The sequence below is a fragment of the Dasypus novemcinctus genome, chromosome 15, assembly GCF_030445035.2.
Source record: "Dasypus novemcinctus isolate mDasNov1 chromosome 15, mDasNov1.1.hap2, whole genome shotgun sequence".
NCBI classification, from domain to species: Eukaryota; Metazoa; Chordata; class Mammalia; order Cingulata; family Dasypodidae; genus Dasypus; species Dasypus novemcinctus.
The window spans coordinates 50,362,942-50,435,030 of NC_080687.1; positions in this window are offsets into that span (position 1 = coordinate 50,362,942).

A 72,089-nucleotide genomic window follows, 5' to 3' on the forward strand; every position below is an offset into this window, starting at 1 on the left:
TGAATTTTGATCCCTATGTCTCAGCTCTGAAGGTAACTATTGTTTCAGCCCTGCCCCAGACAAAGATATCTGCAGCCATTGTTTCAATCCTAACCAGAGCAGAGGTGGTGGATATTTAAAGCTGCAAGTCTTCCTCAGAGTTGTAGAGGGAAGTTAGCATAAGGGCTGCATTTGCTAGGCAGGTCAGGAAAGTTCAGCTTTGGAGAGATGTTGAAGTTTCTGGAGCTCTTCCTGACCCCCCCCCCCCCCGCCCCCACAGGTCACTTTTGAACCAGTCTAAGTCCTCTGCATAGATATGTGGCCATGCCTGGCTAGAAAAGGCTGAATTAGAAGTCTTCCCTGGGGTAACTCATCTCCTAAAACTTGACCTCAAGGCAAAAGCAGCAAAAGGAGTGTAAAAAATTATAAGGACTGACGGTCTGTGACAAAAGCGTGCAGACTTCAGATACCTGGGTGAGGAAGTTATGTTCTCTAAGAAACAGAGGGAAAAACCAAACACCTCTAAACAAAGGAACTCCCAAACAACTAACAAACAGAAAGTCCAGGATAAGTAAAAAACTCAATTAAAAACAAAGGGAAAATATTGTAGAGGGCATTTGCCTTTGACAGTCCTTCTTTTTTTTTTTTTTTTTTTTTTTTTTTTTTTACATAAAATTCAGAAACATTTATTTATTTCAAAATGATGTTTCTTTTTTTTTTTAATTTTTTTATTTTTTATTGACTTTGTAATAATATTACATTAAAAATATATATGTGAGGTCCCATTCAACCCCACCCCCCCACCCCCCCTCTCCCCCCCCCCCAACAACACTCGTTCCCATCATCATGACGCATCCATTGGACAGTCCTTCTTGATAGAAGGGCTGAAGCTCAAGAAAATCTCTGTCTTATCACCACCAGGTACAAAAACAATAAACAGATATCCCAGTGAGTAAATCCCAAAGTTATCTCAAAATATTGAAATGCACAATGTGCAAGAAAAGAGTCATGACAGAAAAAAAAAAAAAAAGAAATGAGGTATGATGGCACATCCAAAGATAGAGCATAAAATAAGGAAAACTCAATGAAGGTAAAAATGCAGACATACAAAAATAGTTTTTAAATAAATGATCTTAAAAATGCTGAAGGAAAATACAGAGAAAGAACTGCAAGATACAGGAAAACAAAGAATAAACAATATAAGGATCTAAGAGAAGAGAAATTTTAAGGAACCAAACAGAACTGATGGAGTTGATGGCCATAATAATTGAAATTAAAATGTCCAAGAGGTTTTCAAAAAAAGATTGGAGCTGGAAGAAGAATCAGTGAACTTGAATATAAGATGCTTGAAATGAGTCAGGCTAAGAAGCAGAAAGAGAAAAGAAATATTAAAGCAAAAATAGTCTAAAGCACCTCTAGGACACCATCAATCACAAAAAATATATACATTATAGGAGTCACAAAGGAGAAGAAAGAAAAGGGAAAAAGGAATATTCAAAGAAATAACAACAGAGAACTTTCCAAACTGAACAAAAGATGGGTATATGTGCATCCAAGAAGTTCAGAGAACAGCAAATGAGATAAACATTAAAAAAAAACAACACCCCATCATATATTATTTATGCTATCAAATTCAAAGGACAAAAAGAGAATTCTGAAAGTTTCAAGAGGAAAGAAACATATTATGTATAAGGGAGTTCCTATAATATTAAGTCCAAATTTCTCAACAAAAGCCATGGAAGGAAGATGGCAATGGGTTGAAATACTTAAACTGTTGAAGGAAAACAACAGCTGGTGAAGAATTTTATATCCAGCAAGATACTCTTTTAAAAATGCGGGGGAAATTGTCATTCTCAGATAAACAAAACTCAAGGAGTACAAAACACCACTAGATGTGCCCTACAAGCAATGATGAAGAGGGTTCTTGAGACTAAAACTAAAGGATATGAGGCAATGTTTCAAAGCAGCATAAAGAAATAAAGTCCTGTGCTAAATTATTCATTTGGATAATTATAAGTGATTACTTGGTATCAAATCAAATATAATTGTTATATAGTTAGGATGTTCTAAAGCTATGGTAATCACAAAGAACACAGATTTTAAAAATATATCCAGATAGGTATATGGTACAACACAAGAAAGCAAATAAATATAAAATTAGGCCTCAGCAGAAGTGAGATATAAAATGTATAAGACTTATAGAGACTAAGTAGCAAAATGGTAGAAGAAAGGCCTGTATTATTTGTAGTGGCTTTAAATGTAAATGAATTAAAGTGTTCAGTAAAAAGCCAGAAATTGTAGAAGAGAGGAAAAAGCATGACCCAACCATATATTGTCTGCAAAAAACTCACCATAAAGTCAAAGATTCAAGTGTTGATGGAGAAAGGATGGAAAATATATATATATACCATGCAAGTAATAACGAAAGGAGAGCTGGGGTGGTTATACTAATATGGAATAAAATAGATTTTCAGTCAAAAATAGTTATGAGGGACAAAGTTGGCCATTACATGTTGATAAAGGGGACAAATCAATAGGGAGGTGTAAAAATTATAAATATATGTGCACCTAACAGCAGAGTCACAAAATATATGAAGCAAATACTGACAAATTTGAAGGGAGAAATAGATGGCTCTATTAATAATAGGAGACTTTAACATACCACTCTCAATAGGATAGAACATCTAGTCAGAAGATCAATAAGGAACAGTAGCACTTGAATGATACACCAAATTGACTAGCTCTAACAGGCATATATAGAGCACTGCACTCAATTAAAACAGAATACACATTCTTCTTGAGTTCTCATGGATCATTCTCCAGGATAGAACATATTTTGGGTCACAAAACAAGTCTCAATAAATTTAAAAATCTTGAAATCATGCAATGTATATTCTCCAACAACAATGGGTGGAATATAGAAATCAATAACAGAGAGAAAAAGGGAAAATTCACAAATATGTGCAAATTAAACAATATACCATTAAACAACCAATCAAATAAAGAGGATATAAGAAGCAAAATTAGGAAACATCTTGAGGTGAATGAAAATGACAAATACTCAAACTTATGGGAAGTAATGAAGGCAGGGCTGAAAGGGAAATTTTTGGCTCTCAGTGCATACACTAAAAAAGGAGAAAGACTTCAAATCATAGACCTAACCTCAAAACTGGAAAAGCTAGAAAAAGAAGAACAAAATAAACCCAAAGCAAGCAGAAAGAAGAGAATAAGAAAGATTAGAGTTGAGATATATAAAATAGAAAAAAATAGAGTCAACAAAATCAAAATTTGTTTCTCTGAAATGATCAATAAAAATGACAAAACTTTAGCTAGATGGGATACTAGAGAAGATACAAATAATGAAAATCACAATTGAAAAAGGGCACATTGCTACTGTCCCTCCTGAAATAACAAGGTTTATAAGTGGATACTATGAACTATTATATGTTAATAAATTTGATAATCTAGATGGAATTGCCTAATTCTTTGAAATGCACAAACTACCTCAACAAACCAAAGCCCAGGACCAGGTGACTTTATAGGGGAATTCTACCAAACATTCTAAGAAAACAACTCCATATCTGCTCAAACTCTTTCAAAAAACTGAAGAGTAGGGAACTTCTCATTCTACAAGTTCAATATAACAAAGCTGGTTATGGATACCATAAGAAAAAAAACTACAGACAAATATTTTTCTTATGAATATAGGTACAAAATTATAAATAAAATAATATCAATATGAACTGAATAACATATTCAAAGAATTATTCAGCATGATCACGTGGCTTTTATCCTTGGTATGGAAAGTAAGTTCAACATAAGAAAGTAAAATAATATAATAGACTGCATAAGCAGAAAGAAAGAAAAAAAATATGATCATCTCAATAGGTGTAAAAAAAGCATCTATTAGAAGAAAACTTCTTCAACATGATAAAGGACATGTATGAAAAGCCCACAGATAAACATCCTACTTAATGGTAAAAAACTGAATGTTTTTCATCTAGGATAAGGAAAAAGACAGGGATGCCCACTGTCATCACTGTTATTCAACATAGTACTGGGACTTTTTCCAGAGAAATTAGGCAAGAAAAAGAAATAAAAGGCATCCAAATTGGAAAGGAAGAAGTAAACTTTTCCCTAGATGCAGGTGATGATTCTATATACAGAAAATCTTGAAAAATTTACAACCGAGTTCCTAAAACTAAACTGAATTCAGCAAAGTGATGGGGTCTAGAAGATGAATGTGCAAAATCAGTAGTGTTTCTATACACAAGAAATAGACCATCAGAAAAAGAAATCAAGAAAAAATTCCTTTCACAATAGCAACTAAAAGAATCAAATATCTAGGAATAAATCCAACCATGGTTTTAAAGGACTTGTACACAGAAAACTACAAAACATTGCTAAAAGAAATTAAGGAAGACCTAATAAATGGAAGGATATCTTGTGCTCATAGATTGGAAGACTAAATATCTTTAAGATATAAATAGTATTCAAAGCATAGATTCAATGCAATCCCATTTAAAATTCCAAAAACCTTATTTGCAGAAGTAGAAAGGCCAATCATCAAATTTATTTGGATGGGTAAGGGGCCCCTATAGCTCAAGCCATACTGAAAAGGAAGAATTAAGTTAGAGGACTCACACTTCCCAATCTTCAAAATCATTATAAAGCCACAATAATCAAAACAACATGATACCAGCACAAGGACAGACATATGGACCAATGGGATAGAATTGAGATATCAGAAATCAACCCTATATTTATGGCCAACCAGTTTTTGAAAAGTTGGAAAAGGCCGCTTGGGAAAGGATCATCCTCTTCAGCAAATTGTGCTAGGAAAACTAGATCTCCATTTGAAAAAAAGAAAATGGAGGAATCATACCTCACACCAAGTAAAAAAATCAACTCAAAATATACCAAAGATATAAATATAAGAGCTAGTACTATCAAATCCCCAAAAGAAAATATAGGGAAGCATTTTCAAGACCTTGTGTTAGTATATGGTTTCTTAGAGTTCATACATGACTCTCAAGCAACAAAAGGAAAAATAGATAGATGGGATTACATTAATATTAAAAAAGAAACACAAACTTTTGTTCCTTAAAGATCTTTATCATGAAAGTAAACAGACAAGCTACACAATGGGAGAAAATATTTGGAAACCACATATCCAATAAAGGATTAATATCAAATAAAAATCATTTAATAACAAATAGTTGGCTCTATTTATTAATGGGCAAAACACTTGAATAAAGAAGATATGAAAATGGATGGAAGCACATGAAAAGATGCTCAACATCATCAACCATGAGGAAAATGCAAATCAAAATCACGAGATGCCATTTCACATTCATTAGAATAGTTGCCATTAGAAAAAATAAAACAAAATAAAAAGTGTTGAAGAGTATGTGGAGAAATAAGAACATTCATTCACTGCTGGTGGCAATGAAAAGTGGTGCAGCTGCTGTGGAAGACAGTTTGGCAGTTCCCAGACAGCTAAGTATAGAACTACCATATGAGCCTTCAATCCCACTAGTAGGTATATATAGAAAAGAATTGAAAGCAGGGGCTCAAACAGATATTAGCACATCAACATTCATAGTGACATTATTCATAATTGACAAAAAATGAGAGCAACCCAATTATCCATCAATGATGAATGGATAAATAACATGCGGTGTATACATACAATGAAATATTATTCAACCATAAAACAGAATGACATACTGACCCATGCTACTACATGGATAAACCTTGAAGACATTATGTTGAGTGAAATAAGCCAGATACAAAATGACAAACATTGTATGATCTCACTGTTCTGCAAGAATTAGAATAAGTAAATTCATAGAGACTGAATACTGAAAATAGTTTACCAGGGACAGGTTGGGGATAGTAAATGTGAAGGTAAGGCTTAAAATGTTCACAGTTCATATTTAGAAAGATAGAATTGTTTTGGTAATGGATGGTGGTGATAGTAGAACAACACTGTGACCACAATTAATTAACTGATACACATATCTGAATACGATAAAAGAGAAAATGTTGGATTTTATATATGGTAACAGAAAAAAAAAAAAGTTCAAATCCATGGAACTATATTATGGAAACAGTGAACCCTAAGTTAAACCAAGGATTTTAGTTAATAGTGTAAATATAAAAATGTATTATCATTTGCACTAGATAAATGTGCACATAACAGCTTATCTTTTTTACAAGCTTCTGTTGAAAGTAATAAAGTGTGTGATGAATGGAAATTTGACTTTGTTTTCAGTGATTCAGTAAGCTATATACCATGAAAAATCTCATGATGCAAAACATGTGGACATATTAGATAAAATAAAACAAACATTGTTTTAATCATATGGCTGAACTCAGAAAATAAAAAGGAAATACCCAAGGGTTAAACATGAAGAAAGTTTTCAAAAACAAAACTGCAAACTGCTCGAAGAGTGTTTCCTAATCTTAGTGAACTTGAAGCTTGTGATATAGCTAATATTTGGGAGACTGGAATCAAGGAATTTAACCCACTCTAAATGGGGAATTTATACTCTGAATCCTCATTAAGCTAGAGAAATTATAAAGAAGAAAAAAGTGACTCATCAGTAAAAGGAAAATAAAAATAAACTTGTTAATTATTCATGGTTATGGATGAGAAAAAAAAAAACAAAAACAACAAAACAAACAATTCTCTAACCACTGATTTTTGCTTCCATATTTTTGTGATTCTAGTTTAAACTATCTCCAACATCCAGGTATCCCCAATCCATGCCATTACTTAAAACTAACTAATATTTGGTTATACCCATCAATATTTAGGAAACAAGAAAAGCCAATCCATTTCTAAGGACACCAGCATAAACCCAGGTATGGTAGTTAAAGCATAGCTGAACATAAGATCGCAATCTGTGGGGACCCAGGCTCTCCTCACCAGATCCTTAGCACATAGCTGCCTACATGACCTAGACATAAGTTAACAACTCTCCCTGGAGAGGAGAGAATGTATTAATTTAGATGGTATCATAAACTATAAACTTCCCAAAGCAGCGAACATCCTTTGTAAACATTCTTCCACTGAGCATAGTAAAAACATCACCAGGCCCCGTGAGCACCATCATTGGGCCCTAGCAAAACCTCTGTTCTCATAGCTTAAGGAATGTCAATGGTAATTACCCCTCATATCACCCCACTTTTTCTCATCTCTTTGTGGAATGCTATCTTCATTCTCTGGACTGCCATCATCAGAGAGCCTCTCCTCTCCATAAGTCCCAATAAAGCTTATGCCTAAGTAGCAAGTGCTTTCTTTGGTCTTGTGGCCACACCAACTTGTGCCCTTCAGGAGTTGGGTTGTATAATTTGGTGAGCCATGATCAAGGAGAATAAAGAACCACCAGCAGAAGTGCATATGTGTGGGAAACAAAGGCATGTTGTTTCCATAATAGCAAGTTACTTCCTGGACCACTGGGTCATACTGTCCCTAGAAATATACGTGCAGGTCATAAATCTCTTGGGGAGATGTAACATTCTGGCGGAAGCAGGACTTGATAGTACGGAACAACTTGGACAACAAGATTTATAAGTATATTTGTTTCAATAACATAAAGAACATTGTGAGCTTTGGTTATTATCTAATCCACTGTGTTATTAAGAATGAGATAGTAGTAATAGTTATCTAGAATAGTTCCTGCTAGTGGTAATAGTTATCTAGAATAGTTCCTGCTTCTCACAATCAGTTGGGGTATATAAAGAAGCCCCTGAGATCAATAAATTTGTCTGATGAGCTTGAGGCTTCAATGATCTCAGATCCCCTGATCCCAATCTCTCTTTGTCTTTCATTCCCGATACTCTTCGGGTCCCTGACTCCGACACATGTGAGGTCAAGGAAAGGAGAATCCATGGGAGAAAGTCCAGGTTGTTCTATAACATCCATGTAGGAATGGGTGGATACTCTCCTGGATGAGCAGGGACAACTAAGAGAATATAGGAATGTCCTAATGACTCTGACAGGTATGTTGGCTGTATTACAGCAGGTAGCAGAGCATCTGGACTTAAATAAGGAAAAAAGTTCTGTCGCACATTGACCACCTCCAACCAAAATTCTAACTCACCAACTCCCAAGAAACCAGCAACCCGCCAGGCAAGTATCCCTCTGCTCCCTCAGGCCCATCAATCGTGGGGGTTTCTATAATGAAACTATAGCTGCCACCTGGTTCTTTCTTCAGGGCCATCTCACCTAAAACCGTCCACTCCTTCCCCTTAAATAAGACATCTTGATGGACTTATGCCATATTTAACCGTGACCTGCATCCCCTTAACTGTCATACATTTGGTACTTTTATTTTGGGGGGGTGGGTGGGAAATCGCACCGACTCAGCTATTAAATTGTAGCTGGACTTTAATTGAACGTTATTCATCCACATAATAACCATAAGATATTATTCAGTCAATGGTTACAGGACAGAAAAAATTTTACGCCTTTTGCGCATACACATACGCAACTTTATTATATACTATTTTCTTTCGTCAAACCCCCCACCCCCCTTGCAATAAGTCAAAATTCAAGTGTTACTTTTTAGCCTTGTCAAACCCCTAAGTAAGACAGACAATAACACCAAAAACTCTAACGACCCAGCAAATCAATCCTCAGATACATACACACCATCCAAATACCGTAATTTTTTTTCAAAAATTTCACTGAAAAATTAGAATTAAATTTATACAATTAAATTTTACCATAATTTTTTTTCAAAAATTGCACTGAAAAATTAGAATTAAATTAACAGTCAATGTAGCTTAAAATTAAAGCGAGGCACTGAAAATGCCTAAATGAGTCTTAATGACTCCGCAGACACATAAGTCTGGTCCTAGCCTTTCTATTAATTTATAACAAAATTACACATGCAAGTATCAGCACACCAGTGAGAATGCCCTCTAGCTCTCATAGATCAAAAGGAGCAAGCATCAAGTACACATCAACCTTAAAGTAGCTAAACCACACCCCCACGGGATACAGCAGTGATAAAAATTAAACAATAAGCGAAAGCTTGACTAAGTTATGTTATTATAAGGGTTGGTAAATTTCGTGCCAGCAACCGCGGTCATACAATTAACCCAAATTAATAGTTATTGGCCTAAGGCGTGTTTAAGATACCCAAACAATTTTACTACGCTGTAAAAAGCTTCAGTAAAAAATAAACACCCCAACGAAAGTGACTTTAATTAATCTGACTACATGATAGCTAGGACCCAAACTGGGATTAGATACCCCACTATGCCTAGCCCTAAACCAAAATAATTTACCAACAAAATTGTTCGCCAGAGTACTACTAGCAAGAGCTTAAAACTCAAAGGACTTGGCGGTGCTTTACATCCTTCTAGAGGAGCCTGTTCTATAATCGATAAACCCCGATACTCCTGACCATGCCTTGCTAACACAGCCTGTGTGCCGCCATCTTCAGCAGACCCTAATAAGGCACCACAGTGAGCACAATAATACACATAAAAACGCTAGGTCAAGGTGTAGCTCATGGGATGGGAAGAAATGGGCTACATTTTCTAATAAAGAATACCCACGAAAAACTTAATGAAACACTTTAAGACTAAGGTGGATTTAGCAGTAAGCTAAAAATAGAGATTTTAGCTGAATTAGGCCTTAAAGCAAGCACACACCGCCCGTCATCCTCTTCAATTATTCACGCCACAAAAATAAAACATATTAACTAAACAGCAACCATATGAGAAGAGATAAGTCGTAACAAGGTAAATATACTGGAAAGTGTGTTTGGATAACCAAAGTGTAGCTTACAACCAAAGCATCCCGCTTACACCCAGAAGACTTCAGATATCCTGACGAATTTGAACTAGACCTAGCCCTAGATCTACTATTACAACACTACTACACAATAATTAATTAAAACATTCACCCACAAATACTAAAAGTATAGGAGATAGAAATTTTGCTTAGGCGCTATAGAAAAAATACCATAAGGGAAAGATGAAAGATTACCTAATAGTAAAAAATAGCAAAGATTAATACTTTTATCTTTTGCATAATGAATCAACTAGAACAATCTTGGCAAAGAGCTCTTTAGTCAAACACCCCGAAACCAGACGAGCTACTTATAGACAGTAAATTAATACTAACTCATCTATGTAGCAAAATAGTGAGAGATCTGTAAGTAGAGGTGAAAGACCTACCTAGCCTGGTGATAGCTGGTTGTCCAGAACAGAATTTTAGTTCAACTAAAATTAGTTCAAGATGGTGGTGGCTATAGCCTGGCCCCTGTTTGGAGACTTGCTTGTGACTACCAAGGCAGAATAAGCAGTAAGGGCCTCTATGTGCCACTTAGAAGGAAAGTTAAAGTTAGAAAGGGATATGTGCCTAGCACAGGTAGGGAGGAAAGATTCCTTAACCAATCACCTGTGCCAAGTTAGTCAGTTATATTGCAAAACTGTGTAAACTGAAAGAGTTTAATGGGATGTTATTTTAGTGACATTTACGTTTTATTCATATTTTATTTTGATCAGAATTTTTATCAAGGTATTAAAAAGAATGTCCAGTTTTGAATCAATAGTTTACTGAACTTCAAATCTGTCTAAGTGTGCTCATGAAGAGTAATCCAGAATATATGTGTTAAATGTCTGTCTGTCTAAACTGCTAAATTAGTGCTTAACTGTATTTATATGGCTCAAGTATTCCTAACTGCTTGGTTACTAATAAAAGTGTTTCCTAGAATGAGCCTGCATATTACAGGCAACAACTGATTCTAGAGGAGATCTTAAAAGCAGTAAATACCAGAGGTGTAAAATAGTGGAGAGCTTGGACACAGCCACACTAAAGTAGTGAGAATTATGAGTTAAATTAGAGAGTTTTGTGTTTCTCTTGGTGTGTCTTAGCTCTTTCTGTGTTTTCCTGTTTGTTTAGTGTATATTTTTCTATCTCTGGATGGTAATATTAACAAGAGAAAATTCTTAAAAGGGCTCTATTCAAATTGCTAAAAATTAAATGTGTGCTCATTTAGGTAAATGAGTACTCTTGAACCTCAAATTGGAGAAGGCAATTAGGATAAAAAGCCATATAAAATCTGAATAAAGAACTATTTAAAGGGAAGAAACTAACACGTGTATCCTGAATTCTCCCATAAACTTTCAATAGTCTATGGTGGTCTTCTTCTAAACTTGACTGAATTCCAGTGACTCTATTAAACCAGTTGAGGAAAGTAAGGGGATAGGCTGGATGTGGAAAGATAGGGGAGATATAAATTTAGCCTAGATTTCTGTCTACTAGATTGGAAATTAAAATGATAGCAACAGAGGGAATATTAAAGCATAAACCTTGTATTGTACAACCTGTCCTGTATTTCCCCAGTAAAATTTTAGCAGCTTTTGAGATGACAGCAATAATACAATGGCCAAATTTCAGTAAGTAAAGAAAAAGTCCTGGAAAGCTATGGAGAGATTTTTCTAAATTATGATTAAACAAATGAAACAATTATGTATTCCAGTACTTGGCAGTCAGTATGCTTTTAAGGTTATTCACAATTTTAGATTTTTTTTTGAGGTAAAAAGGGGGTTTTATCTTCCAGCAGAGGAATGAAGAATAAAAAAAAAAAAAATCTCTTGCATAAACTATAATGGTTTCAATTTTATATAGCTTGGACATAATCTCTGTAGAATTATAGGATACTAATAAAATAAATTAGCATTATTTGCATTTAATCTTTAAGATGATGAAAATTATGTTTTTGTCTAATGAAATTATTACAAACTTTTTTCAAAATATTGTTGTCTAAATTGAAATTAATAGATTCTCCCCCTCCCCCAAAGAACAGAATGAGGTATATGAGACTTAAATGGACATAGAAAGAAGTCAAAGTTTGTGGGAGGGAATTCATAACGCTGACTAAAATTTGCTAAATTTGTTTAAGGGAATGTGTTTTGTCTGAAAATAAGATGACTAAGTTAATAAAATCAGGATGGAAATATATAAGAAAAAGATTGAATCAGTATAGAAAGTTGCAGAAATATAGAAGGTAGCATTAAGTAAGAAAATGTGTTTTGTAAAGGTGAAATTTATTTTGATATGAAATAATTATAGTCTATATGGTTATGGTTGGTTATAGGAATTTTGCAAAACATTTTCTAAACTGCAATACCTAAATGGCTAATGCCAGGAAGCCATTATTAAATAGAAATCTGAATTGATGTTGATAACAAAAAGTAACTTCATAATAGGCAAACGTGTCAGAGGCTACCTAAATCTGCATATTAAAGTGGTGGTAGAGGGAAAATAAAATTGATTTAATTAAGAATCTTAGGTTTTCATAATATAATGGAGAAAGTAGTTCTTTCCTATACTGCTAAGGTAAAATACTTGTTAATTAAAATAATCATGGAAAGGTATAGAAGTAAAAAGTAAAGTACTAAAAATAGTTAAGTTCATTTACTATGTTATAAACTGAATTGTATGAATTTAGAACTTACATAGAAAATTAAGAAATAGATGACATCAGTATTGTCAAACTCCTTTGTGCATTCAGCCAGGTCTCCAGAACCCTGCCTGGTGCTTCTTCATTTGAGTTATTGGTTAGGTTGTTCACTATAACCCTCCAAATAATAAAAGGATCTACCGTGTATCTGTAGATAGTTCCTGAAGTGCATGGAAAACACATTGCAAATTTGGACTCCTGCAGCAGCCAGCAATGACTTGATATGGCTACATACAAAGGACTTTGCCTCTAGACTGGCTCTGTTTCATAGTGCCAAAGGATGCTACGCACCAGGCCTCTCTCTAGGATCAATGGCGCTGCAGCATGCTGCCTGTGTGTAGGATATACCAGTGGAGCAATAATTACTAGAGTAATGTGAATAGAATCTAAACAGACACAATTGTTACTATGGGCTACTCCCACAGAGAGATAATACGTATGGTTTTGCAAACTTGGAGCTTAAATCTATTAACTGCATCTCAAAGAGAAACTTGAACATAGATTAGTATTAAGTGCTATATGTATATACCTGGTGAATATAATATCCCTTCTATCCTAGATTTTATGCAGAAGGTTAGTGAATATATTAAAGTCTTTGCGAACTTAATTCATTTTCTAAGTAATGAATGAATGTGCCTATAAAATAAAAAATGACTTTAAGTATTGTCTTATTTTGCTTGCCTTATGCTTATCTTGCTGTGGTGCATAGTGTCTCTGTGAGTTTATTTCTGGGGAAGTGTCTCTCCTAGCTGTCCTAGGAATAACCAGCACTGTGGATACTAGATTCCTAGACAGTATTTGAACTTACAAAATTAAACCCATCAGCTTCAAGAGGATGTAGCCTCTGGAGGTACCTGGCATTTCTCATTTCCATGAACCAGTATGTCATGGCTAGCCCCTTTTGGGGACACTTTCCACCATTTTCTTAACTTTTTAGTAGAACTACATGTCTTCTACTTGTTAACTTTAAATAAGTTTATTTCTTCCAGAATCAATACCTGTCAGAACAAGGTATTAGTCATACAGCGATTTCATTCAGTTCCAACCATGGTGCCAGACCCATTTTCCCTCAATCTAAATAGATTCGCCACAGAGTTTCACACCTGTTAGGCAGGAAACTACTGCCCCTAACCAAAAGGAATCAGCTACAAAAGAATGACCATCACCTACCAACCACTCTTTAAGAATAAGGATATAAACACTCTGAGGGGGAATTAAGGCAGGTTGGTATAAGAAACAAGGAAGGTGGCTGGTCAGAATAAATCCATAATAGCTGGGAACCTATGTGTGTCTATGTGGACTGTTCTTATGCCCAAACTTGCTTTTCTTGTCACCATAGAAAACTCTGAGAATTTAGAAATGAAAAATGTGTGGTATTGGAGGCCTCCTCATAGAACTCCCCTACCTCGTACTCTTTTATCAACTCATGGAAATGCTACTTGTATACTATTAGACCGGCATGATCTGCCCTTTGTTGTTCCCCATAAACATCTTTCTTTTCACCTGCAGTGCTTTAACCAATACCTTTCTACAGTGGGCCTCAGCAGTAATTGATGTCCACAATCAAACCCAATGTTAGGTTTGCACAGACTTACCATCCTTGGGTGCTACTGGTCTTCCTTGGACCATAACTCCTGCAACTTGGACAGCATGGAACACCTTGTTGGTATGGCAGAATACAACCTACCAAGTGTGAAAAAAGACCTTCTCATTTAAGACTAAGATCCAGCTGCCATCTTTCAATAAGATACTTAATTATATTTTTCCCTTGTAAGGAAACACATAAATACACCTAGGCCTTTATTAAGATATGCTGTATATAATGGTTTAGGATGGTTAACAGGTGAATCTGTCACCCTAGGTAACATTGCCCATTTTCTGAATGGAATGCCAAGAGAAAATCCATGATGTGGGGTGATTATCCCCTTAGTTGTGTAATTTTACTATCAAGGTTAGATATAAATTACATCCATTCGTGCTTCTACCCATTGGCTGTTTTTGTGACAGGTGGTGCTACAATTGCCACTGAAAAACACATAATAGCTTTAGCTCAAGTGCTGTGCTAAGTGAGCAGTCGGTTGCCTGGAAGGCAAGGCAACACAGAACTGAAGAAATAAAAGGACAGAAAGAAAGACACAAGAGAGGAAACAAAGATGGGACCAGGAGACTCACAGCTTCTGAAACTGAGAGCCTCAACCCTAGTTTCCACATCATATTTACTTAGGAACAAACAAGCAGCTGTTTCCTTTCAGAACTGCAACATCATCCACAATAATAGAAAACAACTGCTATCTACAATCAAGCAACATCTACAGTAGAACAGGTGCAACACTTTACTATAATAAGGTACAGGTCATACAAAGTTCAAATGCCTTCTCATGCAAACTTTTTTTCGTGCTGACCAAATGGTGTTCCATCTAGTCAAGGCCCTGCGTTCCTAAGCCTGCACTTTTGCCTACATTATAGAAATGTTTTAACTTAAAACCATGTTCCTACAACACTCAAGCCCTTAATAAATCCAAAGTAGCAAATTCCTTACTAAATGATGAAACTACCCAACTATAAAATACAGTTTTATAAAATAGGATTGTTTTAGATATTCTTACTGTACCACAAGGTCGGAACTGTGTCCTCATTAATGTTAACATTGTGTATATAGTCCTCATCATGCCCATAATAATCTGTGCAATGTGGATGCAATGCTTGTCCTATGTTCAATGTAGGCTGCTATGTGGGGTGGATTGTGGGGACTCAAGGACCCCCCAACTCCTCAGCACATAACTGCCTGCTTGACCTATAAATAACTTAAAGGTTAACAATCTTTTCTGAGAGGAGAGGATATGTAGAGGTTATCATATACTATAAACTTTCCAAAGCAGTAAACATCCCTGGTAAATGTCCTTCCTAGGAGCATAGTAAAAACATCACCAGACCCCATGTGTACTGTCACAGGATACTAGTGGAAACTATGTTCTCATATCCTATGGAACATCCTTGGTACCTCTTAAATCACCCCTCAGTTTCCCATTTCTTTGCAGAGCTTATCTTCATTTTCTGGACCTCTGGCATTAGAGAGCCTCTCCTGTCTGTAGGTCCCAAAAAAATTATACCTAAGAACTAGGTGCATTCTTTGGGTTTGCAGGTGCACCAACTCATGCCTTTCAGGAGTTGGGCTGTAAAATTCAAATTTTTAAAAAATGAAAAGAAGACATTATTATGCAGTACACTATGAATATATAATTAATGTAATTAGTTAATATTTTCCTCAAAATATCTTGGTGGATAAATATAGACAAATAAACACATACATACACTTCACCAATGTCTTAATCATATCAATATATATAGATTCAGGTATAATTTTATTTATTTTATATTTTGACAACCTGGGGAAAATTATAAATATATTCATGATTCATTATATGCTGAAGAGCAATTATATATATTGAAAAAATGTAGCAAATAGCTTAGAAAGCATATAAGTCTCATGATTTTTATAGATGCTGAATAATTTTGAGATAATTAAAATTTATTATTGCACATATGCAAATGAAATGCAATGTCCTGGTAGCAAAAGCCAGATATTTAGATGTTTCAATAAAAATATTTCCCTTTCCCTTTTTAAATGAATAGTAGACTGCTGTTGGACAACAGCTCATTGATACATTTTAGGTTGACATTTCTATAAGTCTGTAACTCTCAAAACATTTGCTACATCTGAACAAAGATATCAAATCTGACTATGAAATCAAGGGAAGGATTGGTTGAGCTATCCTCAAAATTCCCCTCAAAATCACTTAGGGCACTTTCCTTTAATTTTTATTGTTGATTTTCAGGTCTTCAATTCATATGTTAAAGCTATATCCTGTGTCTTGCTCAGATCCTGTGTGCTATCACTATTTTTTCAAAGTAGCAGTAGCTATTTTTGCAGATTTATTATACCTTAATAATTGCAGGACCAAATGAAGAAGGAAACTATCTCAGTTCATGAATGAAGCAAAAATAATATAAATAATTTTACCACAAATGAAACACTTGCCTTGGCGTAAAGGGAATTTTTTAGATATATTTACTCAGAGTCATGCAATATTTTGAGAGTGTTCTGCCACACTGACTGGTTTAAATTCACTTGCAAGGTTTAGATTGAATCGATTGCCATTAACATCAATATCACTGCCCTATCCTATCTGCACAGTCTTATCTTGCACATCACATTATGAAAAATAAGCCAGCCTTGTCAATTTAATAATACCGAGATACATTAAAATATTCATTAAGACAAAAGACACATTTTATATCTACTATGGGAACCATGATTAAAATAATTTGTAATAAACATATAATAAATATAATCTGCATATAAATGGGATCTTCCATAAATGGAGACTTTTTCAGGAAAAAAAAAGATTATCCCACATATGCTTGTGAATAGCAAACTGTATTTGTTTTATCATGGTGTCTGCAATACATAGCAAGTAATTTAAGTAGTTTCCTTATTTATAACCTGCAATACAAATATTATTATAGTCACTGCATAGAATTCAGGAAAATGCTATTCAACCAAAGATAGAATTGTTTTTCAATTCTACTTTTCACTGCTTATACAGTTCTTTGGAAATCATGCTTGAGTTTGGTTAAATGTACTAGAATAAGTAAAATCATAATCAAATAATTTAAGAGGCTCACTTATTTTGGAACATAATAAAGTTTTGGATTACTTTTACAATTTTTATAGAAATGAAGCAAATATTATTCAACAAGAGAATTTTATACCCCATCTCTTATTATTAACTATATATTTATTGGAATTTATATCCACATTTTGTTAAGTATGCTAAAATAATATTTATTATAAAGCCAAAAATATACTTATTTCTTTAAAAAAATAATCCAATTTGAGTTTAAGTTTTATAAATAAATTTATGAGTGATAACCTATTTATTCTTGTTCAACAAACAAAAATGATTCCAAGAAGTTATATGTTTTACATAATTACTAGATTAATTCAAACTTACTAAGGAGTTATATGTGTCGAAAGGGCCTGAAAAGTCAATTACATTTTCTAAGATTATGAGCAAGTATGAGAACACATTGGAGGAAGGGGCTATTACATAACATTATCAAAAGATTTTCTTTGGAATGGATAACATCATAAATTCTAGATTATTTTGGAATTAAATACTCAGAAAATTAGAGGTACTGACCTCTAGACCTGCCCCATACTGAATTTCACATAAGTATTTGTGGTTATCATAAAAATGACTGATAAACACTATGCAATTATTCACTATACTGGTTAGAATGAGAGAAATGATATCAGTCTATAATATAGAATGACATTAAAAGGCAGAATTGCATAGGGGTTTTAATTTTCTTATATCTCTCTCTCTTTATGTTTTAAAACATTATAGGTTAATCATATGTGATTATACAAGGAATTAGATTGTCAAATTTGACTTATATGAAACAAGATCTTATCTACCCCAAGCTTTACTATTTGAGACTATAAATAATTACAAGTCACAAGTGAAGCAGAGAGAGGAAGACCACCAATGCTTTTCCTCAGCTCTATCCATACACTCTAGTCCAGATTAAGACTTGAGATCCCCAGACGATGTAGGGAGTCACATTTCCATTATTAAACATCTTAATTTTTACTCATATAGTTTCATAGATTAAATACTATTTTCTAAGGAGCGATGCCCATAACTTTTTATGTTCTAAGTTTGAATAACAAGCAATCATAGACAAACCAGTACAAATTAAAGGGACAATTTATCCCATAGATAATGATACTGTTTTATGGAAATTCCATTACCTTGTTTGCCAGGATTTCTCTCATGTGTATGTTTACAAAAGGGATTAAGTCAAGTTCATTTTATTCCAGGAGTGATCCCACATTAAATGAAGAGGGAAATAGCTGCTTAACCCTTTTGTTCCCACCATATAATGCTAGAACTGCAGAAGTTAGCAAACTGGAGTATGAGCCATCTGCTAATTCAAATGACCCTTTGTCTTCAGAAATTACTCAAGCTTGACTCTAAATACATTTATTCTATTTTATGAGGGATTTCTTTTGGGAAATCCACTTTTATGATATAATTGGTAGGAACATATTCTGTTCACAAGAAACAGATTCAATCAATTGCCATCTGGTATAGTTTCTACAAGTCAAACATTTAGTTTCAACTAGAGCCCAAGAGATGGTTCTCAAAAACTATTATCATTTGCCTATTGTAGTTGTCTTTGTTCCATATGGTAGTGTTTTAGTTTCCTGGGCTGCTCATACAAATACCATGAAATGGTTTGGTTTAAACGATGGTAATTTATTAGCTTATGATTTTGAGGGTAAAAGAAAATCTAAATCAGGGCATCATCAAGGTGGCTCTTTCTCCCTAAAGACTGTGGCATTCTGAGACTAGCTGCTTGGAAATCTTTTGCCCTTAGTTTTTCATATGGTAAGGTACATGATAGCATCTCTGGTTTCTCCCTTCTCCTCCAGGTTCCATTGATTTCCGCTTCTGGCTGCTTCTTCTGTTGCTTTGTCTCCCTCAAGAGTGAATTCATCCTGCTTATAAAGGACTCCATTAATAAGAATAAGACCCAGCCTGATGGGGCATGTAACTGAAGTAACCTCATCAAAAGGTCCTACTTACAATGGGTTCATACCCACAGGAATGGATTAATCTATATTCCAAAGATGGTCACAATAATGTCTCCCAACTCACATATTTATTACAATGTGACCATGATGCTTCTCTCACTGAGAATAATTTGGAGGAAAAGGTCATTATATAATCAAAATGTTGGTTTTGAAATGGATAGCTAACTTAATTTTAAATTATTTATGGCATTTAAATAATCTGGGTACATTTTATTATTGCAGGGTTTCTATTTATATGTGTGTTAGATCTACATTTTGTTATTATTCTAAAAGTTCATAGCCTAAAATTTCAACATAGATCTGTAACTTGATCAATGCTCCTCTAATTTTACCACCTCTAAAGTGATGCAAAAAATTAAATAATTTTAATACAACACCCTTCTTTATTTCTGAACTATTTTTCATGAATCTCATTCTATATACATTTAAAATCCCTAAACAAATGTATTATTACAATGATTTGATTTTGTTACTATTCATTTGGGTTTACTTCTATATTTAAATTTTCCGTGTTTTTGTTTCTTCTTTTATTTGCATGCTTTCACCTTGAGTCAATTTCCTTCTTCTTCTTGATCTCCTTGTATAGTTCCTCTTAGAATGGGTCTACATAAAATGCATACCCTTATAATTTGTCTTGTTTTTTTTATTGTTTCTTTTTCCTCAAAAGAGTTTTATTTTTTCTTTATTTGTGAAGTAAAGTTTTGCAGAGTATAGAATTTTAGCTTGTCAATTATGTTTTCAACAAGTCTTTTAAAAATGAAATTCTTCTGTCTTCTGTGCTAAGAAGACCTGCTAGTTTTAGGGTAGCTCTTTATTTTTCAACTTATTTTATTTTCAGGAACCCCTTACACATTATTAAGTTAAAAAAGTTCCCAAATAACATTTGTTTATATAGGTTATATTTATGAATATTTTCCATATTAAAAATTAAAACTGGAATATTATTTATTCATCTAAAATGATAATATAAATATTTTATGTTGATATAAATAATGCATTTCTATTTTCAATGAATTCTACTTCCCAGACCAAAGATAACTTACTGGAAAGAATATCATGGTTTTACAGCATTGTAAATATCTTTAAAGTGTGGCATAGTAAAGACAATTGCATTCACATATATGCTTTGACATTCAATTTGTTGCATTGTCACATGCAATGTAATCTCTTTGGCAAACTCCACTGTACAGTCATATAAACATGAGAGTGTATTTACTTTTTAGCAATTTGACTATGATATGCCTAGATGTAATTTTCCTTGTATTTATTGTCTTTGATTTTCACATTGCTTCTTAAATCTCTGGTTTGATTTGGAGTATTCCTAGCCATTTTCTCCTTAATTTTTTTGGCCCTGCTCTCACTCTCTAATTGCAATTACATTTATGTTAGTCGTTTCTCCATGTCCAATTCATCTACACAGTCTAGCCATTGTCCCACATACCTTATCAATATACAAATGCCTCAGGGAAAACTCTTTCTAGAATGTTTGTCTAATTCAATTTCTCTCTCTCTTTTTTTACTTCTCTCAACTTTCTTGTTTTCCCAAGTGCCATGCAAATTTCATTTGATTTCTGTTTTGTTTTGTTTGATTTTGTTATTGCTTTGTATAAAATTGCTAATTTATAGTCAGAGCAGAATTCCTTTCTCTCTTTAATGTTGGAAATTAACCCTGAAACTTAATGATTTTTGGTTCCCTCTCTATATACAACAAAAGAACTAAAAAGATGGATGAATTTATGTTGTGTATATGCTGTCAATGGGTTTGTTATACAGTTTTTAAAATTGTGCTGAAATCCATCTGGCTACTGTCTTTTCCCTTAGAACATGTGGTTTCCCCTGAATGACATCCTTATTCTTACTTTGATGTATAGACATGGCTTTCATGGTCTGGATTCTAAGAAGAAAAATAGGGGTGAGATCTCACATTTTACTGGACCTGTTCACTTTTTAGACACCCATTCTTTTCCCTAATTGTAGAGAAATCTCCATAATACAAACTTCCAGACTTCAGCTAGGATTGTGTATATTTTCACTTAACTTCCTTGTTTAGAGGAGGGTCTGTAGGAACCTAATCATTCATTAATAAAAAACAAACAAACAAAAATCAATCTATCACATTTAATTCCAAATCTGAATTCCAACTTTTTTAAGGACTCTGTGCCCTCAAGTTCTAGCCCTAGTGCAAGGATGTGCCCAGGAGACTGAGGAGGAATGAGGAGTAAACTGCCTAGATTCCTCTTGGCTGCCTACTTTCTGCCTTTAGATTGAGTCTCTCTCCATTGTTACATAACTTTTCTTATCTATTTTCTAATTTCTAAACTTACTTAACTCCTCTTTACCTTTTACTCATCAATAATATTTCCTTGTGGTTCGATTTAAAAAAAATACTAATAATTATTATATAAATTTCTATGGTAGAAGAGATAAATACCTATATATAACCCACCATTGTTAACTATTAGTCTTCCTCAGAATTTTATCCAACATTAATGGCTCAAAAATAAATAAATAAATAAAAATTAAAAAGAACAATACTTTGTTTCAATTGTATAAGCTATAATCACATCATGGAATATTCTGTAACTGAGCATGTATATTAAAAATATGAGCTGTTATTGAAAATACGATTCAAGGAGCATAATAAAGACAAAGAAATTTGAATCAAAATAAATACTTGAGGTGGAAGCTGTGAAAAGGATTTAACACATTTCAAATAAAAAACAGTTTTGAAAACCTGGGAATTTTGCTGATAAAGAATTTGAATGTATTTGTTAGTGTCTATATCAAAGATAAAGTTAGTTTACAAAGCCAAGTATTGCTTTGTAAAACTATAGTTAGAAACCATTTGTCTATGTCTAATATTAGAAACATGGATGGAAATAAAGGTCTTAAAACTCTAAAATATCACTACTCCCAATTGTTTTTTATAATCTTAGTGGAATATATGTTAAAGAAATGATACATCATATAGCAAAGAAAAAGTTATATGAATTTTGGGAAGTAACTCATTTTTAATTCAGTTTATTTCTCTTTTCCTAAATATAACTACATTATATATATGTGGGTGTATCATGATTTCACTCTTTAAAATCATTTCTCTTCTCTCAGTTTACCTCTCTTTTCCTCCCTCCCCCTATCTATATGCCTATGTGGAATGTTATTTTTAAAAGGACATAACTGGTGATTTCCAGGAAACTATTTAAACTGATTTTATTTACTTTTTCCTTTACTTATTACTAATAATTTTGTAAACTTTCATCTCTTATTAAAATTTAATTGTGTTAAGACCAAAGAAAAGGCATATCTTATTTAAGGTGGTCATTGCATTTGGGAGCAAAGGTATAATAGAGATCAGCATTTAATTTAATACTTATGCAAGGCAATAGGGAAAATTAATAATATAATAATATCATTAAATTAATAAATGTAAGATATATTTCATGAGGTTAGTATTTATCATCAAAATGATAGTGGTTATAGACAGTTGTCCTTAACTCCAGGGTAATTGCTGAAGTTCTGTTGAGACTGGAGGTAAGATAAGATCAAGAACTTGGCTACACATACACATGGTGCACACACACACACACACACACACACATAATAACCAGTGATTAGGAGCATTACATATGGTTCATCCAGCTCCTTCAGGAGCAACCCCATCAGGTAATAGAGAAAGGGTTTGCCATTAGGACTCTTAAAACCCAATCTCTTCTTTCTCATTTCTCTGTTCTAGTTCAAAACAATGACTCTTCCATCTAATATAGGTGTTAGATTCTGATGCAGGCAGACCTTGCCACCCCATCTTCCTTTGGTCAGCAATAACAATTTCAAAATTAGTAAAACTCTACAAGGAGGTACTTTCCATCCCCAGAGTAGGGGCTTATGTGTGTGACCAAAGTCCAGCATTTTGGGGATATAAATATTTTCTCATCTAAAAAAAGCTACTCAATATTGAATTATTGCAATTTTTTGTGTACTCTCCAACATTCTTATTTCTCAGTTTGGCAATTGTGAAAATAATTCCATGTTCTGAAGGTTTTCATTATTTAAGGCTACTACTTAATACTCCTAATTAAAGGACACATTATTTATTCATGTGGCATAAGCCTTCATGGAAATTGCTTGCTGGGCTACTTACAATTCTATACATATTTGTGAAAGCACAGGTATAAATTAGCTTTCGTGATATAGTTGGGTCTTTTAAAATATATTTTAATATTCACTTTTTGGGGATATTAATTATTTAATATAAATGATTAATTAATAATGATAAATGATTAGGTCATTAATCATAAATTAAAAACTACATGAAATGAGTCTTTAGAAGTTACTAGAGAATAAAATCAATTATCAGATACTTTGAATAACTCAAATTATCCAATAGGATAGTACAGACCCATTTGTCCGGCATTTTATAAATATCTTTATGCCCATGGGTGGATATATGGTATATTTCATAAACTGACTCATTATGGGTTGGAATATTTCACAATGAACAAAAATGTATGGTACACTTTTTAAAAGTTCAAGTTTAAAAGTCTCTCTCATACAGAAAGAATTATTCACTCTGAATCTCATCCCAAGATGTGGACTAACAAAGTTATCTTTAAATAAGCATATTTAACTTAAATTTAAAATGTGTAGTCATTTGAGGATTGGACAGAGGGAAAACATTAGTAAAAGTACAGAGGGATGGAGAAGTCCTAAAAAAGTGGATGGAAAGTAAGGAAGTTACGGTGGCAGATGCTTTTAAGAGATCTCACTGACAAGTGGAACAGAGTTCTAAATATGTAAGTGTATCAGTAGGAGCACCTAGAAAATTCTCTTAGGAACAAAAACATCAAGGAGAGAACTGAGCGTAGGTGTCAGAGCAATGACTTATGAAGCATCAGAAGATTTCTGAAATAGAGGGTTGAAGGCTTTGAGAACATTCCATGTTAGTGAAAGAGAAGGGAAAATTTAAAAGAGGCAGAAAACATTACAAAAGAGAGTGAATGAGAGAAACAAAAAGAATGTTTGCTGGAAAAAACAATTGTTTTTCTCATGGACAGAGGATCAGTTTGACTGCTACATTTGTCAAAAATGATGAAATAGGTGTGACATGTTCCATTATCAATTCTTTGTTGTTTTTCTCATTAAATGCTTTACCTCACCTCTTTATGATTTTCTGGCATTTGCTCAAGAATATTTTAAATAACTGCTGTTTCTGAATTTCATTTGGAGAAATTGAGATCAAATATCTGTGGTTATGACTTTTAATCCACTAAATATAAAAGCAAAAGAGCATATTAACAATTAACAAATGCCATCAGCAACTTAGTAAACAGGAGAAAGTTGGCTCAGAATATGTAGGGAAACCATTAGAGTATTATAAACCTGCAAATACAGATCCCATTCTCAATTATATTTTGTTTAGATGGTAGTTTAATCATTTTTAGTGACTAGTGATAAATATTGTATGATTTTACAAACTTGTAGTTTTGACAATTTATTCTTTAAGTTTTCATGCTACTATAGCTTTTCTGATTTAACAGATTATAATGCATATTTAGGGTGGGAACAATGAGGGGTTATTGATATTGATTTATGTTGAAATGGAAATTCTATGATTTTTGTCTCTTTGTGGTTAAAAAAGCACTGGGTGTCTACAAACTTAAATTCTGCTTCTGAAGTCTTATATAATTGTTTCAAGAGATAAAAAGTATACTTACTTAAAATATCTCATTTCTACAATGTGGAAGGCAATAGAATCATTACTATTGTCCCATTTAATGGTTTTCCAAAGCATAAATAGATAAATTCATCTACCAACAGTCAATTTAAACTTTCTCTGCCTAACCTCATTGCACTATGAATTTTAGTTTATTTTTAACCAAATGGGATTTTAAAAAAGAGAAATAAAACAATTATATTGCATGTGCACTAATGAAAAAACAGAGACTGGTAATACGTGCTCTATTCTCTACTTCTTGGCACATTACCTCATAATGGAAGAGACTCATAGATCAGGAAATCTTCACACGGATTCATATTGAAAAGAAAGAAGTAAAACTAACTCTGTTTTAGATGACATAATCTTACATAGAGAGAAGCTAAACATATATAAAATCTAGAAAATTACTAGAGATGATAAACTCATGTAAGTGTCAGAGCACAAGATCAACATTCAAAAACCAGTTGTGGTTCTACACCTTAGCAAAGAACAATCTAAAGAGGAAATTAAGAAACCATTTCTATTTACAATAGCATTTAGAATTATAAAATATTTAGGAAAAACTTAAATGAGTATATGAAGTACATGTATACCGAAAAATACAAAATATTGCTGAAAGAAATTAAAGAAGATCTAGATGAGTACAAGACATTTGTTGTGATGGAAGAGGAATTAATATTGTTAAGATAGTAATACTGTTCATAGCAATAAAGAAATGAAATCCCTATGAAAATACCAGTAGCTTGTTTTGCAGAATAGAAAAACCTATTCTCAAATTCATAAGGAAATTCAAGGAATCCTGACTAATCAAAACAATTCTGAAAAAGAGCAAGGCTGAAGAACTCACACTCCCCTACTTCAAAACTTGCTAAAAAGATTCATTAATCAAAACGTGTGCTACTTCCATAAGGATAGAAAAATATAACAGGGAAAGAATTAAAGAAATAGAAATAACCCTACACATTCAAAGCCAATTAATTTTTTGATAAGGGTATAAATGATGTGCAAGGGAGAAAGAATAGTTCAACAAATGGGGCTGGGAAAATTAGACCTCTACATGCAAAAGAATGAAAGTTGGACTCTGATCTCAGATCTTATACAAAAATTAACTCAAAAATATCAAGGACTGAAATATACTTGATAAAACCCTGGAACTCTTAGAAGACAACATTGGTAAAATTTTTCATGACTTTGGATTCAACAGTGTATTCTTAAATAATGACACCAATTTCATAAGCAACACAAAGGCAAAAAACTAAATGCAATTTCACCAAAACTAAAAACTTTGTGTCTCAAAATACATTATCAAAAAGTGAAAAGACAATCCACACAATCAGAGAATATAGCAGCAAATCTCATATTATGTTTTCAGGCAAGGTATGAGAATACACATTGGATTGGTTTAAACAAAAAGAACTTATTGGCTCACATTTTCTGAGTTTAGAAGAACCAAATCAAGGTATATACAAGACAATGCTTTCTCTCCAAAGTATGTACTATTCAGCAAATGGCTTGCAATAATCATTGTGGTTCCTTGGATTTTATCTCTGCCTCCATCACATGATGAGCTCTGCCTCCTTTTGTCTGCTGTTTTGGATTCTGCTGACTTCTGTCTTCTCTTGTGTTCTTTTCTGACTCCTCTTTACAAAGCATCCAGTAATATGGTAAGTCCCACCTAACTGTCTTTGGAAATATCTTAATTAAATATGATATCTTCCATAGGCCCTATTTACACCTGAGTTTACAACCATAAAAATGTGGATTAATATTAATAACATGTCTTTTGTGTGGTGCACCAGATTCCAACATCTGGGTCAAAAAAAAACAACATATTCTTCCCACACGCAAAATGCTTTTACCTCATCAGAATATCCCAAAAGCCTTAAGTCATTTCAGTAACAAATTTATGTCCAAAGTCTCACTAAAATAAGCTATGGGCATAGTCTGTCCTGAGGAAAAATTACTCTCATTCTGTGGAATTGTGCACTACATCTGAAGTCCAGCAGGGCAGTTTCCATTATAAATTTCTTGGAATGGGTGGGGCTGCAGTTGCAGCAGGTGCCAAAGGCAAATCATCTATCCACAAGTGCCTCTTGGACCTTAAAATTTAATGGAAATTGCCTTGCTGAATATCACACTTTTTGGGATCACATGACACCTATTCTCCTTCCAATTTCTCCTTCTTTAGTGGGAATGTCTACACTATGCCTGTCCCACCATTGTATTTTGGAAGAAGATGATGCCTTTTCAAGTTTCACTGGTATATAGATGGAAAGGAAGTTTATCCCAGGAGGGACAATACCCATGACTGATTTAGATGAGGTTTTGAGCATAGAGTCTTTTGAAATGGGATGAAATTATTTTGCATGTGGGAAGAATTTGTTCTTTTGGACTCCAGAGGATGGCATGTTATGGATTGTCTTACATACTCATAAAGATATGTTCAAGTACTAATCTCTGATCTGTGGATGTGAACTCATTTTTGCATATTAGTTACCATGAGACCAAAATGAATCAAGGTGGGCCTTAATCAAATATTAATGTAATCCTTATACAAAGAGGAAATTTCAACAATAGCAGGCATAGGAAGACAGAAAGAGACATGGCCATCTGATGGAGGAAAGCTGTCACCAGAAAGTATGATTTTGAACTTCTAGACTCTAAAAACTGTGAGAATGTGAGCTAATACATTTTTGTTGTTTAAGGCATCCAATCAGTGGTATTTGTTACAACAGTTTTGGAAAATTAAGAAATGTTTTCCAAGATTCACCTAAACTATGTGTAGTTGCATTCTTAAAACACTTCATTTGGATAGGCATTACTTTTTGTTGTTTTGTTTTTAGCATACTGAAATTATTGGGAATTCAGTTTTCCTTAATTTATGGCAGAATTTTGGTACTATTAAATTTATATAAGTTTTTATTTATCTCTAGGCCAATTAGAATAGAGCTCCTTTAATATATTTCATAAGCTTACCTGTTAATACCAAAGCATGGTTTTTGAAGTAACCATTTCCCAGAAAACAGAAGGGTAGAGGAATTTCTTATCTATCACTCCTGATGGGGCTCAGATGAAGTTCAACATTGTCACCCCTTGTGGCAGTTTGATATGGTTATGAATTCTAAAAATAGATATTGGATTATGTTTGTGATCTGGTCTGTACCTGGGTGTGATTAAGTTATGATTGGGACTATGTCATTAGGGCATAATAAAAGGCATGGCACATAAAAGGCACGGCAAAGGACAAAGTTGAAGGTTCTTAACGTTGGAGTTTTGATGCTGGAGTTTGATGCTGAAGTCTTAAGCTGGTGCCCTGGGGAAAGACACAGAGCTGTTCACCTGATAGTCTACAGCTGACCTTGTAGAAAAAACAGAGGACCTGAGTCCAGAGGAACCCAGGAATCCTGAACCCTCACAGATGTCAGCAGCTATCTTGCTCCAAAATGTGAAAATAGACTTTGGTGAGGGAAATAATTTATACTTTATAGCCTGGTATCTGTAAGCTCATACCCCACATAGATACCTTTTATAAAAACCAACCAATTTCTGGTATTTTGCATCAGCACCCCTTTGGCTGACTAATACACCTCTCATAATACTTCAAGTAGTAGTACATAAATATAAATGTGTCTATGCAAAATTTTAGTTTTAACAAACTTTTATTACTTTATATTTGAAAGTATATTTACTGTAATTAAAGAATGATGGTACATCAGGAAATTAAATAACTCAATTTTGTTTCTTGTGGACTTTACCCATATACTTTCAGAAGTTAGGAGCATGAGCTTATGAAGAAATGCATTTAAAAACATTTCTTGGAAATATTAAATTAAAATGTGCTATCCTGCTTTAGCAATGAATGATGCATTTAATTATTTGAAAATTCTTCCTAGTTTATATATTAAGCCCGATTTTAATATCATAAAGTTTACAAGCATGGTTCATATACACAATTATGTACTGAATTTTTACAAATAAACTTTTGATATGCTGAAAGTATATTCAAAACACTTTAAATTATTGTGAAATTCAGTTAATGTGTATTGTGCACTTCAAATTTCCGAAGGCAATTCATGTATAAAATATGTTTATGAATTTGTTTTCTATTTTTCCCTTCTCCAACTTCTTAAGCAGTGATGTTTTTTAGAAAGAACATATGCTGTTTATGTACGCTAAGCCAAATTTTTCATACTGGATTCAGTATAAGAAAAAAAAAATAAGTACCAATTACTTCAGCAGGATTTATTACTCATCTATATTTTATAAGGATTGCATAACAATCCTGAAAGGTTCACTAAAATATAATTTTAAATAATTTTATAATTTTTCAAAGAAGACAATACTCTCTTTTTTGTAAAAGAGAATTCTAGTACTTTATCCTCATCACAAAGGAACAAATATGAATCTCAAAGGAAATATTGGAATTAATTTTTTCAAGTTTACTGCCATGTTCACAAGCTATAGCTAATCGTCCATCTTGGGAATAATTACTGGTAATAGGTATCCAAGGGAAATTATTGCCTGCTGCTTTGAATTAGGTATGCTACAGGTAGTGTTCATCACTTGGAATGGGTTGGTGGAGAACAGCAGTCAGAGCACAAATCTGCTTAAGCTTGATTTGTGGAACCATTGTTTCTGGATGCTTTCAACATAAATTCATTAGTTCTAATAATGACCTATAGTTTTGTTTTGTTTTTTTCAAGTGGAGCTAAATGATGTGTGTATAAAGCAAATATAGTTTCGCACCATGTCTTTAATTTGTGACAATGAAATGCTTTCTATTGCAAAAAAAAAAAAAATTGTAAGGCAGAGTTTTTTCATAAACAGAAAATATATTGAATTGTTGAATTAAGTTTAATTCTGGATATTACAAGAACACCATATTTTATTTTTGAATGGAATTGAAATAGCTATTAGCAAATTGCATTAATTTATTACTTTTTGCTATTTTTTCCTAAACATTTTAGGTGCTGAGTGCATATCTGTTAATTTATGTACACTTTTGTTGTTACTTCTCAGGTTAGGTTAGTTAGGAAATTTTATTATGTTTTGGTCAGTAAATTGCCTAAGTGTGGTCTGTGGCTCAACATATAACTATATTGATAGTATTTAGTTGGTTCTTTAAACACTGAAATACGTGAATTCCATTTGCACACATTGAAATCATTAAAAATCAGGAAGCAGATTGGCTTAAGTGGTCGAGTGCTCGCTTTACACATGGGAGGTCTCGGGTTCAATCCCCAGTCCCCAGTACCCCAAAAAACAATCATTAGAAAAGGACAAAAGATAAATTATATATTGAACAACTTCAAGAAACTTAGGTATAATTATTTCAAACATATCTAAATAGAATTTTTGGTTATAATTCCAGAATTATAAAGCTTCTTGAGAAAAGAGTTCAGGAAAACTTCAGTCTTCTATACTAAATGAAACTAAAATGCCCACCCTCATTTTCCCTATGAATGCTGATAGTTTTACTTTAAAAAATAATATACCACTAGAGGAAATGAGTGAGTAAACACATTCTATAATAGGAAAACTGAAAAATAATGTGGGGATCTGACAGAAAAACAAACAAAACAAACAACCAAAAAAAAAACAAAAACAAAGAAAAACGGGAAGGTCCAATTGAGATAAATTGTTGATTTAATTTACTTTTGCCATCATATCCAGCCAAACATCCTAAACTAATGCAAAACTAATTAAATTGTGTGCTCAGATCTGAGATAATTTGGAGCTTTTTTCCCAAAGACAAAGTAAGGTACACTGTGAAATGGAAACTATCTAAAAATTAAGATATAAAGTCAGGGGAAAATGAGAATGTTATCAGAAAAATTCAGAGAGCTAAGCAAAAATCTAATGTAAGGGAAAATAAAGCCGTTAAAACCCCATGAGCCCCAGTGAAATTCTGTGCATGCCATTTGGTAAGCTTGATTCATAACGAGTCATTTATATGATGCTGTTGCAGATTGAAAAAATGAAAATACCATTCTTGCTATCCACTTAATGTGATTTAAAAAGGCAGATAATTTGGAATTTATCTGGTTTGTATGAAGTTAAATAGATATAATTAAAACAAAATGCACTGAGATTTCCTTATAAGGAAAAGAATCCTTCTTATTGAGACCATCTTTTCTCATAGGGTGGTTAATGCATTTTCTCAGAAGTGCTTAAAGTACTCCGACTGCTATGACAGGATTTAATCAACATTACTGAGTAATCTTGATTTAGGAAGGAGCAAAAAATTCCAAAAATCTCTTTGAACACTGGCAATGGAATTTACAACCCTGAGGTCTAATGGTAGTGTTTGCCATTTATACACAACAAATTCAAAAGAATCTTAATTAGATAATTTCATAGAGGGAAATATTATTTTTTCAGTTACAGTCCAAAAAGGAAAGACAAATTTCTGAATCTTTAAAAGAGAGGGGATTTAATGCAAAAGAATGATTATATATTTACACATGTCATTGGTGGAGGAGCAGAACCAGTATCTGTTTAGTAGCAGAAAGCATCTACCACTCCTAAGGATAAGGGGCAAGGAAAGAAATAGTGTTCCACTATCCCAGGGGCCAGAGTCACTTGCCAGAAGCTGAATCCTTGACAGGCCTTTCTGGTGGTTGCTGGAGACACAGAACTAACACAGCTTCTGCTGAAAATTTAACCAAAGGCTGAAAAGGAGAGAAGAAATTCCACCTTCCAACCTCACACACTTGTCTCATTGGCCAAACCCAGTCAGTCATCAGCTGACACGAGGGTGTCATTCATTCTCACATGCAGTACAGGAGGACATTGGATAATATGAAGGAAGCAGAAACACAGAGTCAGCACAAGAATTAAGAACTTACAATATAGGGAAAAGTGGAGGCACATTTTGATAGGTATTAGGTAAATGTTTTATGTGGTAATGATATTTGAGGTGATTCCAGTACAGTGTCCCAAATTTTACTTAACCATTCATACATTGTTGGATATTTGGATTGGTTAAAATTTCTGTTCCCAGAAACTGTGTTGTAGATAAACCACATTTTCATGTTTCCTTTCAGTAATTTCCTTGTATACATGCAATAACTGGGCTAGTTTTGTTATATATATAATTGTATATTTTTGTCTATACACATACATACTCATATATATATAAACACACACATATGATATATATACATATATTCACACATGTATATATTTTCCTAACAGTACTCTAAGAATGTGTCTAATTTCTATATTTCCAATAACACTGGAAATTTTCATCAATGATATGCAAAGAAATATTGAGATCCAAACTCTCACTCAAGGAACACAAAAAATATTAGCCCTCAAAGAATTTGAAGATACTAAGAAATCAAAGAAATATTGGGAAAAAAGGTATTAGAAGTCTTAACCATTTCAAAATGCTGGAATAAGTTGGGAATATGATATTTAAGCATTTCAGAATAAAGGATTCTCCTGAAATGAAAATGTCAAAGGATAGTCGTCTAAAAAATGACACCCTTGAACATTAGTCCTGAATTACTTATAAATCTCATCATAGCATAGTAAATCTCCTTGGGATAGGCTAAAAAAATTCCCTAAAGTTTTAAAGAATGATGCCACCCTAACTGTTCCACAATTTCAATATAAAGACAAATAGCAGAGCATGATTAGCCACCTTCTTTTAACCTGATGGTTTGAGTTCTCTTCTATTAGAGGACTGTGATGAACTTGGCGAGGCATACATTTCTCTCATTCAACAGTGACAGTTCTTTGATTTCCTGCCTCCTGCAGATTTAACCAACAGCCAGGCTTGACCTTTATCTCAATATATGGCTCACTGTTCATCCATAGTGAAATGTACCATGTTGGTAATCATTTTCTTTTGTAGTCATTTTAGTTTGTCAAAAGGGCATGTTTTAAAGAGCAGGAACCAACCCCCTTAGAAATACTTAGAGCTTTATAGACTGCCTTTTCACACTATTCAACCTTTTACTTACAAAGGCCTCTTTTAGAATCGACGTTTCATGCCAACTGTATCAAAGAAAAATGTGAAACAATGCCTTCTGTCAGTCATTTCCTCCCGATGTTGAAGGGACTCCCCATTATAAGCTGCATGTTTGAAAATAAAACTGCAGAGAGAATGTATTTATGTAGGTCTTGAAAAGGGGCATACTAATAAATTAGAATTGAAATTAATTGGATGATATTTATGCTCAACCTCTTGAAGCAACATATGTATTAAGAAGACAGAATATAGTATAAATCCAAAGGACATTTGTTGCTCTGATTTCTTATGATTTCTTAATTTCAATTTGTTTTTTCTTAACACCAAGTATTCTATGCATGTTTTCTAGCTTCATTTGCATTTTTACTCCACCCTACTTGAGCCTTTCTTACTCTCCTACAAGATTTACATTTTGATCCAGTCTTAGTAAAATATTCAGTTAATTCTTCAACTGTGGAAATAACAGAAACCTTTAGGAGAAAATCTCATGATTAAGAAAGAAGGTGAAGGTATGGAGATAGAGCTCTTTTTGGATTAGGGAAGGCTACTGCATATTGTCTATTTAAATTAAGCATGCCCAAAGAAATGCATAGTGAAAACACAAAAGCTCTCTCTTAGGTGTTGTATTCCGATTCAAGTGCAACCAGAATAGCATCAACTCTACTTTTCCGTTAAAATACTTGTCAGATTCATCCCACAGTTGAGGGTTCTGTCTTCGATATAGCAGGAGCATGACCAACCCAGGTGGAATTTCACTTGTAGAGAGATTAGATTGTACAAATCTAGTCACAAAGTAAGAATGACTAAGGCAAGTGGGGCAAACAGAGTTATGAACTCAGGATAGGAATGAACACTAAGGGATTACGGAAATGGGCAGATGCAGATGTCTGATATATGCAACAACATAGATGAACCTTGAAGACATCATACTGAGTGAAATATGCTAGACAAGAAAGGGCAAATATCCTACGATTTCACACATATGAAATAACTAGAATAAACAAATTAATAGAGGCAAAAACTAGAATACAGTTTACCAGTAGCTGGGGTAGAGGTAGGGAATGGGGAATTAATGCTTAACTGTTACAGTTTCTGTTTGAAGTGATGGAAAAGTTTTGGGAATGAATGATAGTGATGGTAACACATCACTGTGAATGTACTTAATAGCACTGAATTATATATTTGAATGTGGGTAAAAGTTAAAATCTAAGATGTATGTTACTAGAATAAAATTTTAAAAATATAGAGCTATACAACACAAACAGTGAAATGAACTGTAAACTGTAGACTATAATTAATAGTCTAATTATAATAACATTGTTTCTTCAGTTGTAACAAAAGTTATCAAAGTGTGGTGGTATGGAGGAGGGGTGTATGGGAACTCTATTTTCTGCATGACTTTTATATAAATCTAAAACCTCTTCAATAAAAATGAATTAAATGTCTATTACTTAATTGTGTCTACATGTCAATATGAAACTGTCCTGTACAGAGCCTTCACTTTTAGTATGTTTACAAATACCACAGTCCATTCCTGGGCATCCTGTTGTAAGGATTAAAGTGGAAGAGTTAGTTATCATGTCGGCCTTTCCTTTAAGTCTTCTTGCAAGCCTAGATGGTGATTGTGAGAAAATAGAAAACTGGGCAAATAAATGTATAAATCAGTTTGGAATAAGGCATTATCATAATGGCTTCTACTTCAAAATAACTTAGAAAACAAATAAACAAAAACAAACAAAACACTGCAGATCCTGGAGAACTTGTGTCCTTTGGCACTTCTTTGTAACTTTTATCATGACTTATTAGGGTTTGTATGCATTATTTTATCATTTAGCACTTCTAGATATATAGTTGCCGGATAATGGAATTTCAGTTATATAAGATTTTACAGTAGCCCTATATAATATTTTATTTTTTGTCTGGGATTTCATAGCAAATTAGTTTTATACTTCAAGCAAATAAAAAAATTGAAATATAGCTCTGAAAATTTTATGGAAATGAGTAAAAAAACCGATAAAAGTACTTTAACATGACTTTCTTAGGTAAGAATTTAGGGTGAAAGCAAATAAATTTCTTGAATAAAAAATATTTAGATAATACTAATATTAGCTAATATTTATTGCAAACTTTTCATGTGGCATACAATGCACTATGTGATTCCTATATTTTAATTCTTTAACATGGCAACATGGATTAACTATTACTTATCTGTCTTAAATAATATGCTAAGGAAGAGAGTGATTATACAATGTATCAAATGCAGTATTGTCTGACTTGAAAATGTTCACTGTAATGCTTTTCTGCACTTATAAACTTAACGGAAAATCTTATCTCATTTCAGTAAATTTTAAGTATTATAGTATCTTTTTACATTCAGTAATTAATGGAATAATAATTTGGTTTTTCAAATATATGTTTTCTTTTAAAATTTTTAATTTATTTATTTTTTATTATTTATTTATTTTTAAAAATTACATTAAAAAAATATGAGGTCCCATTCAACCCCACCGCCCCCACTCCCCCCACAGTAACACTCTCTCCCATCATCGTGACACATCCATTGCACCTGGTAAGTACATCTCTGAGTATCACTGCACCCCTAGTCAATGGTCCACATCATAGCCCACACTCACCCACGTTCCATCCATTGGGCCCTGGGGGGATCTACAATGTCCCGTAATTGTCCATGAAGCACCACCCAGGACATCTCCTTGTCCCGAAAACGCCTCCACATCTCATCTCTTCCTCCTATTCCCCAAACCCAGCAGCCACTGTGGCTACCCTTCCCACACCCATTCCACATTTTCTCTGTGGACATTGGATTGGTTGTGTCCATTGCACATCTATGTCAAGTGGGGGCTTAGATACCACATGGATACTGGATGCACTCCTCCTGCTTTCAGTTGTAGAAACTCTAGGCTCCATGGTGTGGTGGTTGACCTTCTTCAACTCGATGTTAGCTGAGTGGGGTAAGTCCAATAAATCAAAGTGTAGGAGCTGAAGTCTGTTGAGGCTCTGGGCCTGGGTGTCATATTATCAGTCCAGAGATTCAAATCCCCTAAATGTATCTAAAACCCCAGCACCAACTACAATTCCATTAAAGTAGCATGCAAGTCTTGTGAAAAGAGATCCCCTCTGAGTCCAATTCCATCACGCAGAAACACCAGCTCCAGAGAAGGGCCATCTGCCATGGCAGTGAACCCCATCTGCCATGATCATAGAACCCGTGGGTCTCTTTATTCCTCAAAAGAACCAATACCTTGGGTTGTATCTACTTTATATGTCTCTCAGACTCTGCTCATTTGTGCATAAGGGCATTCCTTCTGACAACCTCCAGACTCTTTTTTAGAGACTCATAGACTTATATTCTCATTTCTCCTTTCCATTTCCCCCTTACATTAGGTCAAGCAGCATTTTGAAGTCATGTTATTATATGTAGACAGGGATATTCTGCTGATCCGTGTTGAACCTTTAATTCAAGGTCCTTTTCTAGTTGCATCTTCAGCTGATATGTGGTAGTGATCCCTTGGTGCCAGGGAGGCTCATCCCTGGGTGTCATGTCCCACGCTGGGGGGGACTGCACTGCATTTACATGCTGAGTTTGGCTGTGAGAGTGGCCACATTTGAGTAACATGAAGGCTGTCAGGAGGAAACTCCCAAGCACAGTGCTACTCTAGGCCTTATTCTTATTGGAGGTGTATAGGCTCAAAAGCATAGCCATAAGTATCAGGAGCCCACTGTTGGGCCCTGCTTCCTTCCTGGTTCTTGCCGTTGCACCTGGGGAACTGCCGCTGCTCCCCCAGGGTCCACGACAGTGACTACCCTGGCCAGGGGCCCAGTACCCCCCCCCAGCTATTGTTTTTAATTGTTTCCACTATGAGTATATCTAGACATTACTATATACCCTATATGTATATGTACTATATACTATATGCCCTGTATAACTCCCTGTCAACCATATATATCCTGTCAATAACATCCTATACCAGTATTCCTCCGCTGCCATTGTTGAACCACTCTGTGATCCAAAACTTCCTATAAAGTCAATCCCAGCATAATGTCAGCTTCACAAGAGTCTTAGATCACCGAAATTCATATATACAATATACAGTACTTCCCCAGATTCACCATAAAACCTTTTCCCTTCCACAGCGATAATCTCTTAAATTGTTCCTATCATATTTCCTGAAACTGATGTACAGATTCCGAGACAATAGCTTTCAAACAAGGTGACATCTGTGCTTACTATGTGGTCCATACTTTAGGTTGTACAGTTTTCTAAATTTTTTAGTTATCCTATGTTTTGCCTTATGGTTTACATTATTAGTCTGTCATCCCCTATATGTTTTTGGAGTAATATTACATGTTTTATATTCATCTTCGTGTATTCTCACAAAACTCCTTTCTTGCCCCCATATTTACCTTGTTTCCATCCATTCCACATCCATTTTCCCCTCCCCTTGGGGTCCACAACGCCAGCCAGTCTCCCTTTCCTGAGAAGCCATGTCCAGAGATACTTGCAGCAGTATTCAGGGCCTGACTTTCACAACTGCCCTAATGCCCTGGGAGCCATCCTTTCTCACTAGAGATACAGTTCTCTCTATTTGATGGTATTAGTCCTCCCCAGGATGTGGGTCCACCCCAACTCTCACTTCTTGGGTCTCTTCCCAATGGTACAACCCACCTTGGCAAAATGAGCCTTCAGCTATTCGCCTAGAGTCCGTCCCGCATCAGCCCATACCCCCTGAGCATCCTAAACAGGTAACCCTCCTACTTATACTTTGATACGATTTTCTCAACATTTTGTTCTCAACTAACACCTGACACTCTCCCATGTTCGTATGTTGCCCCTCCCTCCCCCCGATTTTTGGACAATATTACCCCTCTGCCCATCCCCAGCCCCCCTCAAACCCACAAAGCCCCACCCGAAGGTAACCCCTTGCCCTCATTTTGTCCCTTCTTTGTGCTCATACTTACCGCCAGCTCATCACAGATTCCACCCCTCCAGACGTTAACTCACATCCTTCCTCCACCCCCCAATTTCCTGTAAGCCTCTTTTCCGGTGTCTAGCTCTCTGAGGCAGTTTGCTTATTTCATATCATTGAGGTCATGTAGTATTTGTCCTTCAATGCCTGAGTTGCTTCACTCAACATAAGATTCTCAAGGTTCATCCATGTTATCACGTGTGATTGTAGTGTATTTGTTCTAACAGCCGAGTAGTATTCCATTGTGTGTATATACCACATTTTATTGATCCACTCGTCTGTTGATGGACATTTGGATTGATTCCAACTTTTGGCGATAGTAAACAATGCTGCTATGAACATTGGTATACATATATCTGTTTGTGTCCTTGTTTTCAGTTCCAATGGGTATATACCCAGCAGTGGTATTGCTGGGTCATATGGCAAAACTATGGTTAGTTTTTGAGAAACCGCCAAACTGTCTTCCAGAATGGTTGGATCCTTCTGATTCCCACCAGCAGTGGATGAGTGTTCCCATTTCTTCACATCCTCTCCAGCATTTGTATTCTTCTGTTTTTTTCATAGCTGCCAATCTTATGGGAGTAAGATGGTATCTCATTGTAGTTTTGATTTGCATTTCCCTGATAGCTAGAGATTTGGAACATTTTTTCATGTGCTTTTTAGCCATTTGTATTTCTTCTTTGGAGAAGTGTCTGTTTAAATCTTTTCCCCATTTTTTAAATGGGTTATCTTTTTGTTTTCAAGATTTATGAGTTCTTTATATATGCAAGTTATAAGCCTCTTATCAGATATATGGTTGCCAAATATTTTCTCCCATTGTGTGGGTTCCCTTTTTACTTTCTTGACAAACTCCTTTGAGGTGCAGAAGGCTTTAATTTTGAGGAAGTCCCATTTATCTATTTGTTCTTTTACTGCTCGTGCTTTTGGTGTGAAATTCACGAAGCCATTTCCTATTACGAGGTCCTGTAGATGTTTCCCTACACTGTTTTCCAAGATCTTTATGGTCTTGGCTCTTATATTTAGGTCTTTGATCCATCTTGAGTTGATCTTTGTATAAGGTGTGAGATGGTAATCCTCTTTCATTCTTCTACATATGGCTATCCAGTTCTCCAGGCACCATTTGTTGAGTAGGCCATTCTCTCCCAGTTGAGAGGGTTTGGTGGCTTTATCGAATATTACATGGCTATATACATGAGGTTCTATATCTGAACTTTCAATTTGATTCCATTGGTCTGTGTGTCTCTCCTTATGGCAATAACATGCTGTTTTCACTACTGTAGCTTTGTAGTATGTTTTGAAGTCAGGAAGTGTGATTCCTCCTATTTCGTTTTTCTTTTTCAATATGTCTTTGACTATTCGGGGCCTCTTTCCTTTCCAAATAAATGTCATAGTTAGTTTTTCTAGTTCCTTAAAGAAGGCTGTGTTGATTTTTATTGGGATTGCATTGAATGTGTAGATCAGTTTTGGTAGGATAGACATCTTAATAATATTCAGTCTTCCTATCCATGAACAAGGAATATTCTTCCATTTATTTAGGTCTTCTTTGATTTCCTTGAACAGTCTCATATAGTTCTCGGTGTATAAGTTTTTTACCTCTTTAGTTAAGTTTATTCCTAGGTATTTGATTTTTTTATTTACTATTGTGAATGGTATTTGTTTCTTGATTTCCTCCTGATCTTGCTCATTATTGGTGTACAGAAATGCTACTGACTTTTGCTCATTGATCTTATATCCTGCGACTTTGCTGAACTCATTTATGAGTTCTAGAAGCTTTGTTGTAGATCTCTCAGGGTTTTCTATGTATAGGATCATGTCATCTGCAAATAATGATATTTTGACTTCTTCCCTTCCAATTTGAATGCCTTTTATATCTGGTTCTTGCTTCAGTGCTCGTGCAAGTACTTCCAAGACAATGTTAAATAGGAGCGGAGACAATGGGCATCCTTGTTTTGTTCCTGAGTTTGGAGGAAAGGATTTCAGGATTTCGCCATTGTAAACAATGTTGGCTGTAGGTTTTTCATATATACTCTTTATCGTGTTCAAAAAGTTTCCTTGTATTCCGATCTTTTGGAGTGTTTTTATCAAGAAGGGGTGCTGTATTTTGTCAAATGCCTTTTCTGCATCTATAGATATAATTATGTGATTTTTTTCCTTCAATCTGTTTATATGGTGTATCACTTTAATTGATTTTCTTATGTTGAACCATCCTTGCATACCTGGAATAAATCCCACTTGGTCATGGTGTATAATTCGTTTAATGTGTTGTTGAATACTATTAGCAAGTATTTTGTTAAGTATTTTTGCGTCTAGGTTCATTAGAGAAATTGGTCTGTAATTTTCCTTTCTTGTGGTGTCTTTGTTTGGCTTTGGTACTAGGGTAATGTTGGCATCATAGAAGGAGTTCAGCAATGTTCCTTTTGTTTTGATTTTTTGGAATAGTTTCAACAGGATTGGTGTTAGTTTTTTCTGGAATTTTTTGTAGAATTCACCTGTGAAGACGTCTGGCCCTGGGCTCTTCTTAGGTGGGAGATTTTTAATGACTGATTCTATCTCTTTGCCTATGATTGGTTTGTTAAGATCCTCAATTTCTTCTTTCATCAGTATGGGCTGCTTATGTGTTTCTAGGAATTTGTCCATTTCCTCTAAATTGTCATTTTTGTTGGAATATAGTTTTTCAAAGTATCCTCTTATGATAGTCTTTATTTCTGCGGGATCAGTGGTGATATCACCTTTCTCATTTCTTATTTTGTGTATTTGCATCTTTTCTCCTTTTTTCTTTGTTAGTCTTGCTAAAGATTTGTCAATTTTCTTGATCTTCTCAAAAAACCAGCTCTTGTTCTTGTTTATTTTTTCAAGTGCTTTCTTATTTTCTATTTCATTTAGTTCTGCTCTTATCTTTGTTATTTCCTTCCTTCTTCTTCCTGTTGGGTTACTTTGTTGTTGTTTTTTAATTCCAACAAAAGTGCAGTTAGTTCTTCAATTTTTGCTCTTTCTTCTTTTTTGATATGTGACTTTATGGCTATAAATTTCCCTCTCAGTACTGCTTTTGCTGCATCCCATAAATTTTGGTATGTTGTGTTATCATTATCATTTGATTCATTGATTTCTTTTGAGATTTCCTCTTTGACCCACTGTTTTTCTAAGAGTGTGCTGTTTAATTTCCAAATTGTGGTGTGAAGTCTGGGCCTCCGTCCCTTGCAAATTTCCAGCTTCACTCCACTGTGATCAGAGATATTGTTTTGTATGATTTTGATCTTTCTGAATTCATTAAGCCTTTCTTTGTGGCCTAGCATATGGTCTATCTTGGAGAATGTTCCATGTGCACTTGAGAAAAATGTATATCCTGCTGTGTTTGGGTGTAATGATCTATATATGTCTATTAGATCCAGCTCTTCTAGTATACTGTTCAAATATTTTGTTTCTTTAGTGATTCTCTTTTGAAATCTTCTGTCCAGAATTGATAGTGGTGTATTAAAATTCCCCACTATAATTGTAGATGCATCTATTTTTTCACTTAGTTTTTCCAACATTTGTCTCACGTATTTAGAGGCACCCTTGTTAGGAGCATAAATATTTATGATCGTTCGATCTTCTTGAAAGATTTTCCCTTTCACTAAAATGTAGTATCCTTCTTTGTCTCTCACAATTGTTTCGCATTTAAATTAAATTGTTTCACATTTAAAGTCTATTTTGTCTGATATTAATATAGCTACTCCTGCCTTTTTTTGGTTGTTGTTTGCTTGTATGATTGTTTTCCAGCCATTCACTTTCAACCTCCATGAGTCTCTGGGTCAAAGATGTGTCTCTTTTAGACAGCATATAGATGGGTCATATTTCCTTATCCTGTGTCCCAGTCTGAATCTTTTGATAGGTGAGTTTAGTCCATTGATATTCAGTGTTATTATTTTCAGAGAATTATTTGTGGTAGCCATATTTTGGTTGGATTTGTGTTTGTTATATTTTGTTTGTAATATTTTATTTTCCCCTTCTATTTTTGTCTTTTTTGTTGCTCTTACACTCTCCTCCATCTCTGACTGTCCTGTTTTTTCCTTTCTTCCTGCAGAACTCCCTTAAGAATTTCTTGAAGGGGAGGTTTCTTGTTGATATACTCTTTCAGTTTCTGTTTATCTGTGAATATTTTCAACTCACCATCATTTTTGAATGCTAATTTAGCCGGATAGAGTATTCTTGGTTGGAAATTTTTTTCCTTTAGTACCTTGACTATATCATACCACTGCCTTCTTGCCTCCATCGTTTCAGATGAGAAATCAGCACTTAATCTTATGGAGCTTCCCTTGTATGTGATGGTTTTCTTTTCTCTTGCTGCTTTTAGAATTTTCTCTTTGTCTTGAGCATTGGATAATTTGACAAGTATATATCTTGGGGTGGGCCTGTTGGGGTTTATGACCAGTGGAGTGTGCTGTGCTTCTTGGATATGTACTTCTGTCTCTTTCAGTAGATTTGGGAAGTTTTCAGTCATTATTTCCTGCAACATTCCTTCTGACCCCTTTCCCTTCTCTTCTCCTTCTGGAATGCCTATAATACGTATGTTTGAGCGTTTTGCATTATCATTCAGGTCCCTAAGTCCTATCTGGATTTTTTCTACCTTTTTATTGACCACTTCTACTATCTGTTTGATTTCCAATGTACTGTCTTCCACATCACTAATTCTCTGCTCTGCCTCTTCTAGTCTGCAGATATTTGCTACAAGTGTATTTTTGATTTCTTGAATTGTGGTGTTCATTTTCATCATATCTGTTATTTTTTTGCGCATGTCTGCAATTTCCCCTCCAAGTGTTGTCTTCATGTTGTTAACCTCTTTCATTACTTCATCAAATTTGTCAGTGATAAATGTTCTGAGATCTTTCATTGCTTGTGCGAAGATCTGCTCCCCTTCTTGATTTTTAGTTTGTTGATTGGATTCAGCCATGTTTTCCTGATTACTGGTTTGGTTTGTATATTTTTGTTGCTGTCTTGTCATCATTTCTTCTTGACAGGTTTAATCAGTTCCTTAGCTTCTTTGTCTAGTCTTGGAGATTAATTAGCTGTTGTTTTTGCGTAAGTGATATATCTTCTCTTTGTCCCTTTGTTCTTCCAATTCCGATTTCTTATTGCTGGTTAAGTTCACTTTAAAGGAAAGTATTAGTGCTGGGGAAAGGCAATTGTGTAAGGAAGGAAAAAGTGTAAAGTAGTATTGGTGATATATGTTAACAAAGCAACAATATGAGTTCTGGGAGGATGGAGGTTAGATCGTGTAAATTGTGTCGAGTTATAGTAGTAGGAAAGTACCTATAATGAGGTAGAAGACTGAATATGGGAGGAATATGGTACATACTAAGAAGCTATTGTTTTCGTAAGAGAGGGAAAGAGAAAAGAGAGGTAATAGTTTCAAGGGCAGATACCCGATGGAAAACTAAACAAAGGTATTAGATTTTAAGAGTTAGACACTTTGTGGGTCAAAAAAAGGGAGGTGGAATATAGGAGAGATAGCAGATGGTGGAGGATATCAAGTTGTAGGTGAAAGGGGATAGTGTAGATAGCCTAAATCTATTCACAGAGAAATGAGGCAGTGAAGGATGAGGAAACCCATCAAATGTGAGGTGTTTCCTGCAGGACCTATTGTATTGTTAAGATAAAATAGAATAAGAAGAAGACCAGGGACAAGAAAGAGAGTAAAAGAAAACAAAAAACAAAAAACACACACAAAGAACAGAAACCCTGCCACCGGACTCGGCCCTGCTCAGCTCTGCCCGGCTCGCCTCCGCTCCCCCTGGCCGCCGGGCTCGGTGCTCGGCTAGGCTCGGCCCCGCTCGGCTCTACCCCCTGGGCTCGGCTTGCCCTGCTTGACTCCCTGTTTTCATTTTAAGCAGACAAAAATCATGCAATCTATTTTTTTAAAACGTAAAAGAACCAGGCAATCTATGGGAAAAGTGCTATGATATTTGACAGATCACAAGAAAATTTTCCATTCCAGTAATGCAGAGCTTAGAAGGAGTCATAAATGCATCTAAATTTTCAACACCCAACTCTGTACTTCTCAGTTTAAATATCAGTACAGGAATTCTGACTTCCAAGCACGGATCAAGTGTCCCCCCTCTACTTTTATCACCTGGGAAAAGAGGAAACAGAGAGGAAACATGTACCTGGCAAAACCTGCTTTCTTTGGGCAAGAAAGACTGAACAGATCCTCTATTTGTATTTATTACATTAAAAACTATATATTGGGAAAATTATGATAATAAGTAGAAGAATAAAAATATATATGATTACACATTCATTTATTTGTGAATATTCAACAAAATTTAACAATTGCATGTTTAGAAATTAGGGTTTTTATTCTCTTAGCCGTTGCACAATGACAAATTATTTTAAAAGTGATTCTGTTTAATAAAGTAAACATATCTCCAAGTTATATTCAATGTCCAGTGGAGGTGACTGTATATCCATGATCTTAGGATGCCCTCATGCTGTCACTGAATCAATTGCAATGTCGACATCATTTCTGGTTCAGAAAAGAATATTGCAAATTTATTTAGAAAAGATTCACTTGAATGCAATGGAATTGTTTTGGGTCTTTGATGGATGATGAACTTTATCTTAATTTCCATAGTTCAATATATAACTGTATCTGGCTATGTCTACATAGCCCTGTAATGAACATTTGTTTCTTAAATTTGGGAAACAATATTAAATATTATTGGACAAATATACTCATAAACCTTGTAAGAGTCAGAAAGATTGAATATTGATTCTGGAGCCAGACTATTTTGGTTAAAATTATTTTTCCTTTCTTTGCTTATGTTTCCTTAGACAATATCTTTTATTTCTTTGTGCCTGTCTTAATCTATAAACTGAGATATTCACTGTACCTATCTTAAAGGTGTATGTTAGATATTGTTTTGTCTCTATAAAAAGTTCATTCTAATGTAATTGTTTTATTTCCTGAAGAACTTACTTGTCTAGTTTTTTTGCTTTAGAAATTAGTCAAGTGTCTCCAATTTGGTTCATAGTGTTATTATTTATTTATTTGTTTGTATTTACTCATGAAGTCTAAAAATTTTCATGTGCAATAACTGTATATTTCTTGAGTATAGGTGCATATATTTAAGTATTTTGAGCACCTACATAGCATAGCATAGCACTGCTTTGATATTAAGAACTACTTGGAAATTTAACTTAAGGAGTCAACAAGTACCTTATCCAAAAATGTCTTTTTTCAAGAAATCTTGTTCACTCATAGCCAAAAACAAAGTAACTCAGAGAGGAAAGACTTGAATACTCAGAATATCTTAGTGAATTGCATTCATCATCCCTGTGGTATCTAAACCCCTCTTGATGTAGAGGGGGACTGGGCATAACCATCCCAGGGTTCACAGGATGGAGGAATAGAATATGGATTAGAGTGGACTTACTGGTGTTCTGCTGGGGAACTATTGTGATTAGTAAGGGAAGAATTTGTAGTAGTGATGTGGAGAAGGTGGCCACAGTGGCTGCTGATGGTAGGGAGATGGAAAAAGGGATATGGTATGGGGGCATTTTCAGGATTTGGAGTTGTCCTAGGTGGTGCTGCAGAGACAGATGCTGGACGTTGTGTGTCCTGTCATGGCCCACTGGGTGGACTGGGGGAGAGTGTGGACTACAATGTGGACCACTGTCCATGGGGTGCAATGGTGCTCCAGAATGTATTCACCAGGTGCAGTGCATGTGCCGCAATAATGGAAGAGGTCGTTGATGTGGGAGGGGTGGTGTGGGTGGGGTGGGGTGTATATGGGGACCTCATATTTTTTAATGTAGCATTTAAAAGAAAATAAAGAAGAAAAAATATGTGATTACACCAAAAATGAAATAAAATAAAATAATTTTAAAATCTTAAAAAAAAAGGAAATGAACATATTTTTAGAATGGAAATGAACATATTTTTAGAATGGAAATGAAAACCTGGGAATACAAATAAAAGAACTAATGAAACTTGGTCTATAAATTCCAATATATGTCTATTCCAACTAACATTCTGGTTCCACTAGATTCAAGAATTGTTTTCTTTTCCCTCCACCTTTGTGATGATACCTGGTATACAGAAGGAAACCAGTAAATAATTGTCAAGCACCTAAACACATCTTTCTCCTAAAATTTCCTAAGATCTTGGCTGTAAATGAGTAAGTGTTGCATCACAAAGAACATTTGTAATTTGAGTTACTTTCAAATATCTATATTCAGTAGCCTTTATTTTTCTTTCATTGGAAATAAATTTTTAACAATATATATAAGTATATATAAAGATAAATGAAAATTCAAGAACTTATGTTTCATATATGTATATTTATTTGAGTTATAGGCAAATAAATTATTTTGAAATTTGTGTTCTGAAAAATAAGTAAGCACATGCCAGCATTTAACCCAACATTCATGACATTTTGATACCTGATAGTACTGAAATATTTCAATATTAATATTATGATTTCTTCCTGAGCATTTATGTAGAATATTTCCAGGGCATATTTTATCTGACCTTCTTTCAGAATATGAAGTCTATCAATTACAAACACCAGTATCTTGTATATCAGCCGTATAATCTCCAAGTATAATATAAATATCACTTGAATGCTAATTCAAATCATTGTTATATGAATGTCTTTTGGAATGAGATAGTCTTTATAATACATTATAACTTAATGTTAAATTAATTTTAATGAAGAGCCACAGCCAGTGGACTAAGAGAATAGGGAGCTGATATATATATATATATATATATATATATATACACATACATATATACATGTATATATGTATATATGTATATATGTATGTATTTTATACATGAATGAAGAAAACAAAATTGCTCCCTTGATTGAGAACTTCAAGAGCCAGGTCAACAATATGTTATTATTCATCTACTGTTCAAATATATTTATTATGCATTTTAACCCTTTATCAAAGAGTATGACAAATATTAGCATTTGTTTAATAAATAAATATACCTTATTAAGTCACCTTGAATACTATAGCTCCTCAGTGGTCACAGTGTCTTCAGCATGTCTCTGACTATATAGGATTATGAAATTTGATGATTAAGCATCAAAGATAGAAGAGTTTCTTTCTTCACCACTATGGACACTCAATACTTCACAGACTTATGGCCCATGTTACTGTTGAGCAGTTCTGGTTGCAGTCTCTTGATACTCTCCAGTCAAGTCCTTAGTCTCCACTAACACCAAGTATTATTCTAAGATTTGCTCTCCAAATAGAGAAGAAATTTGTCATAGAAGACATATTCATGTTCCATTAGGACTGGAGTCAGTGACTCCATTATTGAGGCTTGCAATTGTTGACTGAAAAATAACAGACTGAGTAGCAAGGCAGGAAAAGTGTTCATTTGCTGTCTTAGAATTGCAATTCAGGCAGCACAGATTTAGGCAGCAACCCAATGTTTATATTTTCAAGTTTGTATTATTGACCAATCAGATTTTTGGAGGAAGAGCTTTTGGTATGGCTTTTAATAAGTCCTTAGCACTTTTTATTAGGGAAGTTGTAGATTTATAGGAAAATCATACAAGGGATACAGAGTTTCTATATACAGCATCCTCCCATTATTAACACCTTGCAGTAGTGTGGTATATTTGTTAAAAATGATGAAAAAATACCTTTATCATTGCATGATTAACTATAGTTCATGGTTTACATTAATGAGTCCATAGGTCTAACTGTTTGGTGGTCTGTTTGGGAGCATTCCTACCTGTAATATTGGTAGGTTTCCTTATATCATTTTCCAGCTTTTCACATTTAGCTGCATATATGTATAAATTATTTGTCTCACCTGGACATAAACCATATGTGTATATTGAAATATGTCAGGCAATACTGGATTATAAAGTCCAATAAGATTTCTAAATTCCTCATAATTAAAAAAAATAATTGTAGGATTAAGAAATTCCTTAACAATGTTACTGACCTACTCTCGTGACCAGGGCTAAAAGTTAAAGAGGGTGCAATTAAAGACCTCTCAGAAGGTCTGTTTTTATAGGGAGTTTGCTAAATTTTAGTTGTCAGGCACCAAAGAATGCAAGGAAAGAACAAAAAGGAGAGGAATAGATATAAGAGAACGAGTGTCCAGTCCAGTCTTTACAGTCAGCGGACTATCAAGGCTAGCTTTTTATTTTTGTTATTCCCTCTTAAGTCATTTATTGAAAGAAGTAATTTTAAAATCAGATACCCTTTTAGCTCTTTTGGCATACCAGTTAAGGAATATATTTTGTTTTGGGAGGAACTTCAGTAGGATTTGGAATATGGTTTTAAAGTTCAGTTTTAGTCCCAGGAGTATAGATGATAAAGGCAGTTTATGTGAACCTCCTTTATTACGTTTGATTTTCAAAGAGGCTAAGAGGGATGAATCTGAAGGAGCTTCAAGGCCCTTATAATAAAAGAACAACTCTGTAAAGGTAGGACAAATAGGAAGATGGGAAGGCAGAGAAGGAGCTGAGGCAGCCTTGGAAAATTTAGAGGTTTTAGACAATTTTTCAAGTTTAGCTATGCATTTAGATAAGTGTTTTGTTAATTTGGTATTTGTTTCTTGAAGAAAAGCAATGTCAAATTTTGTTATACATTTGGAAGCTTCCAAGGACCAATTATATTTAAAAAAAAGGTATCTTAATCACATTGTTTGAACTTAATGACCTTATTCTCTAATTGTGTGCATAAATACTCTAATTTGGGCATATTAAAAGTATCATTATGGCTATTGTAATGCAAGAATATCTTGAATATATCAGGTCCAGTGAGATAAGAAATTACATGAAGCAGGACCATAATTCTTACACACAAAACCTGCTGGAGTGCTTTATGGCAGTGCACTATTAGAATTTTTTGAAGAATTAGAAACTATTGTTTCTGATAGAGAGCAATCCTAAAGTCTAAAAATTCTGACAGGATTTATCTTAGAGTTGGGTTAATAGGGTACTTTACAGTGTGCTTTACATGGCATACTTCTTTAAACTGGCAGTCTGTGCTCCAGTTGTCTGACCCATGACCATGTGTCCTTAGTTGCAAGGTAATTTTATTGAGAGTGGCAGGTGACTTTGTGTCATTCTTGCCCATTGGTGACCACATTATCATCACATGGGAGTCTTGTTCTTCTGTAGCTGAGACTTCTCATTAAAAGTTGGAGGGTGCTCCAATAGGATTTAAGTGCTGCACCTGTGCCCACCAAGAGGATTATAGGATTGCTCTCAGTCAGTACAAATGTCTACTAAAACACGAGTGAGGGGAAACTCCTTAGAATAATGGAGAAAGAGAGAAAGAAGAGATTTCAAATATTTGAGTACTTACCAAACAGGAGAAATTCCTGTAAATCAAAATGGCAACTGAAATGACTCCTGCCACCAGTTCAAACCAAAAGAACAAAGTTCAAAGTAAAACCAGAAGAGCAAAGTTCAAAATGTCCTTAACTGGAAGATACCCAAAGAAAAGCCAGAACCTCAACCAAATGAAGGGAGGAGGTTCAGAACCAAGAGGACTCAAACAGAAAACCAGGACAATTGGGGAAATGACAGAGCACAAGGGCCTTTAGCAGGTATGGTGCTTGGATACAACAGCAGCTCTGAAGTAAAGGTGGGAGTTCTTCAAATCCCTCTTCTGACAACAGAAATATTGACTGAGAAATTGCAGACTGAGCTGCAAGGTAACAATGGTGTACATTGGGGGTCTTAGAACTGTAATTCAGGAAGCACAGATTCAGGTAGCAGCTCAAACTGTGTCTTGTCATGGAACTTTCAAGTGTTCGAAAGAAAGCTGTACCTGTAAGAGAACAAAAGCTCACCCAGTTGTGGAGGAGAAACAAATTTTAATAATGATCTTGCAAGAATGGGTATGCAACCTGGATAAAATGACTCGTGCACCAAACAAAAAGAAACAATGACATTTATACCCTAAGCCTAAAACTCAGGTCCCTCCCCTGTTTCCCATTAATTGGGTCCTTCAGGGGTTACAACCTATCCAAGAAGTCCAATTAACTTACATGGGTTCCTGCTCTGAGTTGCCACTCCCACTCCCTACATTCTGGCAGCTTGGCACCACGTTCAAATTCAGCACTGTTTTTTACAATTGGCCCCACCCTTGCTTTGACACCATACACACTTTGGTGCATCTTTCAAATTTTGGCACCAAAGCTACTAGAACGCTTTTCCCTCCTTCCTCCAACTGCAGAGCCTGCTTTGGCTTTATCTTTGTGAGAAAACTAAACTTACTCCTTTCCTTACAAAACCCCCTTCTTTCTTTTAGACTCTTCAGTTTTCACAATTTAGTTTCTCAAATCTGCTAAGAGTTTCCTCACATTCTTCATCATAGAGATCTTCCTCTTTAAGGGGGTAAAAGTTGTTTTACTTATACTGTATGGGCATCTGTTTGGTTAGGGCCATTTCCATAAGTTGTTTGTTTGTTTGTTTTTTCTGTTTAGGTTTCTTTATATTTACACATTTATTTTTTTAAACATTAAATTAAAAAATATAAGAGGTCCCCATACACCCTCCACCCTCTCACCCCACTCCTCCCACATCAACAACCTCTTTCATCATAATGGCACATTCATTGCATTTGGGGAATACATTTTGGAGCACTGATGCACCACATGGATAATGGTTTACATTGTAGTTTACACTCTCCCCCAATCCACCCAGTGGGCCATAGCAGGACATACAATGTCCAGCATCTGTCCCTGAAGTACCACCCAGGACAACTCCAAGTCCTGAAAATGCCCCCACATCATATCTCTTCTTCCTCTCCCTACCCTCAGCAGCTACCATGACAACTTTCTCCACACCAATATTATAATTTCTTCCCTTACTAATCACAATAGTTCCTCAGCAGACACCAGTAAGTCCACTCTAATCCATACTCTATTCCTCCATCCTGTGGACCCTTGGATGGTTATGTCCAATTCCCCTCTACATCAAGAGGGACTTAGATTCCACATGGATGATGGATGTAATTCTCCTGCTTGCAATTGTAGGCACTCTCGATTCCCTGGTGTGGTGGTTGATCTTCTTTACCTCCATGTTAGCTGGCCAGGGTGAGTCCAATAAACAAGAGGGTAGGAGTTGCAAGTCTGTTGAGGCCCAGGGCCTGGCTGTCACATGGACAGTCCAGAGATTCAGGTCTCCTGAGTATACACCAACCCCAGTGTCAACCTCAGGCCCAGTAAAAGTAAGAGAAGAGGCATGTGTAGAAAGGTCACATCTGAGTTCAACTCATCACACTCAGGAACACAAACTCCAGAGTAGGGCCAACTGACATGGTACTGAATTCCAGAGCCATCTGCCATGACCATAGAACCTGTGGGTCTCTGGAGCCCTCAGGAGAACCAGTATCTTGGGTTATATCTACTTTGGCTGTCTCTGGGACCATGCTGGGTGTGCATAAGTGTGACACCTCTGATGAGTTTTTGAGCTAACTCTCAGGTACATGGGATGATGTAACATCCAACTGCTGTGAGTACCCCAGCCAACAATGATAAAGAAAGTCAGGACACACAATGCCATTCCTTTTCATTTTCCAAACCAGCTCTCTAACCATCCTGTGAATGGGTTGTCAATGCCAGAATTTTCTGACAACTCTTCAGATAAAGCTGATAAGCCTTGCAAGGTTTTGGTGATAGTCCCGTCTGGGGCCATATTATTGGGATGAATGAACAGGAACTACCTGCAATAATACAGATGCTTCCTTTTTCTGCTAGCATCATGTCTGGGACTACCCTATTTTCCCATGCCATTCAGCTAGTAAAATCCAACTGTTCTGCTATTCCCTTAACTGTACCCCTTGTGTAAGTGATAAATCTTTGTTTATTATAATATATATAATTAATCCACTGCACATTTTTCTTAAATGGTGACCCACCAGAACAAGAATGTTTCAAATCCTGCAGCTACTTGATTTCTTCATTTAAATTCATCTGGGGCTCCCTGAGGAACTCCTATATTATCTAGATAAATGAAGTCATTGAAGGAACCAGGTAAACTACTTTCCTTTCTCTTTCCCTGGTTTTGTGTTTCTTCGTCTTTTTTAAATGCCATGGTAAATGGAATGGCCAATTGAACCAGAACACAGGTTCCTCCCTACTTCTCAGTTAACACCAGTCAGAGGATGCACTTTCCACCATACCATCAAAGATCTGTTGGGGTATGGGCAAACTGGAAAAATTGCCAGAACTATCTCCACTCACATTCCATACTTGTGTACACAAGGCCATGGTCACAATGTCCTAGAGCTCTTTTCCCCATCTAGAGAGACAGGCAGGGTCACATTTTAGACCAAGGTGGGAAGCTGGTATGGCTTTGATGTTTCCCTTTTTGGCAGAAGGGAAGAGAGAGGACAACATACTACAGTTTTCACCTGGAGTAGCATTCTGGAAGAGGAGCACCATGCTCCTTTCATGCTTTTACATACCTAATGAAAAGGGTATGATATGCGCAATGGACAGAGCTGTTGCACAAGCATAACTGTTGCTTTTATTCAGATGTTGGACCGTATATTTAACCCATTCTCCCCAGGCATTTGCATCCCCATAGCCTGTCTCTATTTCTATGATTTGCTTTAAACCTTCTGCCTTAAGTATCCTGACCACTTTGGGATCATTCTGAATTGGGGAAATGGTCTTTGGTTGGTTATCCCTTGGTATCTCTGAAGGGCTAGCTGCAGGGGGTGTTGTTGATATCATTTCTGCAGAGAGAGGAAGGACTCAAATATAGAACCTCCCCAGAAGTTCTTTACCTGTAATGTCCACCCCCATTCCATAGATTCTATCAAGGAAAGAATAGCAGTCATTGTTGCTGAATTTGTCTGCCTTTCTAATTGTTATTACCACCAGGTTACAGTGGAGGTTTTGGAAGTCTGCTGGGGTATTACCTTTATAAAAGGCTCATTTGTCCTCCAGTGGTTTTCAGTGAGTATGACTTCCTTCATTCTGAGTGGTCCACCCCTTGTACTCAGTAGTCCACCACACAAAGTTCCAGTTGAGATGAATGACTCTAGGCATAATATTTATTTTGCTCACTCAGCCACCAATGATATCCTAAATACCCAAATGTTATCACTTGGCAGGCATCAAACTGCACAGTCTGGGACTCTAGTCCTTTGGTTACATTTACTATCAATTTAATGGGACTTGTTGGAACACAAATCTGAAACATCATAGTCAGTGTAATTATTTTCATTTTCAGAACCTTTGAATATTTCATCTGCTAGTCTCTCAAGGCACTAGACAAAATAGATATGGGTAATAGCCTGCCCTCTAAGTGGACAGATATCTTCCCACAAAGTTCACTGATAAAGAGTTCCACCAGTCTCTCCCTCTGTCCTGATATGCCTTTCCAACTATTGCCTTCTCAGAATGATTCTTAAGGGATCTGAATTTGGAGCTATTTCCCAGGACTTGGACAGTGTTGTTGAGTACTTATCATCTGGTTCAGGCACTTGTCCTTTCACTCTGTTGTATTGGGTCCAGCCTCTTTCTGCTGTCTGGGCTGCAGGTTCAGTTGTCAACAAATCTTGATAGAGTTCTTCACAGGTTGGCTGAAGTTTGGACTCTTTCTATGACTTGATTAGGACCCAACCACCAGGTTGGTGTTGATGGACTGCAGATTCAAGTGATGAGGTCTGGGCCAGAAAACAACAATGCCTGAGGGATGACAAAGTAAAGGACCAAGCCAGTATATAATTCTTAAGGAGGAAATCCTTTAACTCTAAGGAAAAGAGGTCTCTAGTTCCATGAAGAAAAGGTAAGCCAAAAGCATTTCCTAAGGGAAAATTTCCAATTCTTTCCCAGGGGCAGTTCTAATCCTCAATGGGTCAATGGGTAAGCATGTAATCCATGCTTCTAAGAGCAACTGAGAAAGATGCTCCTTTAAAGTTTGATTCATTCTCTCCACTCTCACTGAAGATGGTAGGTGCCAAGGTGTATGAAAGTCTCATGTGACACCCAGGCTTCACATCATTCAGCAGTACATTGGAGTTAAAGTGTCTACAATTGTCTGAGTCTGTACTTTCCACTAACCCATAAAGAAGAATGATTTGTTCAAAGATAATTTTAGAAATTCCTGATGCAGTAGTTGAAGCCAGAGGATACACCTCCCCCCATCTTGTCAGATAATCTACAATAAACAAAACATACTTTAGCTAACCCATTGGGGGCATATCAGTGTAATCAACCTGAATACTTTGGAATGACCTAAGACCCAGCTCTCTTACTCCTTTTTCTTGCTTACTTAGGACTTACTTATTGACCTTTTGGCAAATTATACATCATTCACTTATTTATTTAGCTATAGTATAAAGGCCCACACATCCAAAATACTTAAGAACCATATTACACATAGCCTGTAAGTTCCAATGACTCCCTTGGTGTAAGACTGCTCAGACCTTTTTCATTACTTACTTATTCAACATTTGCCTGCCAGCCACCTTCCTTGACCATCTACAGCCATTCCTAACTGCTCCAGCACTTTCATTTCCTTTTCAGAGGTGGTGGGGACCCCAAACTCTTCAGGAATGGAGGGTCTGAAGACCATCAACTTTAAAGGGAGACTAAGGGAGCTTTCCTAGACTCTTAATCTGCTAACCTATTATTGCCTTTTGCCTCAAATATATGACCTTTCTGGTGTCTGTTTACATGCACCACTGACATTTCCCAGAAAAGAGTAATTGGTCAATACTTGTTTTATTAATTCCCAATGGACTAGCCCTTTTCCTTTGCTGTTAATCAATCCTCTCTCTTCCCAAATTTTCCCAAAGATGTGGACTTCCCCAAAGGCATACTTAGAGTCAATGTAGACTGTACCATCCTTTTCCTCTAATAATTTGAAGGTTTGATTAATGCATGTAATTTGCAAGTTTGAGCTGACCAGTTTTGGGCAATCTGCCAGCTTCTTTCACCTCACAAGTTAGTCCATCTACAATTGCACAGCCATTGTGCCACCTTCCTTGTAGGACACTGAAGGACCCATCTATAAACACTTTTTTCTCCAAATCCAGGGGAAGTTCCCCTAGGTCAGACCAGACTTGGGTTTGCTATTCAATCAGGTCTAAACGATTATGCTTAGGAGCCTCCATTTGGTCAGGTCCCTTCCAAAAGAAGGAGGCTTGGTCTAGGCTATGGTCTACCATCAATAGCAAGTCATTTTTTTTCCATTAGGACAGCCTCATACTTCAGAATTCAGAAGTCAGTAAGCCATCTTCCCTCTTTCTGAGAGAAAATAGTTCTGACCTTATGTGGGATGCTGATGACTAAGACTTCTGGCTCCGCTGAAAGTCAGTTTCCTGCTCTCTTCTACCAGGAGAGTGGTTACCACCACAGCTTGAATGCATCTGGGTCATCCCCTAGAGACAGGATCCAAAATCTTGGAAAGGAAGTCTGCAAGTCTCCTTTGACCTCCTCAGATTTGGATAAGAATCCCAATGCTGTCCCTCTATCTACTGTAACAAACAGGTGGAAAAGATTCTCAAGGGAAAAGAGGGCCAGAACAGGAGCTTACGCCAATGCCTGCTTGAGCCCCCCTAAAGCCTCCATCTCCCCCTGAGAGCTTGCACATTTGTTCTTAAAGGGATTCTGAAGGATGAAAGCAGTTTTGTAACTGCTTTCTGCTGGTTAAGAGCAGTAGGCCTTACCTGTCAAGGTGTAAAACCCTCCTGCTACTCTATCATGATTGGAGGAAGACAACAATGGCACCTGGATGAAACTGGATGAAATCACTCTATGGCTAACAAGATGGAAAAATTAGAATTTTGAGTATATACGTTTCACTGAAAGAATATGGGGCCCCAAAAACAGAAAAGGCCAAGTGCCTAAAGTCTACATTTTCTCAAAGTTGATGGACTTTATTTTGCAGGCTTTCATCAGAAACTGGTTTCCAGGTCCTAGCTGAGGAAAGGTTACCCATAGACTTTCTGGAAGGAGTTAAGCTGAAGTGGATTCCAGCCAATCCATTTGCTGTTTTCTTCAGGTGGGAAAATGTTTAGCCCTGACAGGATAGCATGTGGGTTTGCCAGTCCTCCTCAGGAAAGGACAGGTTTTAGAATAAGGGCTAGGAGGGAGACTTGGATTAAGTATGTTCATTAACTACTTAGAAAATGAAGTTTACCAGGACCATTTAACATGTTCAATATCCCTCTGCATATAATCTAGAAAAGATATCACCATAATCACCAAGCATGTATCTAGAATAGGAGAGATATAGGTACAGTACTTAGTACTGATCAATGCACTAGTGAATGCATAGGTTTCTTTTGGAGTTGCAATGAATAGATCTAAACTCCAGATTTTCAATACCATACAAGTTGTCTCTACGTGAGAACAGTTCACAATGCCAATTATGTTTAAATTCTACTCACAGCAATCTGGTAATCACTGCTCCATTTTTCATGTCCTTTACACAGCAAGCATGCTGCAGATTTGTTGACCCCAGAGAGAATCTAAGAAGGTAGACTTCAGTATTCCAGTGGCCTGGTGCATAGCACCCTTCAGCACCATGGAATTTTTACTTCCACACCTTCACCATGATGACATTAATTAACAAGTATTTTACTTCAGTAATACAGATGCCCAATGGAATCAAGATTATCTTCTTTTATCACCAATTTAATATGCAGATTGAGGTGGTCTCTGGCAGTTTTTCCTGTTATGAAGCTACTTTTTGTTATTGAAATCAATTCAGTTTCTGTGTAATAATGACTTACTGGAATTAGCCATTCAAATATTTCCATTTAAACATTGCTTCTACAAACTTTTTATAATTATCCATAACTGTATAGACAATAGTTGCTTCATCTCAAGACAAATTCTGCCTTCACAAAACACATTTCCTTACTTAATGCTACCTTCTACAAAACCTTTTACAACTTGCCATATGCACTCAAGCTTTGTCTTACACATTTCCATTCTGATTTTATGAAAACCAGTGATCTTATCTTAGGGAAAAATATATTCCTTTAAAAAGAGTATCAAATTTTAGTCAGCACTCTCACAAACCTTTCGTGTCTTTCTATATCTACTTAAGTCTCATATCCCTCATTTTGTTTTGTGAAAAAATAGTAAACCATTCCTCTCAATTTAGGCATGTCAAAGATTTCATACTTTATCAATATAAGTTATTAATTTTTAGCCATTTGAACAGAGCTCTTTTAAGAATTTTCATTTGTCAATTTAATATTACCACCCATAGGTATTAAAATATACACTAAACAAACACAAAAAGAATTATGAAAACAAGATTGGCACAAAGTCAATCCTCATCTACCCCATATATTGGCCAGAATATATCGGGTAGTCATTTCTTTTCCCTGGGTATGATCATTATTGGTCCAATATTCCAGCATCCTTCCTAATGGACTATTTGGAGAATTGTTCCCAGGGGATCTTACAGATATCCCCTCCCTGATTGACCAAATGTCTCTATTCCCCATCCTGAGTCTTGTATCAGTGTCTTTTAACCCAAGACTCATCAGAATTTCCCCACCACCAAAACAATATTTAATAGTCTCATTTTTTACCTTGGTCCATGCACAGAGTTGCCTGGCCAACGAGAGGCAGATTTTCCCCTTCCCTTTTCTTATCCACAATCATCAGGTCTAAATATCTATCTTGGGTCCTTCCAACTGTCAAAGGCAGGCCCCCAATGGTGGAGTTCAAGAGCACTCGATCATCAGGGCATGCCTTCCCCTCATCTGCCCCAGGGATCCTCCTCTGAAGTTTCAGATCCTGAATAAGCCCCCAAAGTTGTTAGAAAGTAAGCTACACCTGTAAGAGAACAAAAGCTCACCTGATTGTGGAGAAGAAAATACCTTTATTAACAATTTACAAGAATGAGTGTGTGATCTGGATAAAATGTCTGCCATGCCAAACAACAAAGCACAGTGAAATTTATACCCTAAGCCTAACATGCCAGCCCCTCTCCTGTTCCCTACTCATTGGGTACTTCAGGGGTTACAGCCTATCCAAGAAGTTTAATTAACTTATTAACTTATGTGCATTCTGCTCTGAGTTACTGCTCCCACTCCCTATATTCCAGCAGCTTGGCACCACTTTCAAATTCAGCTCTGATTTTCAAAGTTCGTCCCACCCTTGCTTTGGCACCACTTTCAGATTTTGGCACCAAAGCCACTAGAATCTTCCTCTTCCAACTGCAGAGCTGAGTTTGGCTTCACTTTCATGTGAAAGCTAAAATTAACCTTTTCCTTACACAAGCAAGTTTGTTTTTTTGTTTTTTTTTAAGAGAAAGAATATTACAAAGTTGTTTGTAAAGAGTTACTCTTGTTGGACATATAGGGCTTTCTTAATGTCCTTCAAGTTAGACACTTACTGATTGCTTTATCTTGTGGTTGGTTAATGGCATCCATAGGCCCTCAGAAATGTATTGCTTTGGGTTGCTTGGACAACTTGTGATATCTGACTGAAACGTGCTTAAGAGTAACTTGCTGAATGGCCTCCCAACTCCATTTAAAATTTCTTAGCAGTAAGAACTCCATTTTATCTCTTTTCGCACTGTAGAAGTCACAAAGCTTTCTTATCAACCACTGATACCTAAAGCATTGTGGAATCTACTAGATGCCCCAATTGTCATGCTTTACTATAGCCCACTTATGCTGCAGTATCCTCACTTACTATATGACACACTCACATCTGTAGTGTGAGTGAGGCAGTGAAGAAGCCCAAAAGCATAAATTCAGACAAAAAGCAGCAGAGTTGTGTCAAGCTGAAAAGAGGCATATTGCTTAATGAGGCAGCAAGAATTTGAGTAAAATTTAGATAGATAAGAGGTGAAGCAGGGGGCCAAATATTATCTGATAGACAAGTATCTTTATTTTTAATTTTTTTGTTCAGCTATTACATAATTTATGATCCTGCATTTTACACAGAAAGTTTTTTACAGGCAAATAAATATGCTATGAAAAAAATGACTTCAATCTACAGTTTTAGTATTCTGATTTTTCATCATATTTTATTATATTTATTATCATGTTTTACCATATTGTGGCACTTTGAATCAGTAACTGCACAGAGACCCTTTATTACCTTGAGACTGACCTTTCATTTCTATTTCAATTGTTTATTTTTGAGCAAAAGCATACTCTTGTGGATAAAGGGTTATGAGTCTACAGCAAAAATAATCCTATTTAATGAATCTTCAGGGTCAAAATAATTTCCTAGTAGGAAATAAATATCATTTCAAAGACAACTCAGCAGAAATTGTGAAAAAGCATTTCTCCTCTTATCTCAGATATTTTTCTTTTCCATTATTCATTTCAATTTACCAATTTTGTGCAGCCTTTTGCTTTTACAGATTGTTTTCACCTACTAGCTATTTCACAACAGCAATAAATAGTTGAGATATTACAACTTAGCTTTGTTAAAGGTGGCTGTGTGTTTGTGTTGGGGATTGATGTATTCAGAATTTCTCACATGCCCCATTTTCCTTCATCACCAAGAGTCCCACAATAATAAATTGGTAAGCATGCTTATTTTTAGTACCAAATAAGCAGAAACAAGAGACATAGTGCTCTCATTAAACTGCCTGAAGCTATCAACATCATTTCCCCAAAAATGTTTAAAACCAATGTTTAAAATAAATATTTTTGTGAATATAATGTTAACTTTAATATTGAAAAAATTGTTTGATTTCAATATTTACCTGAAGAAGAACATTTCTAGATTTTGCTTTTTACATCAATATTTATTAATTAAAGTGATAAAAAAATAAAATATGCTAATTTATTATTCTCTAAAAAGGCCGAAATATAGACCTCATGAGTTTAATCTTCAATTGGCTAAGAATAGAACTTAAAGCACTATTGAAGTGAGCTCATATCTTTAGATATGATGTATGCACATTGTTGATTTAAAAATGTATATTTTTGTGTGGCTGTCATTAAATTGAGATTTTTGTCATGAGAGAAATGTACATGTAGTATGTTATGTAAATAAACAAATAAATAAATGTATTTTAAAAATATAATATTAAAGAAAATCCCCAAAAGTGGGTCATAAGCATTGAGCACAGTTCACACAGATTTTAAGCTAACTCTCCATAATGTACCTAGTTTCACAAATTAAATAGAGCCACTTAACATGATATTTACCTAGATTCTTAACAAAGAAAACCCAATTTATTTGTTATTTTCAATATGGAATTTGTTATTTTTATAATAAATATGTTTTAATACAAATGCAATTTTCCAAAAGAAAGCTGTCTCAAGGAAATAATGTAACTGTGAGTTCTTGTCCACTTAAAATAAATGGCTATGAATTTTCCTCAGACCAATCACAGAAGACTCTTAATCACCTTACCAATTTTCAATTTATGTAAACATAAAATGTCTCTCTACATCTACTCCAGCACAAAGTCTATTTTATGTGTTGGAGCAAGATGGCTGCTCTCTGTGACGGTTCAGGTTTCCTGGGTTCCTCTCTTCCAGGGTCTTGTTTCTCTTTCTTCTGTGTGTTTACTTCCTTGGGCTCCAGTTTAAGGCTTCAACATCAAAACTCCAACTTAAGAAACTGCAACTCTGTCCTTTGTCTTGCCTTATATCAGCGCCACCAAGGGCTGGCAACTCAATGCCCTATGGGCACAAGAGGTTTGCATAATTACTTAATCAATTACCTATGAATCCAATATAATCTAATATGCCCAGAGGTCAAGATCCATTTGCAAATATAATCCAATATTTCTTTTTGGAATTCATCAATAATATAAAACTATTATACTCCTCCCTCTGAATTCCAAAAATTACATTATAATATTTAAAAACATTTAAATCAGTAACAGTACAGTACTATATCATATCACAATCAATTTCAAGAAATAGTTTTCTTGGGGCAAAGACCATCTACTATAGACTTCTGAAATTACAAAATATTTTATCTGCTTCCAATAAATAAACACATAGAAAAATGATAAATATTTTCATTAAAGTAAGGAGAAATTGGGTGGGAAACATGAGTCATGGTTTCTCTGCAGTTCAGTAAACCTGCAGAGCATCTTCTATTCAATTTCAAATTTTGGGAGTTATTCTTACAATGATGGTTTCTTCTCCTTGGGGACTTATGGGAACCCAGATTTCCACAGACTTACCCAAAAGCCATTTTCTTGGTTCCACCCTCATCAAGCATCTGGGTGTTAACCAAGCTTCAGACCTCTCCCTCCAAGAGTGTTGGGGTGATTGCCACATCTTGCCCAATCTTTGGATTAGAGTCTTAACCCCCTAATACAGTTATGTGAACACAACATTCCCCCTAACCTTTGGCATACAGGCTTAACCATCTCAGAGCAACACTTTGACCACTTGGCCTTCCCTAACCTTTGGCATACAGGTTCAAACTTCTCAGAGAAATGTGTTGACCACCTGGCCTTCCTTAACCTTTGGTGGATAGGTCCTCCCCTCTCAGACCTGTGGGGTGCTGACCTTAACTGCCCTAATCTTTGAGGAAGGTGCTCCACCCTCTCTGTACCCTGGGGCAGCAAAACTCTCCAAGAACATTGGACAGGAATATCCACCCTCTTCAAATGCTGGGGCAAACTCAACCTCTCTGTACACATGGGTGAGGTTCCCTTCTTGGTCCAAGGTGAAGTCCTAATTCCAGATCTCAGCTTCTACAGTTTTCCTCTTGAAATCATTTCCCCTTCAATCTCTCCTTTCCATGTCCCTTTTATTCCAGTTGACAGTGATTTAGTTCATTAGCTCTCTCAAAAAGTCTGTTGGCTTAGCATGCAAGAAGGAGGGGTCCAAGCTATCAGACAATAAACTTTCCACAAGTCTTTCTGAGATAATTGCACCTTAAATTCTGATTTACAGGTTCCAAATTTAGTTAAGTACTCCAATGGGGCACTTTCATCTGGGTCCTTGATTTCTTGGGACCTTGGAATTTCCAGAATCAGTTTCTCTTTTCTTTGTACCCAACAGTTCAGTCCTCAGTATATACCTCTCATCTAGCATTTTCCTATAAGCTGTAAGGAGAAGCCAAGCCACATTCTCTGGGTTTACTTTGGAAATTTCTTCTGCTAAATGCCCAGGCTCACCATTTTCAAATTCTGCCTTCCATAAAACACAAGGAGTTAATCTTGCTAAGTTCTCTGCAATTTTAAAATACGAATCACCTTTCCTCCAGTTTTCAATAATAGTTTCATGATTAACTTCTAAGGCATCATAAAAAGTCTCTTTAGCATGCATCTCACAATTACTTCCTTCTAAGTCCTTATCAGAAATAACTTTAGACTCCATATTGCTACCAACAGTCTCTGTGAAGCAATTTAGGCCTTTTCCATCAAACATGTCACATTTTCTCCAAAAACAATACCCCTTACCCATTTATAAAACCATTCAAGATTTCAGTAATTGCAAAGGCACTTCCACACTCCTCAGTACCAAATTTTGTATTAGTCTGTCAAAGTAGAGCTTATGGAAAATACCAAAAATCATTTTTTATAAAGGGTATTTATTTGGACTAGGTGGTTACAAATACAAACCATGAAGTGTAAGTTACCTCCCTTACCAAAATCTATTTCACATGTTGGAGCAAGATGACTGCCAACATCTGTGAGAATTCAGGCTTTCTGGGCTCCTCTCTTCCAGAGTCTTGCTTCTCTTTCCTCTGTGTGCACTTCCCAGGGCTCCAACTCATAGCTTCAGCATCAAACTCCAACATCAAAACTCCAACATCAAGAATTCCCAAATCTGTCTTTTGCCATGCTTTTATCTGTGAGTCCCCACCCACCAAATTACTTAATTACTTAATCAAGTAAACCTATGAATCCAATATAATCCAATATGCCCAGAGAAAAAGAGCAGTTTGTAAACATAATCTAATTTTTTTTTTAATTCATCAATAATATCAAACTGCTATAACACTCATGGTTATATCATTACATTTTGGTATCTAAATAACTATATGCTATTATGTTGAACTGTCTTCAAACAAAATAACTTATTTTTATAGCTTAAATATTCCTTATATTTTCCCATCAATAATTATAATCTTTACTTTGAACATATCTGCAGTTTGTATATTAAATATTATAAATTTCATTAGTAGAATCTGAAATTTAATTTTAGAACTCCTGACAAACTGAACTGGAGCACAGGTTTTAACCATCATTTTTATTTAGAGTTAATTTCTCATGTCACGAACAAAAAACAACATAAGGATTTTAAGGATTTTGTTACTCTGGTTATCTGACACATAATTACATTTATGTCAGATTTTAATTTTTAAAACTTATCTCTAAAACTATTTTTGCTTTGGTAACTGGTTCAGTGACAAAGCAGAAAGTGAAGATGCTATATGCTGGAATGTAACAAGTCACAATTGGGGTAAAGAAATTATATGCATTTTAACAATATTTGGAAAGCAATAAAACCTGACAACCGGGGAAGCAGACTTGGCCCAGTGGTTAGGGCATCTGTCTACCACACGGGAGGTCCGTGGTTCAAACCCCAGGCCTCCTTGACCCATGTGGAGCTGGCCCACCCTCAGTGCCGACGCGTGCAAGGAGTGCTGTGCCACACAGGGGTGTCCCCGTTCAGGGGAGCCCCATGCGCAAGGATTGCGCCCCATAAGGTGAGCCGCCCAGCGCGAAAGAAAGTTCAGCCTGCCCAGGAATGGCGCCGCCCACACGGAAGAGCTGACACAACAGAAAAGAAACACAGATTCCCGAGCCTCTGACAACAACAGATGCGGACAAAAAAGAAGAGGCAGCAAATAGACACAGAAACAATCAACCAGGGTGGGGAGTGGGGGGAAGGGGAGAGAAATAAATAAAATAAATAAATGTTTAAAAACACAAAAAGAAAAAAAAACCCTGACAGCCTTTTGTGACATGACACAAAAATAGTTAATTTGACAAAACAAGAAATATTGGCTTTATGCATAAGCCCTGCATATTAAAAACCAATAAATGAAAATCTCATCTTATTACAATAAGTGATTTCCTTTATTGACATTGAAAAGAGATATTTAACTCTATGTTACTTAAAGCAGGTAATCAATTTAGTAGCCTCACCTTAGGTATTTTTTCCATATGTAGAATTAAATTAGGTTTAATAACATGCCTTGGTAATTCAGTTTGACTATAAAATCACACTTCCTCACCACACCTCTTTTGGTTTCTATCACTTTAAAAATCTTGCCATAATTAATCAATATATATGAAGTCTTAAATATCTGGTCTCAGAATGGTTGTTCATCAAAAATATTTTATTACTAAATATAAGAATTGTTCTTGATAATTGTTCAACTTTTCAAAACATTGTTCACTTTTGTTTATTGATTAAAGATTTTAAAAGTGGCCTTTGTAATTTAGAGTAAATTTTGACCAATTGATTTAAAAAATTAAATATGTTAAATTAATGTGCTTTATGTAATGCTTAAAGAACTATAATATATGTGATGATTTGATAACAATGAAAGTAACCTTTATAACTTGTGTAGTAAAATTGTCTTTGGAGACTGAAAATATGTAATTGAAGGACAATTTTTGATTGCATGAGGATCTGTTTCCAACAATTATAAATCATGTTAATGAGTGGGTAGGAAGTTCTGATTAATAGATAACACAGAGGTTACTGAACCCAACATTTAAGACTTTTAAGCTCAAAGATGTATAATTAATATTATAAAATTTGAGAGTGGGAAGGACCTGTTTAAGTCCTTCATTTAATTACTTAACAGGTGTGAATTATTTTAGTGACACTGGGTTAGACCTTGGTGCTTTCTACACATAAGGAATTTATAGTCCAATAAGATAGAAAGACATTTATATAAAGCTACTATAAACCAAATCATGGCAGCCTTAAAAGAGGTATCAAAATATTATTTTGTACTGCTGAATTTTATATTTATCTATTTAAGAAAAATTTAATTGTATGTCATAAAAAGGTAAAACTTTAGTTGAGGATGAAAAATGTCTCTGGTTTCAACAAGACTGTACATGGTGGGATAAAATCCTGGAAAATAAATAAAAAGGAGGAATAAAGAGTTAAAGTCATTTAATTCTGAGTTATGTTCCTTTGATATTAATTGTACATCAGGACGTAGAAGAAATTTTCAGGACAATACAATAAGAGAGGACATCATGGTCAGATTGTGGAAAAACAATATTAGGGGGAGGGATTTTCATTTCATATGTGCAAGGAGATCTATTTTAGTTTTGGTGCAGAGAAATGGAATGTGTAAACATGTGCCAGGAAAAGAAAAATTAGTCTGTGGTGGATAATAGGGATTGGAATTTAGAATGGTATGGTGACTTGAAGCTGTATATACCCCAGAAAAACATGCAATTAAATCTAATTCATTCCTATTGGGGTAAACCATTGTAAATAAGATCTTTTCATAAGACTACTTCATTTCAGGTGTGATACATCTCATTCAGGATGATACTTACTTCTATAATTGGAGCCCTTTAAAAATAGAATGACATTCAGACAAAAAGAGAAAAAGTCATGGAAGTAAGCAGCTGAAATCAAGAAAACCAGGAAGAGAAGAAAGAGGCCAGGAGATGGTACCATGTGCCCTAGCACGTGACAGACCTGCAGCCAGTCTTCAGGAAGAAATCAAGTGTCACCTTAATAAAGCCTTGATTTGGACATTTTCTTGGCCTCAAACTGTAAACTAATAAATTTCCACTGTTTATGTCAAGCCATTCACAGCATTTGCTTTAAATAGCCTAGGAAACTTAAACAGAGGATACTGAAAATTCAAAAGATGACTAATAATGAAAATAAGTACTGATGATTACTTACTATGTGACAGATATTGTTTCAATACATGTATATAGATGATAGATTATCTTATTTGTTTTTCAGAATAATACTTTTAGTTATATGGACAATCAGTGAGAATAGACCCAGGATTGAACCCAGAGTAGTTTTTGTCAAGAATACATACTTTTGAAAAAATTAGGACCCAATATAGAGAAGATGGTATTAAGAAATCAAAGGAAGAAACATATTGACAAAAAATACAAAGGAACAAAGGAATCATAAATAGACTTGTTATGTGTCTGTTGAAGATGATGTTTTTCTATTTGCTCTTAAAGGCAGTAACAGGGAGAAGGTAACATTAGATTTGTTGTTCTCCAATTTATTTTCCAAGCTTAGAATTTAATCAAGAAGACCTAACTGGAGTTAATGGGTACTAAACAGAAATTTGAAATTACCAAAGTAAGTGGGACTTCAGGAGGAAGGTTGGATTGTTTTTAGCACCCTATAGTCTCTCTTGTTACAAAAAATATTCTTATTTACTTTCTAAGATCTCTTTTCTCCCTTGGACTCTAAGCCTAATAAAGGCAAGGGCCACATTTGCTTTTCCCACCAGTCTTTTTCCATTGCCTTTCATAGTCTGTTTTAGTCATATACTGAAAGCAATTTTGGATAAATACATAAATAAAATAATCCTGCATGGCTGAACACTGATAATTTTGCACCCCTGTGTTAAATAAAATTCAGGAGGACAGTTAGAATGGAGTGACTAGCCTTGTCCAATCCCTGACTGACAAACACAAGTAACACAATCAGACTTAAGAAAAGCTGCCTTTCTGGTAATGCCTGTCAGTACCTTTCCCATAATCACCTGCCGTACTAAGAAATGGAAGCTTAACCAATCAGAAACAGACACCTTAGGAAACTATTTTTATCCAGTAGCAACTGCCCAAATAAGACAATGCAATTTAGATATCAATCAGAATATTTTTTCAGTTATTTTCACATTTGCCCTATATAAGCTCCCCCTTAACACCCCTATAACAGAGCTCCTTTCCACATTGACCCTTGGGTGCTGCCAGATTCATAAATCATAAACTACTCAAATAAACTCTCATAAGGAACATTTTGTCTGAGAATTTATTTTAACAAGTGCAAGTGCATGTAAGAATATATGTGTACATAGTGTGTACATGTGTGTGTACTTCTATTTTTTTTCAGATCATAGGCCATATTTATGACATCAATGTTCAATATCATTCTATGATCCCCTTACTTTAGCTAGTATCTTAACTGGCCAGGACCTAATATTTATTTTCTGATGGAATCTAAGCTCCTTGAGACCCTAATTTTGTAAGGGTTAATAGCTTCTATTAATCATTACGTCTGCATGTGGTAGCAAGCTTGTGTAAAAGATATTTCATATTCATATTTCTTTCTATCCCAATTCTTAAAGTAAAAATTTATGTACACCTTATAGTAAATGTTAATTATCCTGTAACCCCACTTACGATATTCCATGAATGGTATGATCCCAATATACAATGGTGGTAGTCTTAATTACATATTTAAATTAAAATTTAATGAGTCACTGTTTCTGTGGCAATGGTGGAAGTGCTCTACTTAAATCTGCCTAAAGAAAGAATCTGTCATTAACTGTGAGTCTGTGAGTAGTGCCTTTAGATGGAAATGTCTAGACGTAGCATGCAGATCTGCACACTGTATTTGAGCTAAAGCCACTTTCTTTCTTGGCAACTATCACTCCTGGGATATTAAGACATGATGACTTGTGTCCAAAATAGGACCCCTCTACATAAGTACTCTTTGCTCTGAAGATCACATGTGGTTCCTTGATGCTGCATCAGACTTGGATTAGTATGTCAAGTTCTCCCTGTTCATTTTTGCTTGCTTCCCTCTGTCCTTTCAAATGCATTACTCTTTCTCTTCTAATTTTATCTCAATATCTGCTAACTAGAGAAAAGGAACTGGCAAAATCACTAAAACCTCTAAAGCTGTTCAACCCAGATTTGGAGGAAAGATGAGTGAAATTTTAAATAAATTCTTTATGTAGTTTTAAGGGCACCATTTCCACTTAAATAATTTGATTTATTTAGCCCTAGATTCTCATTTGACTACCTAGCACTTCTTACATGAGAGCAATGCAATATCAAAGAGATTATCTTTGATGTTTGTGCAGTAGGTAATTCAAATATTTTATAAGGCTATCTACTTCTGGGTGAAGCTTTCATGATGTAGAAGGCAATTTTGTGTAGACACTGTGTCATTGTGTAAGCATAAAATATGTTGTAGAATGGTAGAGGAAAGGCAGAGAAAGGAAATCTAAATACATAATAAGTTTTGTCACTGGGGTGCTGGCTAAGTGTCTTGGGATGTGATAAAATAATGAGTTACTGCTGCTGTCTATTGGCCACTCAGGTGGTGTTGCACAGATCAGGTTTGAATAATATTGGTTCATAATGGTTTAGCTGATGAAAGCACTCATTTCTCCCTATGTTCAATGGAAAAGTATGATAAACATAGAGATAGTGACCTAGTATCTATTTTAAAGTTACAATGGTCAATATTCTCACTCTTGCACTATTTTAAGAAAGCCAATCACAAATGACTTCCTAAGTTTCCAATTCACCAGCATATAGACTTGTTTTTTCTAACTTCCTAAAACCACTAGGCATCCTATTAGTGATTATTCATGAATTGTGTTGATTCTGACCTCAGAAAATTTTCTTTACTGGCAATAACTTAAAACAATCTGTTACATTGAGTGTTTCCTTGCTCAAATGTCTTTTAAGCAATCCCTGACTGTGATTGTGTCATAGTAGCTGTCCAACTCTAGGTTTTGCATCATATGTACAGTCTTCCATAAAGCAGTTTCTGGATTTTGGATTATTAGTCTGTTGTTTCAAGAGAACTCTCCAGTACGTGACTAGAGGTTGAAAAAGAGGCAGGCATGTTAAAAAAGTAGGCACATAAGAAGTTGAATCTCTGAATATGCAATTTTTTTCACAACTTCTGTGCTTTCTCTGGCCCGGTTATGGCCCTGTATGTGTAAATGTTATTTAATAATGAAGCTTGTTCAGCATAAATGACTTCATGACTAAGTGGACAAATTTGCTTGAGGAGTGATATATCACTGTGTTTTCTAAAGGGTAGATCTGAAATCAGATTGCCTAAGATTAAATTGTGTATACATTTATATCAGCCAGGACATATTTGTTAATTTTTCTGTTACTTAAGTTCTTTGACTCCAAAATGGGTATATAAATATTACCTGTCTTACAGAGTTAATGTTATGCAATATAATATATAAAAGCTAATCGTGGCAGCACTAAAAGTGCCTTACACTAAGTGTGATCCCAGTGAGTAAAACAGTTAGCTCTTATAAAGATGACATTTGCTACACATTAAACATTCACATATTTTTAAATAATGCATTAAAGAATCAACGACAATGAAAATAGAACATATCTAGAAGAGAAAAACAATAAAAAAAATAGCTTCATTACTTGTTAAATTTCAAGGGATGTCAAATTTATTTGGAAGGGTAAGGGGTCCTGAATAGCTAGAAACACCATAAAAAGCAAAAGCGAACCCTCATATCTAGACTTTAAATCATATTGCCTAGCTATAGTCGTAAAAACGGCATAGTACTGGCCTAAAGACAGACACAATAGACCAATTGAACCAGATTTATGGTTCAGAAACAGACCCTCACATATATGGTCAAGTGATTTTAGACTGGCCTGTCAAACTCAAACAGCTCAGGCAGAACAATTCATTCAACAAATAGTGCTGAAAGAATTGGACATCCATAGCTGAAAGGAGTAAAGAAGACCCCTATCTCACACCTCATCCAAAATTTGACTCAAAATGGATCAAAAACCTAAAAATAAAAGCAAGAGCCATAATACTTCTAGAAGAGATTATAGGAAAATATCTTCAAGACCTGGTGGTAGGTGGTGGATTCTTAAAGGAGATAAGAGCAGAACTGAGTGGACTTACTGATGTTTAGTGTACATAGAAGTTTTAATTAGCTTTACTGTAAAAGTATAGAAATGTACAGAGTGGATGGTAAAACACAGTGAATAACAGCTAGTTTATAAATGGAGATGTGACTGAAAATGTAAATGTCAGTTGACAAAATGCTAGAGAATAATCTAGGAACTGAATAGCACAGTAAATCAAGAGGTGGCTGAGAATTGGGGTTGATGGTACAGATGCAAGAGTATCATTTTTGACCTAGAGCATATGTAAATCACTACTGCAGGATTTTGAGAATGTGGAGAAGCATGGGAAAAACACAGCTGGAGTGAACCATGGACTGTGGTTAATAGTTATACTATAATATTCTTGCATGTATGCAAAAGATATACTGTGTTGATAATGAGGCAGTATGGAAATGCAAGCGAAATGCATACCATGGACACAGTAGCAATCAGATAATATTATCTTATCTGTAGCAAATGTTCCACCACAGTGTGGAGGAGGTGTTGTTTGGGAATTCTACACATCTTCATGATTACTTTATAAGTTTACAAATTCTGCCATAAAATCTATATTTAAAAAAAAATAATAGGGTGGATTGGGGGGAAACACACCAAATGTAAGATAAGGACTATGATTAGTAGCAAGATTTTGACAATATTCTTTCATAATTTATAACAAATATTTCACAACAATGCAAAGTGTTGGTGGAGGGTTGATGTATGTACACCTGTATGATGTTAAGCATATTTGCTTTGCAAGTTCACAAATTTTACTATACACTTAATTGTTTATGTATGTCTGTTCATATATAAATGATATAAAAACAATAGGGTTGGATGGGTAAAAAGTACTTTGGTTAGTAGTAATATTTTGACAATGCTCTTTAATCATTAGTTAAAAAGTGTTAACAACAATGCAAATTATTGGTGGTAGGGTGAGTTATGAGAGTCCTGTATGATGTTATATATGCTTGTTTTGTAAGTTCACAATTACTATTATACACTTATTTTTATGTTTGTTTATATATGAGTGCTATACTTTAATAAATTAATTTTAAAAATTAAAAAATAATTCAAGGGATGAGGATTATAAAGCTGCTACATTTAGTAGCAACCAAATACATTCAAATAAAAACTATAAGGAGAAACTTTTATACTCACCAGACTAGGAAATGTTAAATATTCTGACAATACTCTAAGTAGTAGCAGAATGTGAAACAATGAGAACTCTTATGCACTGTTGAAGAAAATGTTAAGTTAGCATGGTTGTTTCCGAGAACAATCTGGTAATTTCTGTTAAAGAAGGACAGCCTATTATCATAAGAATAATACAGTTATTTTACAACTAAACAAATATACAAAAGAAGTCTCCTACATGTAAAAGGAAGACACGTAAAATAATGTTCATATAATTATTATTTATAAAACAAAAATTTAAAATGCAAAAATATGTAATCAATTTTTTTCTTGAAGATATTCATAAATGTAAAAGTATAAGGGAATGTTTGTTTATTGTTTTTTTTTTTAATTTTTTAATTTTTTATTGACTTTGTAATAATATTACATTAAAAATATATATGTGAGGTCCCATTCAACCCCACCCCCCCACCCCCCCTCTCCCCCCCCCAACAACACTCGTTCCCATCATCATGACACATCCATTGGATTTGGTAAGTACATCTTTGGGCACCTCTGCACCTCATATACATTGGTTCACATCATGGCCCATACTCTCCTCTATTCCATCATGTAGGCCCTGTGAGGATTTACAATGTCCGGTGATTACCTCTGAAGCACCATCCAGGGCAGCTCCATGTCCCGAAGACGCCTCCACCTCTCATCTCTTCCTGCCTTTCCCCATACCCTTTGTCCATTATGTCCACTTTTCCCAATCCAATGCCACCTCTTCTATGTGGACACTGGATTGGTTGTGTCCATTGCACCTTTATGTCAAGAGGAGGCTCAGATTCCACCTGGATGCTGGATGCAATCCTCCCATTTTCAGTTGTAATCACTCTAGGCTCCATGGTGTGGTGGTTGTCCTTCTTCACCTCCATCTTAGCTGAGTGTGGTAAGTCCAATAAATCAGATTGTAGGTGCTGGAGTCTGTTGAGGCTCAGGATCTGGCTATCACATTGTCAGTCCAGAGATTCAAATCCCCTAAATATATCTTAAACCCCAACATTAACTGCACCTCCAGCACATTAGCATGAAAGTCTTATGAAGGGAGATCCCATCTGAGTCCAGATTCATCACACATAAACACCATTTCCAAAGAGGGGCCATCTGCCCTGGTAGTTAACCCCATCGGCCATGACCATAACTCCCATGGGTCTCTTTAGCCCTCAAAGGAACCAATATCTGGGGGTTGTATCTGCTTTATCTGTCTCTCTGACTCTGCTCAGTTGTGCATGAGGGCAAACCTTCTGCCAGCCTCCAGACTCTTTTTTAGAAACTCGTAGCCATATAAACTCATTTCTCCTTTCCATTTCCCCCTTACTTTAGGTCAAACAGCATTTTAAAGTCATGGTATTTTATGTAGACAT